This window comes from Pelobates fuscus, chromosome 1 (genome assembly GCF_036172605.1).
Source record: "Pelobates fuscus isolate aPelFus1 chromosome 1, aPelFus1.pri, whole genome shotgun sequence".
Classification (NCBI taxonomy): domain Eukaryota; kingdom Metazoa; phylum Chordata; class Amphibia; order Anura; family Pelobatidae; genus Pelobates; species Pelobates fuscus.
Window position 1 is genome coordinate 116,554,689 of NC_086317.1, and position 72,089 is coordinate 116,626,777.

The 72,089-nt window shown below is 40.9% G+C and overlaps 1 protein-coding gene across 1 annotated transcript; it reads left to right on the top strand.

Moving 5' to 3' along the window:
- Positions 1 to 4,600: 4,600 nt before the first annotated feature.
- On the top strand, positions 4,601 to 59,881 carry LOC134588654 (interleukin-5 receptor subunit alpha-like). Its single transcript, XM_063444286.1, has 11 exons — positions 4,601 to 4,813; positions 5,510 to 5,603; positions 27,518 to 27,660; positions 41,470 to 41,608; positions 44,559 to 44,667; positions 44,748 to 44,929; positions 46,386 to 46,543; positions 49,946 to 50,090; positions 51,428 to 51,518; positions 53,693 to 53,780; positions 59,404 to 59,881. The coding sequence occupies exons 1-11, from the start codon at positions 4,802 to 4,804 to the stop codon at positions 59,491 to 59,493; spliced, it is 1,251 nt and encodes a 416-aa protein (XP_063300356.1). The 5' UTR covers positions 4,601 to 4,801; the 3' UTR covers positions 59,494 to 59,881.
- The last annotated feature ends 12,208 nt before the right edge of the window (positions 59,882 to 72,089 follow it).

Genomic DNA, 72,089 nt, shown 5'->3' on the forward strand with positions numbered 1-72,089 from the left:
CAATAGTAAGAAGAGCACTGAGGGACCAGACAAGCTGGAACCACGACAGGGCAATGTCTCATTGCAAATGAGTCTCTTTTATACCTTGGTTCCTTAATTGATGACCACGCCCCCAAAACTTCCTGATTCGAAGTCTTTGGCGGTTCGTGACGTCATTGACGTCATGACGTCGGCTACCGAGCGCCGCGTCATAGAAGGAGGCGGGGCTATCACGGCCGGCGTGTAAACAGCCGAAATGACTGAAAGAATCAGGTGCACATGCCCCATCCCAAGGGACAATGTCCAGATGCCTGACCTCCTCTGAGGCAGACACAACAGGTACCATGACAGTATGAAAATGGATTCAATTCCTTATTTTTTTTCCCCCTTTGGTTGCAATTCCTAAATGTTTCATACAATATTTTTGTTCAACCTCTTGAATTAAAGCTGAAGGTCTGTACTTCAATTGCATTTTGGTTGTTTCAAATCCATTGTGGTGGCATACAGAGACAAAATTATGGAAAATGTATTAGTATCCAAATATTTCCGGATCTAACTGTACATAAGATAAATTAAGATAATGTTCTCACATATTATGGAACCTATATGGTAGCTTCTACTGTATAGAGTTTTTAATTAAAAGATCATCTATAATTTTCACTTTTATCTTCAGTACAGCTCCTTAACTTTTTAAGTGGCTTGTATCCCATTTTAAAATATAAATATATAAATATATTTGAATTTTACATTTTAATTACATAATAAAGAAAAATCCCCAACCAGTAAAGTATAGTTTCTGTTTTCATATTAGTAGTTTGTAGATTTTCCCACAGCGTATTATTTTTTTTTTTTATCTCACGGGTTTTTCAAAAGTTAGGAAAGTGTTGCAATTGAATTATGCAACATATAATGTTGTTTTTAGAAAAAAACATAACTTTACATATAAAAATAGTTTATTTTATTGAACTAAAGGACCACTATAGCCACCCAGACCACTTCACCTTAATGAAGTGGTCTGGGTGCCAGGTCCCCCAGGTTTTAACCCTTCAGATGTAAACATAGAAGTTTCAGAGAAACTGCTATGTTTACACTGCAGGGTTAATCCAGCCTTTAGTGGCGCTAGAGGCGCTTCCCCAACGCTCAATGCGAAAATCGCATTGAGCACGCAGAACGTCCATAGGATTGAGAATGGCTTTCCTATGGGCATTTTTAATGCACGCAAGGCTCTGGCCGCGCATGAAGATTCAGCTCCACTCGGGAGCTGGCGTCTATGGGAGAGGAGAGGTCACCAGCGCCGAGGGAGCCCGGTGCTGGATAAAGGTAAGTGGCTGAAGGGGTTTTAACCCCGTCAGCCCAGCTGGAGGGAGGCTCTGAGGGAGGGGGGACCCTAAGGATTATATAGTCCAAACTGACACTAAAGTAATCCTTTAAAATTTGTAATTTGCCTACACACAATTGAACCTAACTTGAGATTTCACAGGCCAGCTAAAAGAATCAATATCTTCTCATAAAATTATATTTTTGGGTTTGTTAATAGTAATATAGAAATGTTACATTTACAGACAGGCACAGTTCCTAAGCTGTAAATATCTATAGTAAGAGAGTGGAGCCAGCTTCTTAAAATACACTATAGTCACCACAACAACTACAGCTTATTGTATTTGTTCTGGTGAGTATAATCATTCCCTTCAGGCTTTTTGCAGTATACACTGTGTTTTCATAGAAAATGCACTGTTTACATTACAACCTAAGGATACCTCCACTGGCCACTCCTCATATGGCTACTAGAGGTGCTTCCTGGGGCAGGGCTGCACAGTGTGCAGCCCTGTCATTCCGTGTTTCCACCCTCTGCATGCAGACACTGAACTTTTCTCATATAGCTGCATTGATTCAATGCATTTATATGAGGAATGCTGATTTGCCAGATCTGTGTTTATCTTGTGCTGGTTCTGACTCTGACCTGCCTCCTTGACAGTCTCATCCAATACAATGCTTTCCTATAGAAAAACATTATGGTTGGCTTTAATAGACACTTCTGATGATGTCAGCCAAGCAGACCAATCATAGGCAGAGCCAGCAGCAGCAGAGTGGAATCAATGTAAGATTAGGAAGGTAACGGGGGATGGTAGTGGACTAGATGGTGGTTTTAACACGATAGGGTCAGGAATACATGTTTATGTTCTTTTAAGTTCTGAGGAGAGAACTATAGAACCATCCTGGTATAACTGATGCAACCTCCAAAGGGCGACATTCTCTAGTCCACCAATGTCCCTAGGAAACATGCCCTGTGGTAAATCTTTTCTGTAAGGAAATGAGTCATGGAGAAGGCAAGAGAAACCCTATCTAATCACATTTAAAATTGCCACTTATAAAATTGGAGCAAATCAGAAGCCATGATGCAAGCTTCCAAATCTAGCCACCTACATTCCTCAGCAGTTGATTGCCAAAGGGCCAGTTATGCCAGTTGGGCAGACCAATAATACAAAAGAAGATTTAAGAGCATTAGCTCCCCCCCGCCCCTCACCATGGGAAGGTACAAAACCTTTCTATAAATCTTGTGCCTCCTGTTGCCCCAAATAAAGTATACATGGAACTCTGCAAATGATCTAAGTCACTTCTCAGAATAAATGCAAGGACAAGAAGAGAAAAAGGATACAAGGAAATAAATAAATTCTAACAGAGTTTTTTCAATGTAGCAGGGAATAAGGACACAAACTTAAGAGGAGGACTTCCAAGGTGGTATTTTCGGAGATACTTCCTGCAACATGTGCTACAGTGGGAAGACAGCAGTAGATTACTGAGGTTAATGCAGTGTCAGAACTAATGCAGAGAGGGCCCTGGTGCAAGAAAGATTTCTGAGACCCTCTAGCGCAAGAATGTTAGAGTGTCATTTAGGGATTGGATTAGATGTGTGTATTTTTAGTACATTTTTTAGAGGGATTGGCAAATTGATTAAAGCTATATTTCTAAAAAAATTAGCAACAAAGATATTAAAGGGACACTATAGTCACCTGAACAACTTTAGCTTAATGAAGCAGTTTTGGTGTATAGAACATGCCCCTGCAGCCTCACTGCTCAATCCTCCTAATGCCATTTAGGAGTTAAATCCCTTTGTTTATGAACCCTAGTCACACCTCCCTGCATGTGACTTGCACAGCCTTCCAAAAACATTTCCTGTAAAGAGAGCCCTATTTAGGCTTTCTTTATTGCAAGTTCTGTTTAATTAAGATGTTTTTTTTTATCCCCTGCTATGTTAATAGCTTGCTAGACCCTGCAAGAGCCTCCTGTATGTGATTAAAGTTCAATTTAGAGATTGAGATACAATTATTTAAGGTAAATTACATCTGTTTGAAAGTGAAACCAGTTTTTTTTTTCGTGCAGGCTGTGTCAATCATAGCCAGGGGAGGTGTAGCTAGGGCTGCATAAACAGAAAATAAAGTGATTTAACTCCTAAATGACAGTGAATTGAGAAGCGATATTGCAAGGGAATGATATACACTAAAGTTGCTTTATTTAGCTAAAGTAATTTAGGTGACTATAGTGTTCCTTTAAGTATAAAGTTAATTTAGTAAGGTAGATGTTATTTCATTATGCACTTTTTTTTTTCTACTAATGCAAATGCCATAATGCTACTAACATTGTGTTTGAAGCTGGTTGATATTGTTGTGACAAGCATTTTTTCAAACTTAGGACTTGTCTCTCATTTGGTCCAATAATTATAAAACTACCTTGATTAAGGCATACATAGGGGTATTGATGTACTGAATACAATTTGGCGTGTGGGGTAAAAAGTTGGATGTGTCAGTTTAACCCCTTAAGGACACATGACATGTGTGACATGTCATGATTCCCTTTTATTCCAGAAGGTTGGTCCTTAAGGGGTTAAAATAAGTTAAAGTCAAAATGTTGTTAAACAAAGTCATCAACTATACAAAATTATTATGGGGGGCTTGTCTTCCCATATCCTTCTTATGACAGCTATGATACAATAAATTGGTTAAAGGAAAACTATAGTCACAAGAACAACTACAGCTTAATGTAGGCATTCTGGTGTTTACTGCCTTTCCTTGCAGGAATTTTAATATACACATTACTTTTTTAGAAAAAAGACTCAGACACCTACTAGAGGTGCTTCTTGGGTCCTGGAGGCACTGAGCATTCCTCATAGAGATGCACTGATTCAAGGCATCTTTATGAAGAGTTCTGATTGGCGCAGAGCAGCATTTTGCAGCATATGTGCAATAGCCTCCAAATTCTTTCCTATGGAGAAACATTGGATTGGCTGAGATCATCAAGTTTAATGAGCCAGCCATTATGAGACCTGAGCAGCGCTGGAAAAAAGAGGTGTAAAACACCTTTTTAACAGGGGACAAGGGAGCCAGCCACCTAAATGGCTCTATTATTCCTGTATGTTTGTATTCATGACTATATAGTGTTCCTTTAATAGTTTTTCTTACATAGTGGTTATAGTATGATGAGATTTTAAAACCCAGACAATGCATGATTTATAACATCCACATTTTTCCACACTGAGTTGACACATTTCCTTTTTTTTTTTTAAACTTCCCTATTTTTGTTTAAAACCTTCTACGCACGCAAAACCTCAAACAAATGACTTGAATATGTTAAGTGTCAGGCTCCTTTCTTGAATGGATATACTAAACCCTTTCCTGTTTATAGAATATTAATCAAGATTAATCAAAGAACTTCAGAAGAGGATTTCTTTAAAATGTGACACAGAATTCAAAGCTGGATTGATTTATTAGATATGGCTACTTTCGATTTGGTTTGGTTTGCTAGCGTAATGGAGGATTGAGCAGATATGAAAATGAAGGTTGGTGATTTATAATTTCTGCTTATTTAATTTTTGTAGTTTTTTTCTAATTGTGCTAGACTACAGTAACATTTTAGTTGTATAATTACAGTTGTGCTAGATTAGAGTAACAGGTAGGGTTTCATGTGCATTTTTATAATTGTTTTTGTATTTTGAAGACAAAACCATTTAGGTTTATTTCACGTTTATATTTTACTGTATCACTCAGAAATATATCCAAAATATATTGATGCAACAGTTACACTGTTAAATCACTGTTATTAAACTTATGTAGCTTAGCATGAATACAACTCGTAGGAAAAAGACATGAAAAGTTAAATATTTGTTCTGTATAATAATATGAAACAGTGGGAGCATTATATTGTAAATAGTTAAAAAAAAAAAAAAAAAGTGCAAATATCTCTCAATTAAACATTTTTCATTTAGCCATGTAGTCTAGGCGTTTAATAAAGGAAAGAAAACCTTTGGATGGGTTCTACCAGTTTATTATTTATTTATTTTTAACTAATTTTAACTTATTTTATGATGTGATTGAATTCTTGAAGTAATGTCCAAACATATCAGTGAAAGTTTTTTCATCAGATTGCAATCTATTCATGTATTTATATAGTTAAAGACATAATAGTTAATATCATGAAAACATACTGCAAATATGTTCAAATACAACATTCTAAAAGTTATTTTGTATTTATGCAGGTACAAAGTGTAGCAACATCCAGAAAAATCAAAGTACCATTGATATTATCTCTATCTATAATTCAGGTATATTTCACTTTAGAAGACATTAATTGTAAGTAAACAAAACTTTTTTCTCAAAAATGATTCACTTTATATGTCAATTCAGATAGAATGGTCTATTGTATTTGCTGTGATTTAGCTACTTAGCAGAATCAAAGTACCATTATATCCTAATAATGATTCATGAGAACTTTTAATATGCCCTATATATTACTGGTTTTGTTAGGTGAGTCTGCATTTCAAGAGCTAATCAAGTACAAGTGAATTTTACAAAAAAATGTATTGGCCTCAATATCAGCTTTGCCTCTAGTAAGATAATCACTGTCGTGGACGGCCCCCGAGGGTCACTCAATGTTAGAATCTCTGCATTGACTTTGAAAACAATAAGAAACAAAAATTAGGTTCTACTGATATTTAATAGTTAAACATATTCAAAATGCTTGAAAATAATGAAAAACACTATTTATGGTGATTTCATGAATTTTGTCATTTTGGACTCTTTCAGTCTGAATATTATTTTAACTTTAGATTAAAATCATGGAAGGGTTTCCAAAGACAGTTTTTATGTTTCTTTGTTGTACTAATCTCTACATGGAAACCTGTGGTGCTCATTTTGTAAACGGTAGATATATGGTAATGACTCACATCTGGGGCAGCCTGTCACAACTGAGATATATCAACAACATCTCAGATCACCCAGAGGATAGTACCCGTGTAAATCATAAGACTGACATATTGTCAGGAGTGCTGGAGTCCTACCTAGCTAGTTCAACATTCTATCAGATTACGCAAGCTCTCCTTTTATTTATGCTTGAATTCACATCTGAATTCACGTCTGAATTATATATCTGTTGGACTTTATCTGGGACGCTCTGATGACATCGCGGACTGGGCTGTTACATTTTTTCAACCGCCCGCACGTCATCTTGCTCTGTAAGATAACTTTAGCCAATCGGAGACTAGTCCCACCTATTTAAACTCTCCTTATTGCGTATTGTTAGCCCAATGGCGCATTCTTGTAATCCTCTGTTATTCAGTTATTGACCCATCGGCATTGTTTATAGTTTATTCTGACCTCTGTGCTTCCTTAGCTTGACAAGTTTCAAATTATCCTGATTTCTTCTGTCCTTGACCTTGGTTATTGCTTTGACTACTGTATTCCGTTAAGGTCCGGTACATGGATTGTTTCTCCATTATTGTGTACTGGGTTTGTGTCTTTTGGTTCTTACACTATCCTGACACATATGCATATGCATTTGTATTCTCCAAAATCTATTTCCCTACCCAACCTACTCCCCCTAACCCTAATATCAAATAAAGGGGGCAATCAAACTAATAAATGTAAAAAAAAAAACCTCATGCTTACCATCAGATGTCTTGATAGTTTTCTAAATTATTTTTCAGTCTTAAAAAGGCCAAAATGAATCCATAATCATGCAGAGCCAAAACATTTTTGCAAAAAAAGATAAAAAAATATTCCATGGGAGCACCATAGGGGTTCTGCTCAGAATTAGCTTACAAAAAGGGATAATCCCTTACAAGGTCAAGGGACCTTGCTATGCAAGCTCAGAGTACTCTGGTTGATTGGCTTACAAGCCAACCAATCGCTTTACTGCCCCTGGCTAGGCCCAGAAGGTGTGATTAGCATGTCACCCATTTAAAAAAAAATAAAAATAGCTCACGGCCACAGCTACCATCCATGGACTGTTGGAAGACAATGCAGCAGTGTTAAGTGATACCACTTTAAGTAGTAATTGCATACTGCAATTTAGATTCTTCCATTTGGACCTTGTAAATACCAAATTAACTTAAGATAATTATACACGTAGAGTCGTCATTGAATTTCAAACTAAGGCCTTGATTATGTTCGCACCAATACATCATATCAACTCATGATAAAACTTTCATCAGTTCAGCTCAATTTAAATCCTAAGGTTAAAAGTTCACCGGAAGCCAATAAAAATCAGTCTGAATATCAAGTTCCATATCTATATTTTTTAATGTAAAATATCCGATTCCATGATTCACTGCGTTTTATTGAAGACATAATTCTCAATAAATAGGTTTAAAAAAGCCAACAGCATACATTGTTTGTAATCTAAAAACTACTACAGCACTCATAACCAGTGATAAAGTTAAAAAAAAAAAGGCCTGTGGAAGTCAATATGACCCTCACATTAGTAGAGGGAGATTCATTACCTCCCATATGCCCCCACTTGTCTTGCAGTGAATAGACAAATGTCATCTAAAGAGCAGCTGGGTGGTTGCCCAGTCACCTTTAACATACTGGGGGGACCTGGCACAGGACCCCCTGTGCTTCCCCTCATGGTCATCCGGTAGGGGCTGTAAACTAAAATTTGTGGAGTGAACAGATCACTGTCCACCCCTACAATTAAATAATAAATATGGGAGGACATATTGTACTCTGTGAGCCCCCGGCTTTGACTAGTGTGTGGTGGCTATTAAATAAAGTAAGCGCTCAGCCCCCACCCATTGGGAGAAGGTGGGGGCTAGTATTTAAATATTAACATAGGGGAAACAAAATCGGCTCTTTTTTCAATGCCAATTATGAGATGCCAAATTAGATTATAATATATTGGGATTTCTTTTTAAAATAGGAAGATTACAATGATTGTAATCTTTTTTCCTTTGCTATCTTGTGTTAAAAAATGGGGAGCAGGAGCCATTTAAAAAAAATGGGGAGCAGGAGCCATTTTAAGTTTAAACTATGGGATTTATCGAAAAATGAAAGGAAAATGTCAGTGTTCAAATTACCACCCACTCACCCCACTAGTTACAGTCAAATTGTGTTGAAAAATCCTGCTTGTAAATATAGCTTGTTTGCTGCTTTTTTATTCCAATATTGGTCAGTGGTTACTTGATCTGAGTGAATAAAATTAGAAAGTGCTTCACACTGGGGTTTTGCCTTCTACTTGAAGCAAATCTGATGTGAGAAAAGCTGAGTTTGATGTACGCAAGTAATATTTCAGCCTTTATAACTATGTATTTGCCCCCACTAAGAAAAACAACTAAGAAAAAAAAGAAACAAGCCTTATCTATTCCATCCTTTTTTTCTGGTGCCAGATACAATACCGTGAACCATGAGCCAAAACGTGCATGTTTGGGCTTGTGCAAATAGGTTCCTCCTGGTATTCTGACATGAAGTGGTTCAGAAAATGGAATTTCGTCCATTCACTTGGGCCAAGTCTACCAGAAATCGTTTAAATAGGTTATCATAGTCAAGAGCACATGATACAATTAAGGATTAGACTATTCCTATTTCCCAATAAGGACACCCTCAGGGAGACAGGATGTAGATCATGAAAATAGGCCAATATTTTTTTTTTTTTTTTTAATATGACTTTTGAATCAACAATTTAATTTCAAATTCTTCATCATCATTGATGAGAATAGGAAATGGTTTTGTTGGATATCTGGATGGATTTAACTTATCCATAGGTTTACAACAATTATATATGAAAGATCCCAGATTTTTTAGATTAAATTTAATATGGACTGATAATGGTATCAACACATTTTTTTAGAGGGCCGAGAAAGATTTACTTTTCTTGTATAAAGTAGAGCTTTACCTTCCACTTTATATTTGGAACTAGGATTTTGATATAAATCAGCAAACATTTATACTATTTTTCGATGTGGGTCAAAGTTTCCTTTATCAAGGACAAATTGTCCTGGATATAGTTTTTAAAAGGACTAAACCTGAGGATAGGGAGACTTTGTTATATCTGGTGGAAGAAATGATGTGTGAATAAAATATCATCTTTGAAAAATTATATTTTTTGCAAGCTACAAGGATGTCAATCCCACAAACAAATATGGTTCAAGTTCCATAACATAAATGGTGGGTGACAAACAGCACACCTGAAGATTACCATTGGTTGGTTATGGGCAGGAGTGTGGATAGCTAGCTTTTGTAAAAGTCTTTGAAAGCCCAACGCTATGTCCAAAAACACATTTTTGAAGCGTGTGGGTCATGTATTGCCAATTTAAAAGAGGACACGTGGGATCCTATTTCTATGAACAGCCTTTAAATCTAGAACATGTCTCATATTATGAGACACTGGTTTGTGAGGGACAAAGTCAGTTTTTTCCCGTGAAAATAAGTTAGGTAAAGAGGATTTAATCTTGTTGGCTAAAATCTTTGCATAGATCTTAATGTCAGCATTCAAAATGGAGATTGCATAAAAGTTTTCACAAGAAGTGGGTGATTTATCTTGTTTTGGAATAGCTATTATATTAGTTGCTAGCATCTTCCCTTGTATATTATTTTTTTTTAAATGAGCTGTAGAGAGCAATATGACGAGGAACCAAGAGATTGGAATAGGTACTCTAATACTAGTTAGAAAGGCCACTAGGCTTTTAGACAGGGGCGTACCTAGAGCATTTGGCACCCGGGGCGCATCCTGTGTTTGGCACCCTTCCCCCTTGCCCACTTTAAAATGTAAATAACACCCACAATATTTGTAAAAATATTTTCATTTTTAAAATTTGCCCAAATGTGTAAAAGTTTTTTTTTTTAAATCCTTTCCTGTGCCCTTCTAGAAAACCCCCGTCCTGCCCCCGTACTACAAAACCCCTGCACCCCCTTCCACAAATCCCCTGCTCAGTCACCCTTATACAAAATCGCTGCCCCCCTTCTAAAAAAACCCTGCACATCCCTTCCATAAACCTCCTGCACCCCATTCTCAAAAAACCTTACCTCTCCCTCTAAAGCCCCTGTTCATTCCCTTACAATAGAATTTCTTTTTTTTTATACAACAATATTAGCAACAGTCTTCAGAGTCCAGTCCCAGACACATAGTTACTCGCACACAGTCACACACACAGTTACAGGCAGACAGTCACACACAGTTACAGGCAGACTGTCACACAAATAGTTACAGGCAGTCACACATACAATTACAGGCAGTCTCACACATGCAGACAGTCACACACACACAGTTACAGGCAGGCAGTGACACACACAGTCACAGACAGACAGTCACACACACAGTTACAGGCAGACAGTCACACACACACACAGTTACAGGCAGACAGTCACACACACAGTTACAGGCAGACAAACACACACACACACACGGTAACAGGCAGACAGTCACACACACAGTTACAGGCAGACAAACACACACACACACACACACACACAGTCATGGGCAGACAGTCACACACACAGTTACAGGCAGACAAACACACACACACACACACACAGTTACAGGCAGACAGTCACACACACAGTTACAGGCAGACAAACACACACACACACACACACGGTAACAGGCAGACAGTCACACACACACACACACACACACACACACACACACAGTCACGGGCAGACAGTCACACACACAGTTACAGGCAGACAGTCACACATACAATTACAGGCAGACAGTCAAACACATACACAGAGAATCACAGGCAGCCAGTCACACACACTCACACTCACACTCACACTCACACACAAACACACACACAGCTACAGACAGACAGTCATACACAGAGAGTCACAGGAAGACAGTCAGACACAGAGTTACAGGCAGACAGGATATAAAGTAAGCGCTCAGCCCCCACCCATTGGGAGAAGGTGGGGGCTAGTATTTAAATATTAACATAGGGGAAACAAAATCGGCTCTTTTTTCAATGCCAATTATGAGATGCCAAATTAGATTATAATATATTGGGATTTCTTTTTAAAATAGAAAGATTACAATGATTGTAATCTTTTTTCCTTTGCTATCTTGTGTTAAAAAATGGGGAGCAGGAGCCATTTAAAAAAAAATGGGGAGCAGGAGCCATTTTAAGTTTAAACTATGGGATTTATCGAAAAATGAAAGGAAAATGTCAGTGTTCAAATTACCACCCACTCACCCCACTAGTTACAGTCAAATTGTGTTGAAAAATCCTGCTTGTAAATATAGATTGTTTGCTGCTTTTTTATTCCAATATTGGTCAGTGGTTACTTGATCTGAGTGAATAAAATTAGAAAGTGCTTCACACTGGGGTTTTGCCTTCTACTTGAAGCAAATCTGATGTGAGAAAAGCTGAGTTTGATGTACGCAAGTAATATTTCAGCCTTTATAACTATGTATTTGGCCCCACTAAGAAAAACAACTAAGAAAAAACAGAAACAAGCCTTATCTATTCCATCCTTTTTTCTGGTGCCAGATACAATACCGTGAACCATGAGCCAAAACGTGGAATAGGTACTCTAATACTAGTTAGAAAGGCCACTAGGCTTTTAGACAGGGGCGTACCTAGAGCATTTGGCACCCGGGGCGCATCCTGTGTTTGGCACCCTTCCCCCTTGCCCACTTTAAAATGTAAATAACACCCACAATATTTTTAAAAATATTTTCATTTTTAAAATTTGCCCAAATGTGTAAAAGTTTTTTTTTTTTAAATCCTTTCCTGTGCCCTTCTAGAAAACCCCCGTCCTGCCCCCGTTCTACAAAACCCCTGCACCCCCTTCCACAAATCCCCTGCTCAGCCACCCTTATACAAAATCGCTGCCCCTCTTCTAAAAAAAAACCTGCACATCCCTTGCATAAACCTCCTGCACCCCATTCTCAAAAAACCTTTCCTCTCCCTCTAAAGCCCCTGTTCATTCCCTTACAATAGAATTTCTTTTTTTTATACAACAATATTAGCAACAGTCTTCAGAGTCCAGTCCCAGACACATAGTTACTCGCACACAATCACACACACAGTTACAGGCAGACAGTCACACACAGTTACAGGCAGACTGTCACACAAATAGTTACAGGCAGTCACACATACAATTACAGGCAGTCTCACACATGCAGACAGTCACACACACACCGTTACAGGCAGGCAGTGACACACACAGTCACAGACAGACAGTCACACACAGTTACAGGCAGACAGTCACACACACACACACACACAGTCACAGGCAGGGAGTCACACACACAGTTACAGACAGACAAACACACACACGCACACACACACACACAGTTACAGGCAGACAGTCACACACACAGTTACAGGCAGACAGTCACACACACACACACAGTCATGGGCAGACAGTCACACACACAGTTACAGGCAGACAAACACACACACACAGTTACAGGCAGACAAACACACACACACACGGTAACAGGCAGACAGTCACACACACACACACACACACACACACACACACACACACAGTCATGGGCAGACAGTCACACACACAGTTACAGGCAGACAAACACACACACACACACACAGTTACAGGCAGACAGTCACACATACAATTACAGGCAGACAGTCAAACACATACACAGAGAGTCACAGGCAGCCAGTCACACACACTCACACTCACACTCACACACAAACACACACACAGCTACAGGCAGACAGTCATACACAGAGAGTCACAGGAAGACAGTCAGACACAGAGTTACAGGCAGACAGTCACACACACCCATACACACACACATAGTATCAGGCAGACAGTCACACACACACACACACACAAACACAGTCACAGGCAGACAGTCACCCACACATACACACACACACATACACACACATACATAGTTACAGGAAGACAGTCCCACACACAGAGTCAGGCAGTCACTGTCAGGGTACCTGCTGTCTCTACCTCTGTGGAGGTGAGACACTTGGACGTTCTTCCTCGCAAAAGGGTTGAATCACTCGTTCCTCGCGGTTCCCTCGGTCGTTTACACGCCGGCCGCGAGGGATCCACTTCCTTTTATGACGCGGCGTTCAGTAGCCGACGTCATGACGACAACCCAACCCGATCTGTCAATCAAGACCCAAGCACGAATGAGGATTCGTCGGGGGCGTGATTACCTGTTTTGAATCAGGGTATAAAAGAGGGCTTTCTATGTTTGTTCATTGCCCTGTCGTGGTTCTAGCTTGTCTAGTCACTCAGTGCTCTTGTATTCTGTTAGTTTCTTTGGTTTTGACCCGGCTTGTCTGTTCTACCTCGTTTACCTCTATTACCCTTTGACTCGGCTTGTCTCTCGTTTACCTGCTCTCTCGTTCCCTCGACCTCGGCTTGTCTCTAGACCATTCTTTACTACTCTTACGTTAGTCCGGCCATTCTAAGGTCCGGTATACGTACCCTGTACCTGTTTGTACTCTGCGTGTTGGATCCCTGTCCCGATCCTGACATTACGACAGGGCCATGGATCCTGCAGGTACAAACACTCAGGTTGGTCCTTCCGATTCTAGATTTGAAGCCATGGATCACAGAATGGACCAGATGGCTCTAGCGCTGCAAGCTTTATTATCTCGATCTAGTAATCCACCGGAGGAGATGCGAGCTACGTCCATCTCTCCTGTAAGTTCAGGTCTAGAAGTAGCCACTGTAGGTGCTTCTTCCCGTATTACACCTCCTGTACGTTATGGTGGTTCTCCGGAGAAGTGCCGTGGTTTCTTAAACCAAATTGGTATTCATTTTGAATTACAACCTCGCTCTTACCCTACAGATAGGGCAAAGGTTGGATTCATTATCACACTCCTCATTGATAAGGCTCTGAGATGGGCCAATCCTCCGTGGGAGAATGAGAATCCGTTAGTCTATAATTATAATGCCTTTGTCGCTGCTTTTAGAAGAACTTTTGACCCTCCAGGTAGAAAGGTCAATGCAGCTAGATTACTATTGCACCTTAGACAAGATAACCAAACCCTTGTGGATTATGCACTAGAGTTCAGGTCTTTGGCGGCAGAAGTTAAGTGGAATGAACAGGCCTATATAGACGTATTTGTAAACGGATTATCTGATGTAATCCTAGACGAGGTGGCTACTAGAGAGCTCCCTGAAAATTTGGAAGATTTAATTTCTTTTATTTCTCGTATTGACGAACGTTTAAGAGAGAGACAGAGCACTCGTGATAATATTCGTAGACCTTCCTTTAAACTAGCGCCTTTATTTCAAAGTTCTCAAACCACTATCCCAGTTTTTTCTGAACCTATGCAAATAGGCAATACTCGCCTCTCAGAAGAGGAGAGACAGTACAGAAGAAGGGAGGGATTGTGTATGTATTGTGGAGTAAGAGGGCACCTTCGCCTAAATTGTCCTAATCGTCCGGGAAACGCTCGCACCTAAGTTTCTCTAGAGGACAGGCCTTGGGTGTTTCTATTTTGTCCTCTATACACAATTATAAAGATCACAGGCTTCTACTACCGGTCTCTTTAGCATGGGAGAAGGGAGTAATAAAGACTATGGCATTGATAGACTTCGGAGCTGCTGAGAGCTTTATCGACCAAGTTTTTGTTTCTAAACACTCTATCCCAGCTCAGCTGAGAGATACTCCCTTGGCCGTTGAGGCCATAGATGGTAGACCATTATCTGAACCTGTGATTTCTCATGAGACTATACCTGTTATTTTGACTGTTGGTATCTTACACGAGGAGGATATATCCCTTATGCTTATCTCTTCCCCTTCTGTTCCTATAGTTCTGGGGTATCCATGGTTAAAGAAACATAACCCTATTATTGATTGGGAGCTAGGGGAGATAACTTCATGGGGTCAGGGTTGCCAGGACAGGTGTTTACAGAAAGTCTCACCACTTTGCGTAGGTAATACACCGGTTAACTCACCCAGTCTACAGATACCGTCTCGATACATAGATTTAAAGGCAGTCTTTGACAAGAAGAATGCTGATACTTTACCTCCACACAGGTCCTTTGATTGCAAGATTAATCTCCTACCTGGTACTATGCCTCCGAGGGGCAATGTATATCCTTTATCCACTAAGGAGAACTTAGTCTTAGAGGAATATATCCGTGAGAATCTAGACAAGGGATTCATTAGGAGATCATCCTCGCCTGCCGGGGCCGGTTTTTTTTTTGTGAATAAAAAGGATGGCACGTTAAGGCCTTGCATTGATTACCGAGGTTTGAATAAAATAACTATCAGAAATGCATACCCAATTCCCTTGATTACTGAGCTCTTTGATCGTTTAAAGGGTTCCAAGATTTTCACCAAGTTAGATCTCAGAGGGGCGTATAACTTGGTGAGAATTCAGCAGGGAGACGAGTGGAAAACAGCGTTCAATACTCGATATGGGCACTATGAGTACACGGTAATGCCTTTTGGCTCTGTAATGCACCGGCAGTATTTCAGGATCTGATCAATGAAGTTCTTAGGGAGTTTCAACAAGATTGTGTTATTGTATATTTAGATGATATACTAATACACTCTAGAGAAATTGAGACCCACCACAGACAAGTCAGAAGGGTATTGCGCAAACTCCTACAACATGGATTGTACTGCAAATTGGAGAAATGTAGTTTTGATCAATCTCAGATAAACTTTCTTGGTTACGTGATTTCTGGGGAAGGCTTTAAAATGGATCCGGATAAACTCCAGTCTATTTTAGATTGGCCATTACCTAGGGGTCTCAAGGCCATTCAGAGGTTTATTGGATTCTCCAACTATTACAGGCGCTTCATTAAAGGATACTCTTCCATTATTGCTCCTATTACCAATATGACCAGACAGGGGGCTGACACTAAGACTTGGTCTACTGAAGCTCTCGTTGCCTTCAAGACACTTAAGGAACTTTTTGCTTCTGCACCAATTTTAGTTCACCCCGATACAACTTTACCTTTCCTACTCGAGGTAGACGCCTCAGAGACAGGTATAGGTGCCATCTTGTCTCAAAGGTTAGGCGTGGATAAACCATTACATCCATGTGGTTTCTTTTCCAAGAAACTATCTGGGACTGAAAGCAGATATGATATTGGTGACAGGGAACTACTAGCTGTTATCATGGCCTTAAAGGAGTGGAGACATTTATTGGAGGGGACCTTGCATCCTGTTACTATTCTGACGGATCACAAGAACTTGTCTTATATTGGGGAGGCCAAGCGCTTATCCGCCAGACAAGCTTGTTGGTCCTTGTTCCTCACCCATTTCAATTACGTGCTCACTTATAGACCTGGTTCTAAGAACTCTAAGGCTGATGCTTTGTCTCGCCAACATGAACCTTCTACTATATCTGAGACGGTTTTCTCTTCTATAGTTCCCAAGTGCAATATTATCGCCAACACTAGCCTCAGGATTCATTCTCCGTTGCTTGCCGAGATTATGAAGCTACAACATCTGGCTCCTAGACAGAGTCCTGAGTCACGGCATTTTGTTCCTGCAGAACTCCAACTAGAACTGTTACAATGCTTTCACAATAGTAAGGTGGCTGGGCATCCTGGCATTCGTAAGACATGCTCCTTAATAGCCAAGGATTTCTGGTGGCCCACCTTACGTAAAGATATTAGGGATTTCGTCGAAGCATGTGAGGTCTGTATGAAGACCAAACGACCTCAGACGCTTCCATGTGGGCTTTTGCATCCCTTGGAAATTCCTGAGAAACCATGGACCTGTTTGGCTATGGATTTCATTGTCGATTTACCTGTTTCTAAAAAACAGACTGTGATTCTCACGGTGGTTGACAGGTTTACTAAGATGGCTCATTTCGTGCCCTTACCTAAACTTCCATCTTCCCCTGAATTGGCTGAGATATTCGCTAAAGAGATATTTCGTTTACATGGGATACCTTCCGAAATTGTTTCTGATAGAGGTTCCCAATTTGTTTCCCGTTTTTGGAAGTCATTCTGCTCTCAAATGGGTATCAAATTGAATTTCTCTTCTGCCTATCATCCCCAGTCTAACGGAGCTGCTGAACGTACTAATCAAAAGATCAAGCAATATTTTTGTTTCCGAACACCAGGACGATTGGGTTGGTCTGATTCCTTGGGCAGAGTTCGCACACAACAATCTCGTTTGTGATTCTACTCATTCTAGCCCCTTTTTCATGAATTATGGCTTTCATCCCTCCATTCTTCCCTCGGTTTCTCCTTCCCAAGGAGTACCGTCGGTTGATGTTCATGTTGCCAATCTGAGGAAGTTGTGGGATCAGACTCGACAAATTCTTCTGCATAATTCCATGTTGTTCAAGAAACACGCTGATAAACATAGAAGGGCGGCTCCAGTCTTTGTTCCAGGGGACAGGGTATGGTTGAGTACCAAAAACATTCGCTTGAAGGTTCCTTCTATGAAATTCGCGCCTCGTTACATTGGACCTTACAGGGTCCTGACTCGAATTAACCCAGTTGCGTATCGTCTGGCTCTTCCATCTGCCTTACGCATTCCTAACTCCTTTCATGTTTCCTTGTTAAAACCCCTAATTTGTAACAAGTTTTCCTCCACTGCATCCACTCCTCGCTCTGTTCAGGTTGAGGGACAAGAGGAGTATGAAATCAATTCCATCATCGATTCTCGTATCTCCCGGGGGAGGTTACAATATCTGGTTGATTGGAAGGGATATGGTCCTGAGGAGAGGTCTTGGATACCTCAGGAGGATGTGCATGCGCCTCGCCTCCGCAGGGCTTTTCACTCCCGTTTTCCATCTCGTCCCGGTTCCTTCCACCCGGTGGGCATTTCTGAGGGGGGGGGTACTGTCAGGGTACCTGCTGTCTCTACCTCTGTGGAGGTGAGACACTTGGACGTTCTTCCTCGCAAAAGGGTTGAATCACTCGTTCCTCGCGGTTCCCTCGGTCGTTTACACGCCGGCCGCGAGGGATCCACTTCCTTTTATGACGCGGCGTTCAGTAGCCGACGTCATGACGACAACCCAACCCGATCTGTCAATCAAGCCCCAAGCACGAATGAGGATTCGTCGGGGGCGTGATTACCTGTTTTGAATCAGGGTATAAAAGAGGGCTTTCTACGTTTGTTCATTGCCCTGTCGTGGTTCTAGCTTGTCTAGTCACTCAGTGCTCTTGTATTCTGTTAGTTTCTTTGGTTTTGACCCGGCTTGTCTGTTCTACCTCGTTTACCTCTATTACCCTTTGACTCGGCTTGTCTCTCGTTTACCTGCTCTCTCGTTCCCTCGACCTCGGCTTGTCTCTAGACCATTCTTTACTACTCTTACGTTAGTCCGGCCATTCTAAGGTCCGGTATACGTACCCTGTACCTTTTTGTACTCTGCGTGTTGGATCCCTGTCCCGATCCTGACAGTCACAAAGTTACAGGCAGGCAGTTTCTCACACACAGTTACAGACACACACACTCACAGGCTGACAATCTCACACACATACACACTTTCTCTCTCTCTCTTACTTACAGACAGTATGGGCTGAAGGAGGAGTGGATTCACTGAGGTCCCTCCCTGGAGTCTGTTAGTTTGGGAGCCAGGGACTCCTTCTTGCTTACCCTCGATGTGCAGCAGTAGGAGGCTGTGTTTAGCTCTACCCCTGTCTGTTTTAGCTCTGCCCCCACTTTTCTTACATGCAGCCTATTTTCAAGTTCTGTGGACACATCCTGGTCATGATACCGAGCCCAAACCTGCCTACCTAGTGGCACCCGGGGCGGACCGATCCACCATGCTCCCCCTTAGTATGCCACATCTTTTAGATAAGGCATTTAGAGGCAAGAAGGTTTCTTCAGTTGAGATTGGGAGATCAAGAGATTTGGCTTGTCCAAAAATAAGCTTAGGAACTTGAAGATATTGGTTGATTCCATTGATTGAGGGAGTTTTAGTGGTATGATCATTGTTTAGCTGATGTATAGCACAGTAATATGCATCAACAGTTTTTTTTTTTTTTTTTTTTTTAATTCTTTATTTAGGTTGTGCATGAGTTAACAAGCAGATTTGCACTGCCACGATAGCTAGTGCAATCAAAGCAGTATACATTAAACAACAACAGTGTGGTTTCATATACAATGCACATTTTCTTTTTTATGATAGCTAAGTAGTCCGTAGGCTAGAGATCAAGGTCTAGTCTAAGCTTTGCAGACATTGTGACGTGGGGCTTTGCTATCTAGACTGAGAATAGGTTAGTACACGCTTAATGGTAGAAGTACAATGTGCTTGGGTTTGAGCCATATAACATGTGGGTGCAGGCATTATTTAGTTGACAAACATCTAGTGAGGTCCCCCCTGCAATCCCAGGCTAGTCTAAGATAAGATAATAAATTCACTTCAACTTATGCCACAACAGCGTGGTGCAAGAGTGACGCCAGGGTTAGATATTGGCATATTTTTAGGCTCCAACCTCATTTTATACTAATAATAGTAAATGGAAAACATGCTAGTTATCAATTGAGAGAGAAAGATTAAATGTCGGTGAGCAATACCTGTAAACACAATAATGAGTTTTTAAGTGTGTTGCGTTTCACAGCCTAAATATACTCATCTAGCTTAGGCAATGTAGCATATCCCTGGCAGGGTTATCCGGCTAGCCTAAAAATTAGTAAAATTAGTAAAATGAAGGCAGGGTTAACTCAGTGCACGTTATATGTCATAATGAGTTTACATTAGCGAGATCAGGCTTGCTATTCATGAGTGTGCTACTATGATATGCGTATGCAGAAATTAGGGTATTTCAGGCTATATATACGTAAAAGTATAATGATCACTTAGATATGAACAGTATTAGAGTGATTCAACAGGCTGATATCCACCCTATGGCACACACATCACCATGTGCTTGGCTGCTGCGATTGTATGGACTCCAAAAGAAAAATCAAAACAAACTTATATACATTGAAAATATAGAAAGATGTGTTAACTAAGGCATTAGATAGAGTCATTGGATACTGGGCATCCCGCGAGTTTGCAGATAAGTCTGAAAATCCAGTAGGTGCGGGTAGCTTAAAAGATTGAGTCAGCTCGTGTGGGTAGCGAGTCACGTAACAGTAATAAAGGATAAGAAAAATATGAATAAACTATGTCCGTGATGCCGAATTAACGTTTGAAGTGTTTTCCTCTGCTACATGTGTAGAGACATATGCAGACGGTCGACAGGGGGGGGTATGGTATGCCCGAAAGTGTGTCCAGTATCACTGAGCCCCAGTTCATGTAGTGGCTGCCGCGTATGAGTTTGCAGTGGGTCGTCGGGGGACGAACTCCGGTGCGGCGGCTGCGTTCCTCCCCAGTGGGCGCCTGGGACCGGACATGTCTGTCACTGTGGCGAGTGCAGTCGTGGGGAGGTTCAGTAGTCCTAGTGCCTCCGTGGCCTCTTGCATATTATGGACTATGTGAGAGTTGCCTCCCCGTTCAATCTGAAGGGTGCGCCCTGGTCCCCAGCGGTACCGGACTTGGTGTAGTCGCAGGAGGGATGTGAATGGGCCCAGTGATCTCCTCCACGCCAATGTCCCCCCTGAGAGATCAGAGAAGAAGGAAAGTGTCATCCCCTCAAAGGTAAGTGTTGGTTGGCCTCTGACGGCTGCCAGGATTGCTTGCTTGTCACTGAGGGACTGGAACCGGACTATGAGGTCCCCTGTGGCGGTAGGTGGTGCTCTCGCTGACTTTGGTAAGCGGAATATGCCATCGAGGGTGATTGCTTTGGCTGATTTCGGGGTCACTAGCGTGGTGAGAAGTCTCCTTGCCAGATGTGGTAGTTCCGCCTCTGGGACGGAGTCCAGGACTCCCCTAAGTTTTAGGTTGTTGCGGCGAAGTTTATCCTCCTGGGAGGCCAGTTGCTGCTCGTGGAGCAGTGTTTGCTGCTGTAGGCTATGTATTGCCGCTTGCAGTTCTGTCATCTGTGTCATGTGATTATTAACGGTGCCTTCCACAGCTCCCAGCCTGGTTGTGATGAGTTTAAAATCCTCTCTAAGCAGGGCCACATCTGCTGCTATCTTTCTATGGTGGTCTGCCATGAGTTCCCCTATAGCCTCCATAGTCACTGGGGTGGGTGCTTTCATGGGTGGTTGTGCCTGTACCAGTGTTTGTACCTGTGTGGTCTCGGGCTGTGGGGGGTCCCCATCCTCTCCTTCAGAGGTCCCGTCCGAAAAATCGGAGCATCCGCCATGCATGGCCGCCATGTGCGCTCCGGTTGCGGCCTGTGCTTGCCGCCATAGCGCCCCGATATCCATGCTTTGTCGGGGATTTTCGGCTTTTGCTTTTTTCGATTTTCGACCCATTGAGGTTGTGTGGGTCTCTGTGGGTGTCTGGAGTGGAGTTGGGTTGTGTTTGCTCGTTTGTATAAGGGGTTTGCTGGCTCAATTGACGGGAGCCCCGCAGCCATGCGACTGTCTGCTTCGACCGCTCAAAAATGCTCATGCATCAACAGTTTTGACTAATTGGGCAGGATTAAACACCTTCTCGCCATCCTGAGATGCAATAAAGGGAATTTGTGCCTTTTTTATTTAGCCAGGTATTTGCTTGCCTTGTTGTCTTGAGTAAAATGTGTTCATTTTAATTTGTGTAGGAATCGTTCATTCTGTATCAATTGGAGTGATTGCATTTCATAACGTAGATCAGCAATTTTAGAAGCTGCTAGAACAGCCGTGCTGGATAAAATGCCCTCTAATATATGCTTTACGTGCAAACCTGGTCATGGAAACATTAGTGGAGTCATAAGAGTTCAGCTGGAAATATTTAATTTGACTGGAGAGAATTTTTGGAAATATTTTTGTCAGCCAACCGGGATTAATTGAGTACCAGTCGCAACAGTAAGAAATGAAGGTGGTCAGAATAGGAGTATAGTCCAACCAAGTAATAAAACCAATGTTAGAACTTAGTTGCAGTTTTGGATTGCAGTGTTTGGGAATCTACTAAGCAGAGGTCAATGTGTGAGTGTGTTTTGTTGGCCACAGAGTAATAAGTAAAGTAACACTCTTCCAGTGCAAGTTCTCACCATGCATCTTGAAAGCTGAACAAATTTGACAAGTCAGTAAATATTTTACTCAGTTCTTTTGCTGAATTAGTTGGTGGTCTGGAAATTGAGTCTCAGGTGTCAAAGCAATAATTCGGGACACAGTTGAAGTCGTCACATAGTCTGCTTTGCTTCATTTGTTGAATTTTGGTGAAACTGTGTGTAAGAAAAGTAATTTGATTGTCATCAAGGCAGTAGGGAATTACTTTCATAAGTGGTTTATTGTTGAGGGGCCCACTAAAATAAAAGGTCTACTTTTATAGCTTTCATATTTTTGTGTAAGATAAAAAGTCCAGTTCTTATGGAATAAAATAGTAACACATTTGGTTTTGGAACGTGAGCATGAATGCATGCTACTGCATGATGCATGATGCATGGTGAGGAGACAAAATTGGGTTTCTTGGCAGCAGATAATTGCAGTTTTGACTATTGCCTCCTAGATGGCATGGAGTTTTCACCTAGGTTTCCTGATACTTCAATAAATCCATCTTGTCTTTCACATGCTGCAGGTTTTCAGTGCCAGAGGATAAAAAGTAGCCACAGAGCATCACAGACCCACCACCATGCTTAAATGTAGGCAGAGTGTTGTTTTTAGTGCACGCTTCATTCTTCTTCTAGGCATTCTGCTGATCCATTGGGCTCAAAAGTTCCAGTTTTGTTTCATCTCCACAGAACAGAATCCCAAAAATTTGTATGATTTTTAGCATTTTGGAAACAACTTTTCTTGTGCTTTTAGGTCGTTGGTGGTGTACATCTTCAAGTTCTTGCATGGAAACCTTCTGTGTTTAGTACGCCCCTTACTGTGCTTATTGAAACCTCACTGCCTGTTTCCTTCAAGTCTTGCTGCAGGTCTTTTGCAGTCACTCAAGGGTTTTACACAACCTGCCTTCTCAAAAATCTGGTCGCGGCCATTGAGGGCTTCATTTTTCTGTCCCATCCAGGTAGTGTAACCATTGTTCCTTCAACTTTGAACTTGCAAACTGTGCTTACAACAGTGTCTCTAAGAACATCCAGTGCCTTTGTTATCTTTTTGTATCCTGTTACTTGTTTGTGAAATGATGATCTCTTCCCTTAACTTTGTTGATCATTCTTTTAACATGCAGTCAAACATGACACTCAACAAACCCCTAGCCAGTCCAGGTATTTCAAGTGTTCCAGCTTAAGCACACCATTCATGCTAATGAAACCCTTGATAAGTTGCATCAAGTGTGCTTGAGATAACACCTGTTTTGCATATTGGTGTTGGTGAGAGGGATTCTATTCAGGAGGTTGAATAATTTTAGACTGGAGAAGTCATTATACTTTGGATTTTCATTTGAATTTGGAGAAAGCACTTGAAACATTCATTATGTTGAGCTATTTCAATTGCTTTTGTTTGATTTTTTTTAATTGCAAACAGCTTGAAGTGTAAATTTTGACAATAAACCTAATTTTCAATGGTGGTTGAATAATTTTGATTATAACTGTATTACATCATGCTGTTGCTTTAAGAAGTAAGGCTTTTTGAGCAACAAAGGCACCCATCCCCTAGTTGACTGTAAAGGTAGTCTCAGAGTAGTCTCAGATGGATTATTATTTTTTGCTTCAGGATTTTTCTTTTTCGTCTGTTTTATTTTTTGTGCTCTGGATTTTTCTTTTATTTTAAGTTAGACGGGTATGAGGGTTTTTAATTTGGCCTTTTTTAGGGCGGAAAAGATTTTAGAAGAAAGAAGACATCAAATGGTAAATTTTCTTTTTCTTTTCAGGTTAGTTATTTTATTCCCCCTCACTATTTTTAGGGTTACGGGGGTAGGTAGGGGATACCTTTTTATTTGGGTGGGGGAGGTGACTAGGGGCTTGGGGACCCCTAATCACCTTGATTGGGGGGGATTTTTATTTAGGCCCCTCACCCGCCATCAGGGGTGGGGGCTGGGGGGGAGGACAGTAGGTCCCCCCCTTATTCTTATTTAGGGCCCCCACCTGCCGCGCAGGGATGGGGGCCGGGGGGGAGGACAGTAGGACCCCCTTATTCTTATTTAGGGCCCCCACCCACTGCTCAGGGGTGGGGGCCAGGGGGGAGGACAGTGGGTCCACCCCCCCTTATTCTTATTTAGGGCCCCCACCTGCCGTGCAGGGGTGGGGGCCGGGGGGAGTACAGTAGGTCCCCCCTTATTGTTATTTAGGGCCCCCACCCGCCGCTCAGGGTGGGGGCCAGGGGGAAGAAAGAAAACATCAAATGGTAAGTTTTATTTTTCTTTTCAGGTTAGTTATTTTATTCCCCCTCACCATTTTTAGGGTGAGGGGGTAGGTAGGGGATACCTTTTTATTTGGGTGGGGAGGGTGACTAGGGGACCCCTAGACAACTTGATTGGGTACAAAAAAAGGGAAAGGAACCGCGCCCCAGATGGTAATTAATATATAAAATATACGTACATAAAAATTATTAACGATTCTTGTAAATCCTTGATTGGGGGGGAATTTTCATCTAGGGCCCCCACCCACCATTCAGGGGTGGAGGCTGGGGGGGATGAAAGTAGGTCCCCCCCACATTCTTATTTAGGGCCCCCACCCAACGCACAGGGCTGGGGGCCGGGAGGGAGGACAGTAGGTCCCTCCCTTAGTCTTATTTAGGGCCCCCACCCAACGCACAGGTCCCCCCTTCAGTTTAATGTGTTTTTTTTTTTTTTTTTTTAACAGTGAGCAGCCACTGGCTGCTCACTGTTTACTAGACATGCCCCTACTCGTAGTATAGCGAGTAGGGGCTGAATTTACTCATACTAAGTAATCTTTACTTAGTATTAGTAAATTTGTCTGAAAGACCAATTTAGGTCTTTCAGCCTTTTGGTAGATAGCTCCCTAATACAGTGGGAATTAGGGAGCCATCTACTAAGTGGCTGTAAGATGCAGCCGCGGCAATGAATTGATTTGCAGTTTCATTCATTCAAATTAAATTCCGATACGAACAAAGTCCCGAATTGCGTCCTAACACGAATGGAGAAACTATACTCATTCTGTTAGGACGCAATTCGGCAGTTTTGCTGGCATTCTGTCTAAATGACAGGACGTTCGGCAATAATGAAAGGAAGCATCGTGGGAACAGGGAGGAAAGCTAAGGATTGTGGGAAAATTTCTCTGACCACCTGAAACGAAGCACACTTTGCTCCTCCGCTGGTCATAGCTGGTCATGGCGTAGGAAACCTCCAGAAGAGAAATAGTCCCTACTTTGTCTTATGTTCAACTGTAGACATTTTGTATCAACAAGTAACCTACATATTACGCTGAACATTATACTTGTCTATCTCTTTATTGCTTATTATCTGAATTCCATTTTGCATCAATTTTTATTACCTGTATCTCATTCCCAATTTATAGCTCCTGGATACTCACACTATATTCCATGGTGTACTATTCTTATGTCTTATAGAATTTGGTGAATTCCTTATTTTTCCAGTTTTAGAGCTAATTTATTTATTGATTGTACTTATTTTGTCTCATTCCCTCTTATCTTTCTGTAATATTCATTCTGTGGATATCAGAATTGTGCACTCTGAGATGCTGTGTTTTAGTGGGGTGACAAAGCCTCTGTGTGAGACATCACTAAACATAAAGGTGGATTTTATTGTAATAAAAGCTAACAGTATGATGACATTTACAGTTTAAATGTCACGCAGAACTAAAAAAATACAATTTCTTAATTTCTCACACTTTGTTTTAGCTTTTATTCATATTAAATTAGGTTTCATATATAAATATTTCATGTGAATTGTGAATTGTATTAGTTAATGCTATTTGTTTAATGGGTACACTGTTAATTATTAATGATTCACATGATGAGTTTGACAACCAGCTCACTATTTAGGAACTAAAGTGATTATTATTATTTATTATTTTATTAATTATATAGCGCCATCAGATTCCGTAGCGCTGTACAATGAGACACTAATCATGTCCCTTTAAGAATGGATCATCATGATAGATACACGGAGAATACTTGAAGAAGAACATTTTGCATGACAATTTATTTGGTAAAAATAACATTTTGAAGTGTTTTTTTGTGTGAAGAGTGTGTCATTTTGTTCATTTTACAAAATTAAACTGACACACTACATCAAAGACTCCTGTCTGTCAGTCATTCAAATGGTCCATCGAGAGTCAGGCAATTGCCCAAAGCACCTGCATTGGGGAAATCTGTAATTGGACAGCAACGTAAAGTCTGGACTGAGTTAGAAATAAATGCTTCCAAAGACTTATTTCCTAAGACATTAGTGGTATATCTACTAAAGAGTTAATATTTATTTATTTATGTATTTATTTTTTATTTTGACAGTGGAGTGTCTCTTTAAACACCATCTGCACAATCTCACAGAACTGTTATTAATCGCTTTGGAAAAAAGTCTTCCTGCTAACTCTCTTCTCACTCAAGCACAGACATAAACAGTATCCTATGATGGAAATTTTGTAAAGTAATTCCACATAGCAGCAGGGTTAAAGGAACACCCCATTGTCAAAATACAAAGAAAGCGAAAATCACTGTTTAGTAGAGACACCTCCATTAAAAATGTACATGGATTTAATTACGATTTTTTTTTTTCTTTAGGGTAGATCTAAAAATAGCTTGTAAAGCCTACAGATATCTTGTCTGAAGTCTTTGCAAGGTCATACTTCTTCCCCAACCCAGGCTTTCTGTAGTCCAATTATATACTTACCAATGCAGCCCCATGAAAAGTTTTTGCAAGGCAGGTGCTCTGGACAATTGCCTTTCTCCTAATTTAGTTTTACTGAGCTAAACAATTGGAAAGTAAGAGGACGTGTTTACTAACTGACAGAGCTGCATGCTTCTACCCAGGTCAAGGTACATATATATTTTCTCTATTATTTTTGCAAGGAGTTTCATTGTTTCCATTGTTTCCAGTATTTTTTCTCAAAAATTTATAAATGTGCCAAGAGGACACACTCTTCACACACAAAGATCTTTAGTACGCTGTAGTGCTTTAGGAGACTGGAGTATTTCATTCTTCTAATATTTATAAACTGAGCATTGTTAAGATTGACTGTTAAGATTGATAAACGCTTCTATGTCTATAGACAAACTTGAAAATGGGAGAAAATAAGTTTGCTTTTTTAAACTATTTTTTTTTTAATATCACCTGTATTAGGAGGTTAGCAATACGTTAGTATTTCTGTACAGACTCAATCTGAAAGTATTTATAGAAAAATGTATTGAAAAAAAATAATAATCAGTGAATAATCTATATTTCTTTATGTTCAGTTGAGTCATATTTTATGGCTTTAGGTTTTATGTTATTAACAGAATACTGTTAATCTGTCTGCAGTTCCTCTTAAAGCACCAATTGTGAACATTTCTGAAGTTGTCAAGAACTCTGTAAAGCTATCTTTTCATACGGAACACCATGAAGATATGACTTGTTATTTACTGTTCTATAAATACCTGGATACCAATAAAAGAAGAAGACAGGTAATTAGTTTTAAGCATTTTCATTTGGAGTCATGGCCTAAACGTGGAAGCAAATAGAGTCCTAAAGTTAACCAGAAAAGTAAATGTATCTTCTTATGGCTATTCTACTTCCACAGTACCAGTCAAACTGTTTAAAAGAGAGTGCGTTCTGGCGCTTGCTTTTTGTATCTGTAGCAGCTCGAACTTCCTGAACAAGAGTTGTAGATCAGAATAAAACAGAGAATGACAGGATCCAGAGCCTGATCTCGGGAGGGGCATTTGTAGATTATTTAAAGAAATAATCCATGCACAATAACCACTAGAGCTCTGTGTAGTGGTTATGGTGCCAAAAGTGCCAGGACCCCCTCCCAGAGTAAGTAGTCAAACCGTTTAAGAACAGTTTGACAACTTACCTGGGGTCTGCTGGGATATGGGGCTGTAGTAGGGGATAGGAGCAGTGGTGTGTGTGAGTGGTGCAATGTGTGAGGGGTGCAGTTTGTGTGAAAGGTTCAGCGTCTGTGTGTGGGGGGTGTAGTGTGTAAATATGTAGGGTGTGTGGGCCAATGTGTGTATGGGGGGGCAGTGTGTGAATGTGTATGGTGAGTGTGGGGGCAGTGTATGTGTGTGTGTGTGGGGGCAGTGTTTGTATGAGGGAGCAGTGTGTGAATGTGTATGGTGTGTGTAGGGGCAGTGTGTTTATTGGAGAGCAGTGTTTGTGTGTTGGGGAAGTGTGTGTGTAGGGGGCAATGTGTGAATGTGTGGTGAGGAGGGCAGGGGTGCTTTTTTATAATATTTTTTTTAAATAAAAATAAATACATGTATGTCCCATCCCTTCTGACCTTTACTGAGGGAGGATCCCTGGTGGTCCGTGGGGAATCCCTTGTGGTCGCAGTGGTGAGTGTGAACTCCGTAGCTCCAGGGCTAGAGTTCACTCTTGCGAGATCCGGAGCATTGCTGTGGTCATTGTGCTGTGTAGTGTGTGCGTTTATTTATATATATATATATATATATATATATATACATATATATATATATATATATATATATACACAGACAATCTCATTGATATACATAAGCTCATTGACATAAAAAAACAAGCTCACTGATGCACACAAATAGGCTCACTGACAAACAATCTCAATGACACACACAGACAAGCTTACTGGTACACACACACAAATTTAGTACAGACAAACTCTGATACAAACAAAAGTTTACTACAGACAAGCTCACAGTCACACACACACGCTCACTACAGACAAGCTCACTGATTCACACACGCACCCCACAGACAAGCTCACTGACACACACATGCTCACTACAGACACGATCACTGACACACACATGGTCACTATAGACAAGTTTACAGTCACATACATGCTTACTACAGACAAGCTCACTGCATACACAAGCTAGCAGGCACACACACACACAAGTTCACTCACTAGCAGGCACACACACACACACGCAGAAGCTCACTCACTAGCAGATGCACACACACATAAGCACCCTCATTAGCACACACACACACACACACACACACACAGAAGCTTGCTCACTAGCACACACACACACACACACACACACACACAGAAGCTCCCCCACTAGCGCACACACACACACACACAAGTTCACTCACTAGCAGGCACACACGCACGCTCACTCACTAGCAGGCACACACACACACACACACACAAACTCATTCACTAGCAGGCACACACACACACAGAAGTTCACTCACTAGCAGATGTACACACACAGAAGCTCCCTCACTAGCACATACAGACACACACACACACACACACACACAGAGAAGCTCACTCACTAGCACACACACAAAGCTTACCTGGCACTGGTAGGTGAAGTTGTCATTATCTGGCCTCTAGCAGGCACACATACACACACACACGCAAACTCACTCACTAGCAGACACACACACACACACACACACACACACACACATAGAAGCTCACTCACTAGCAGATGCACACACACATAAGCACCCTCACTAGCACACACACACACACACACACACACACAGAAGCTCGCTCACTAGCACGCACACCCACAAACACAGAAGCTCCCTCACTAGCACAAACACACAAGCTCACTCACTAGCAGGCATACACACACAATCTCACTCACTAGCAGGCTCACACACACAAGCTCACTCACTAGCACGTGCACACACACACACACACAAACTCATTCACTAGCAGGCACACACACACAGATGCTCACTTACTAGCAGACATACACACACAGAAGCTCCCTCACTAGCACATACAGACACACACACACACACACAGAAGCTCACTCACTAGCACAAAGCTTACCTGGCACTGGTAGGTGAAGTTGTCATTGTCTGGCCTCTTCATTCCAGTGAGGTCAGCAGCTTCCATGTGAGGGTGGGGCTTGTGTTTGGGGGTGGGGCTTAGGTGAGGGGACAGAGCATGCAGCCTGAATTGCTTTAAATTGTGCAGGGAGACTGACAGGTGTACCCTCCAGCCACCGGCAGCCTAAATGCGGCTGCACCAACCCCAAGCTCCTTCCTCTTTACTCCCCTCAGACCGACACAGGCTGGCACAGTCTGAGGGTAGTAAAGAGGGAGGAGTTGGGGGCTGGTGCAACCGCAATTGGCTGCCGGAGGCAAGAGGGTATACCTGTCAGTCTCCCTGCACAAGTTACAGCAACTCACCTCTCTTCTAATTCTCCTTGACCTTTCTGTTGCTGTCAACACTGTTGGTCATCAACAACTTCTTCTCATCCTCTATAATCTTGGTCTATGAGACTCTTCTCTTTTCTGATTATCCTCCCAAGTCTCCCAGCATTCTTTCAGTGTTTCTTTTTGTAGCGCTTTCTCTTGTCAACAAACCTTCTCTGTCGGTGTTCCCCAAGGTTCTGTCCTTGGTCCCCTTCTGTTCTTGATCTATACTGGTAAACTCATCAGGTCTTTTGGCCTCACAAATCTATCAGTCCTTCTAATCTCTCGCTATCCTTCTTGATTCTAATCTCAAACTGACTCTCTGCTATTTCTAACTGGATGGCTGTTACTTTATTAAACTTATCCTATCTAAGACAGAACTTCTTGTCTCCTCCATCAAGTGTTGCTACTCCTGTGTCTGTGTCCTCCCAAGTTAAAAGCACTACCATCAGCTCTACCTTGCAGGCTTGCTAACTGACCTAAACTTCTTCTTCATCCCTTGTGTCCAGTCACTCATCAAATCTTACTGCTTCAATCTCAAAAACATAGCACGCATGCACCTATATCTAACACCAGATGCAGCTAAGATGCTGGTCCATGCCACTATCTTCTCTCACCTTGACTACTGCAATGCACTTCTCAGTGGTCTAACGCTTTACCAGCTTTCCCCATTACAGCTATAATAAACGTGGTGTTCTTCTTGTCCTCCTGTAGCTTCCATGCCTCACCCATCTGTCAGTCCTTACATTGACTTCCTATAATGCATAATGCTATTCCTCACTATTCCTCACAACTATGCCCAGTCCAGGCCCTTTGCTTTCTGACGAAGATCTGCATCTATCCTCTGTTTGTACTTGTAACTCTGATGTCTACCTTCAAGACTTCTGTAAGGCTATGGAACTCCCATTCCTGCTTATTATACTCTCAACCAGTCTCAGTTCCTTCAAACAATCATTAAAAACTCACTTATTTAGGAAAGCATATCAATTAAACTGTAAATAGCATTCCTACCCTGCATCTTGGCAATCCACATTGTTTCCTCTCCTCCAACTGTGTCATCCAAAAAAACTAACCCTTCTAACCCTTCATTGTAAAATTGATACTTTTGTAATTTTATGGTTTTCAAATCTAGGAATATGGAAATTGTGTTTTCGAAAAATATACCCATGATGTTTTCTGATCAGCTAACAGACCCTGCTGATAGAAATCAACAATTTTCTGCATTAGGACTAGCAGATGCGAGGTCTGTGTAAAAGGATAGAAGGCTGAATTCTGTATAGGTCTGGTGCTACTTTAAGGTGCCACAGGAGGCAAAATGCACCAGCACATGCAGACTGGTGCTTTTATGGGTTGGTGGGGAGATCAAAGATCTCCCTCACCAGCCTATTGCACCCACTGTAGGGGGAAGAAGGAGCCCAAAGAACATCTTGCCTGCACCCTCTGCCAAGAGTTAGAAAGGCAATGTCAGATACTACTAGAAAGGAGCAAGATACATATACTGGGTGTACACAAGAAGCTGTAGACCAGAAGATAACACAAACACGTCCCCCAGGCACACATACTGCACCACAAACAGATCTATTTACACACAAGCACTCTTCCAATACATCGTTAAGAGTTTTTCCATTATGAAATCAACCTTTATAGTCTTAATGTTGGCATATAAAAACAAAAACTCTAATTTATTGATGACTTAACTAAAAGTTTGGGATAATGTTGATATCTTTCAAATATCATTATTACACAGCTTCTTTGTTTATTATACAATAGATCCAAATATTCCAAACGCAAATTATCTGGCTTTTTGGACCAATCAGCTGTACAATCTCTGACAAAAATCTTGCTTTGCAATTGAACTACACCAAATTACACAGCTCATTATAGAATTAATAGTTGAAGATACACTTGCTCTTTCTTTAATTTAATTAGTCCTTCCTACCATTGTCTATTTAATCTTTAACTGCAAACCTCTTTCAGCCTAGTGACATTGACATATAGCTTTTGGTATTTCTTAAGTTACAAATAAATTATATTTGACACTGGCAGGTACGACTCAAGAAGCAATCCATCTTCCTCTCTATGACCTGTAGATTATCTTCTTTTCATCACTTTCTAATATTCATAAGTGAAACTTTTCATAAATACATTGTATACTGAATGTATTCCTGATGTACTCTCAAGCTGCAGTTTTGCACCCCCTTTGAATCAGTGCATAGCACTGTTGCCTTCAAAGAGCATATGATCTCCTTTTTTACAGTGCTATTTAGCAAACTATGTTCGAATCAGGGCTGACAATAAGGGTGTGAGAGGTGTGAGCCAAACAGGGTGCCAGGTAGCCGACACAGCTAAAACACGCATGGGGCTGACAGCAGTGGATAATTTCAAAAGCCGCAGGCAAATAAGGGAGATGGGAGCAGTGCTAAAAATTTAGCAGGGGCCGAATTAAAAACAGCGGAGGTGCAGCTAAATGTGTCCTGAATCTGCTGTCTGGTTGCTGCTGCTCACAGAATGGAGGCAGGAAGGACTCATTGCTTCTCCAGCAACTCCAAGACTCCAAAGGCAGCAATGGAAAAAGGTAGCTTTCTGTTTGCGTGTGTGTGTGTGACTCTCTGTCTGTCTGCCTGTAACTGTGTGTGACTGTCTACCTGTGACTGTGTTTGTGGGACTGTCTGCCTGTGACCGTGTGTGATTATGTGTGTGACTGTGTGTGTAAATGCCTTTAACTGTCTGCCTTTGACTATCTGCCTGTAACTGTGTATGTGAGTGTATGTGATTATGTGTGTGAGTGCCTGTAACTGTGTGTGACTGTCAGTAACTCAGTAACCTTCTTACCTGTAGCCTGGAGGGTGCTGTGTGAGTATGTTAGGGTGCTGTGTGAGTATGTTAGGGTGGTGTGTGAGTATGTTAGGGTGCTGTGTGAGAATGTTAGGGTGCTTTGTGAGAATGTTAGGGTGCTGTGTGAGTGTTAGGGTGCTGTGTGAGTGTTAGGGTGCAGTGTGAGTATGTTAGGGTGATGGGTGAGTATGTTAGGGTGATGTGTGAGTGTTAGGGTGCTGTGTGATTATGTTAGGGTGATGGGTGAATGTTAGGGTGCTGTGTGAGTATGTTAGGGTGCTGTGTGAGTGTTAGGGTGCTGTGTGAGTATGTTAGGGTGCTGTGTGAGTATGTTAGGGTGATGGGTGAATGTTAGGGTGCTGTGTGAGTGTTAGGGTGCTGGGTGAGGGTGATGTGTGTGTTTGCAAGGATTGTGTATTGGGGAGGCAGGTAAATGCCAATATTGAGGTTTTTTTTTGTTTTTTTTTATAAAAATTAATAGATTATATCCCCCCCCCTTCCCTTCTTACCTGTAGCCTGGAAGGGGGGGGTGGGGGCGCTGACATCCATCCCTGGTGGTCCTCGTGGTAAGTGAACTCTAGCCTGTGGGGCTAGAGTTCACTCTCGCGAGACCCGGACGGTTGCTATGGCAACGGCCCGGATCTCGCGAGAGAAACCCGGCGGAGCTGCAAGTTAGAGCTCCGCCGGGTTCGCCTCTCTCTCTCCCCGCCGGCAGCCGCATTTGAGAGCATGTGGGCCGGTGAGGGAGATCTTTGATCTCCACACCGGCCCTACATGCAACACAGCGGGGCCGGCGCTCAGATAGCACCGGCCCTGCATAGACCGGCTGGATCCCCCCGGCCTCGGCCCGTGGCCATCGCGGCCCACCGGGCATTTGCCCGGTTTGCCCGATGGCCAGTCCGGGCCTGCTGTACAGTGTGTTTCACTGTCTACTTGTGACTGTATGTGGCTACCTGTAACTGTATGTGTGACTTTCTGCCTGTAACTTTGTGTGTGTATGGCTGCCTGTAACTGTGTGTCTGACTGTGGAACTGTGTGCATGGGACACTGCAAAAAATACACACCTGCATTCAAACATAGGCTTACACGTATTTAGAAAAACAATCTTAAGTAAATACCCATTTTAAATATCACACAGATCTAATACACACTTATATTACACAAAGTCAGTACACCCATAACAAATAACATATATAGGCGCAGATCAGATTCCTAGCACATTGGACCACGAGAGATCAGCATACCACCACCTCCCTGCAAGGTAACAACAGGGAAGGGGAAAGTATTTTTTTTTTAGATATTTATTAATTTAATCGAGCCCATATACAAACACTACACCCCTGTACACACACTATCCATGGATGAGCTGGTGTGACCAGGGAGGGTGCTGTGAACATTTTTGCACAAATATGAATGGTCACATTACCCAGTTCTAAAGGATGAAGGCCAGTGTGCGGTGTGAAAAGTTGCACTTCATGCCGCTTGTAGACAACATAGATAATAAAGCATGCATGCAGGTCAGATTACAGGAGTTCAAAACCCATGTACTTTGTTAAATATTTTTCATCAATAAGTTTTATGAATGTTTAGAAAGGAAATCTGACCATTGCTGAATGGATGATTACATCCAAAAGCCAATTTACAAATGTAGGAGATTCAGTTTTATAGTTTTAATATGCCATGTTGGAGAGTCTTTTTTTTTTTTAAGTTTTAATATACCATGTTTGTGGTGTTTAGGTGAAGGTAACGTTTCTTAGCTGTTAGAGGGTCTCGCAAAGGTATGTTTCAATCCACTATGTATCCTAGTTTAGTAATGCCATCCATTTAATTTTGATAAATCTAAGTGTGTGATATGTGGGGTGGAGATTGGTCCTTGGAATATTTGTGGTGAAGTTTGAGAGTGGTGATGTTAAAATGAAAATAATTCCTGGTGAAGTCAGGAGTATGAAAAAAGTCTTACAGCCAGCAGCGTCTGAAAAAAAATCATTAAAATTAGATTTAGTATTAGTGCAACATAAAATCATTATGGATGCAGAAGAGTGTAGGTTGGTGTTTGAATAACGTGTTTATGTAAAACGTGTGAATAAATGCAGTTGCGTGCTTGTGTGTTCTGATGCAATTTAAATGTAGGCATGTGTTTGTGTGTAACGTTTTCATGCGTGCACATATACACATACATTCAGATGCACTTTGCCACACACAGAAACACACATACATTGTCACACACAGAAACTCATACATGGAAAGAAACACTGACACTCATACACAGATTCACAAACACTAATAAATATTCACAGATAAATAAGCTGACACATGCATAGACACACACAATGAAACCCTATTTTCGAAAACTGATCTATACTCTTCTGTCAGGATCGGGACAGGGATCCAACACGCAGAGTACAAACAGTAGCCAGATACGTATACCGGACCTTAGAATGGCCGGACTAACGTAAGTAGTACAGTATAGAATGGTCAAAGACAAGCCGAGGTCGAGGGTAACAGAAGACAGATAAGCGAGAGACAAGCCAAATCAAGGGTAACAGAGATAAGCAGAGTAAGGTAAACAAGCCAGGTCAAAACCAAAAGGGATAATAGAATACACAAGCACTGAGTGACTAGAACAAGCTAGAACCACGACAGGGCAATGAGCTAATGAAAGAAGCTCTGTTAAATACCCTGTTCAGAGCAGTAACCACGCCTCCAAGGCGTCCTGATTGGTCCTGCAGCCATTGACTGACAGGTTGTTCCGGGGGAGTGTCCTGATGACTACTTCCTGCCTAGATGCTGTAAAAGGCAGTCACTCCCTCGCGGCCGGCCTAGCTTGACAGGATAGACCGCGGGGAAGGGAGCCATCAGACCGTCTGGATGGAGGAACAGCTAAGTCTCTACCTCTTTCGGAGGTAGAGACCACAGGTACCCTGACAGTACCCCCCCTCTCAGATACGCCCACCGGGCGGAATGAACCGGGACGAGATGGGAAGCGAGAGTGATACGCCCTGCGGAGACGGGGAGCATGAACATCCTCCTGAGGTACCCAACTCCTCTCCTCAGGACCATATCCCTTCCAATCAACCAGATATTGTACTCTCCCCCGGGAGATTCGAGAATCAATAATAGAGTTAACCTCATACTCCTCCTGACCCTCCACCTGAACGGGGCGAGGAGGGGCTATTGTGGAGGAAAATCTGTTACATATGAGTGGTTTCAGCAATGAAACGTGAAACGAGTTCGGGATGCGTAAGGTATTAGGAAGAGCTAAACGATACGCAACTGGATTGATACGGGTCAGCACCCTGTAGGGTCCAATATAACGAGGAGCGAACTTCATGGAGGGCACTTTTAAACGGATGTTCCTCGTGCTCAGCCATACCCTATCACCTGGAACAAAGACCAGAGCCGCCCTTCTACGTTTATCAGCGTGTTTCTTGACCAACATAGAGTTGTGCACAAGGATTTGTCGAGTTTGATCCCACAACTTCCTCAAATTGGCAACATGAACATCAACCGACGGCACCCCCTGGGAAGGGGAATCCGAAGGAAGAATAGACGGATGAAAACCATAATTCATGAAGAAGGGGCTTGAATGAGTAGAATCGCAAACGAGATTGTTGTGTGCAAACTCCGCCCAAGGAATCAAACCGACCCAATCATCCTGGTGTTCAGAAACAAAGCATCGTAAATATTGTTCAATTTTCTGGTTGGTACGTTCAGCAGCTCCGTTAGACTGAGGATGATAGGCAGAAGAAAAGTTTAATTTAATACCAAGTTGAGAGCAGAAGGACCTCCAAAAGCGGGAAACAAATTGGGAGCCTCTGTCCGATACAATTTGAGAGGGTATCCCATGTAGGCGAAAAATCTCCTTAGCGAATATCTCTGCCAATTCGGGAGAAGACGGGAGTTTAGGCAGGGGAATGAAGTGTGCCATCTTAGTAACCTGTCAACCACGGTGAGGATAACAGTCTGTCTTTTAGAGATAGGTAGATCGACAATAAAGTCCATGGCCAAACAGGACCATGGTTTTTCTGGAACCTCCAAGGGTTGCAGGAATCCACATGGAAGCGTATGGGGTTGTTTGGTTTTAGTACAAACTTCACATGCAGCGATGAACTCCTCAATATCCCTCCGTAAAGCAGGCCACCAGAAGTCCTTAGAGATCAACGCGTAAGTTTTGCGAATACCAGGATGTCCCGCCATCTTGCTATTATGTAAACACTGTAAAAGTTCCAGTTGAAGAGCAGGAGGAACGAAATGACGGCCCGCAGGAATCTGTTTAGGTGCTAGATGTTGCAACTTAATGATCTCGGCCAGTAATGGAGAATGAATCCTGAGATTCGTATTAGCAATGATATTGCATTTCGGAACTATAGAAGAAAGAACTGGTTCAGGTACAGTAGAAGGTTCATATTGGCGAGATAATGCATCGGCTTTAGAGTTTTTAGAACCAGGTCTGTAAGTCAGTACATAATTGAAGTGAGTCAGGAATAAGGACCAACGAGCTTGTCTAGAGGATAAGCGCTTAGCCTCCCCAATATAGGACAAGTTTTTGTGGTCCGTCAAAATCGTAATAGGGTGTAGGGTCCCCTCCAACAAATGTCTCCACTCCTTTAAGGCTTTAATGACTGCTAACAGTTCCCTTTCCCCGATGTCATATCTGCTCTCAGGCCCAGAAAATTTCTTAGAGAAGAAACCACAAGGGTGTAACGGTTTATCCACCCCTAACCTTTGAGACAGAACAGCCCCAACTGCTGTCTCAGAGGCATCGACCTCGAGCAAGAAAGGCAGAGTCGTATCAGGATGGACTAGAATGGGAGCCGAGGCAAAAAGTTCCTTGAGAGTCTTGAAAGCACCCAGAGCTTCCTTAGACCAGAACTTAGTATCAGCCCCTTGTTTGGTCATATTGGTAATAGGCGCAATGATAGAGGAGTATCCTTTAATGAAGCGCCTATAGTAGTTGGAAAAACCAATAAACCTTTGGATAGCCTTGAGTCCTTTGGGCAAGGGCCAGTCTAAAATAGATTGAAGTTTTACAGGATCCATTTTAAAACCCTCCCCAGAAATCACGTATCCAAGAAAGTCTACCTGAGACTGATCAAAACTGCACTTCTCCAATTTGCAATATAGACCATGTTGCAGCAGCTTGTGTAATACCTTTCTGACCTGTCTATGGTGAGTCTCAATCTCCTTAGAGTGTATTAGTATGTCGTCCAGGTAAACAATAACACAATCATGCTGAAACTCCCTAAGTACCTCATTAATCAAATCTTGAAATACTGCAGGAGCATTGCATAGTCCAAATGGCATAACAGTGTATTCGTAATGACCATACCGGGTATTGAATGTCGTCATCCACTCGTGACCTTGCTGGATTCTCACCAAATTGTAAGCCCCTCTGAGATCTAACTTGGTGAAGATTTTGGAGCCCTTAAGACGATCAAATAACTCGGTAATCAGTGGGATAGGATAGGCATTTCTGACAGTTATTTTATTCAAGCCTCGGTAATCGATACAAGGTCTCAGCGTGCCATCCTTCTTCTTAATGAAAAAGAACCCAGCCCCGGCCGGAGAAGAAGACCTCCTGATGAATCCCTTTTCTAAATTCTCCCGAATATACTCCTCTAGAACCGAGTTTTCCTGAACAGACAAAGGATATACATGGCCCCTCGGAGGCATAGTGCCGGGTAGAAGCTTAATCTTACAGTCAAATGACCTGTGTGGAGGCAAAGAATCGGCATTCTTCTTGTCAAACACTGCCCTTAAGTCTAGGTAAAGGTCTGGTATTTGTCTTTCTGTGGACTGAGTAGGATTCTCCGGTATGTTAATATTAGCTAATGGAGAAACCTTGCACAAACACCGATCCTGGCAGCCCTGGCCCCACGAGAGTATCTCTCCTAACTCCCAATCGATAATAGGGTTATGTTTTTTCAACCATGGGTACCCCAGAACTATGGGAACGGAAGGAGACGAAATGAGCAGAAGAGATAAATTCTCCACGTGTAGGATACCCACATTTAAATTAATGGGTATGGTCTCACGAAAGATAACAGGGTCTAGTAGTGGTCTACCATCTATGGCCTCAACGGCCAAAGGTGTCTCCCTTAGCTGGGATGGGAAATTGTTCTTACTAACAAAGGCTTGGTCGATAAAATTCTCAGAAGCACCGGAATCTATCAATGCCATAGCCCTTACTACTTCCTTCCCCCAAGTTAAGGAAACTGGCAGCAGAAGCCTGTGATCTTTATAATCAGGAGTAGAGGACAAAATAGAAACACCCAAGGCCTGTCCTCTAGAGAGACTTAGGTGCGAGCGTTTCCCGGGCGGTTAGAACAGTTCGAGAGTAAATGACCCTTGGCTCCACAATACATACACAAACCCTCTCTTCTCCTGTGCTGTCTTTCCTCCTCAAAGAGGCGGGTATACCCGATCTGCATAGGTTCAGTAAGCAAAGATATCGTGGAGTCAGGACTTGGAACAGCGGGAGCTAACCTAAAAGAAGGTCTCTGGTTCCTCTCTCGAGTGTTCTGTCTCTCTGTTAGACGTTCATCTATACGAGAGATGAACGAAATTAAATCCTCTAAATTCTCAGGGAGTTCTCTGGTAGCAACCTCATCAAGGATTACATCAGATAGGCCATTCAAAAATACATCCATATACGCCTGCTCATTCCACTTGATTTCTGCCGCCAGAGACCTGAACTCTAGTGCATAATCCACCAGTGTTTGGTTCTCCTGTCTCAGGCGCAACAGTAATCTGGCTGCATTAACCTTTCTACCTGGAGGGTCAAATGTTCTTCTAAAAGCAGCTACAAATGCGTTATAGTTATAAACTAATGGATTATCGTTCTCCCATAGTGGGTTGGCCCATCTCAGAGCTTTCTCAATGAGTAGGGTGATAATAAATCCTACTTTTGCCCTATCTGTAGGATAAGAGCGAGGTTGCAATTCAAAGTGGATACTAATTTGGTTTAAAAAACCACGACACTTCTCAGGAGCCCCACCATAGCGTACTGGGGGGGGTAATGTGAGAAGAAGCACCCACTGTGGCTACCTCTAGACCTGAACCGACAGGAGAAACAGGGGTATTACGTATCTCCTCTTGTGGGTTATTGGCACAAGCTAATAGAGCCTGTAGCGCAAGCGCCATCTGATCCATTCTGTGATCCATGGCTTCAAACCTAGGATCAGGAGCAGCCAGCTGACTGTTTGTACTTGCAGGATCCATTGGCCCTGTCGTAATGTCAGGATCGGGACAGGGATCCAACACGCAGAGTACAAACAGTAGCCAGATACGTATACCGGACCTTAGAATGGCCGGACTAACGTAAGTAGTACAGTATAGAATAGTCAAAGACAAGCCCAGGTCGAGGGTAACAGAAGACAGATAAGCGAGAGACAAGCCGAATCAAGGGTAACAGAGATAAGCAGAGTAAGGTAAACAAGCCGGGTCAAAACCAAAAGGGATAATAGAATACACAAGCACTGAGTGACTAGAACAAGCTAGAACCACGACAGGGCAATGAGCTAATGAAAGAAGCTCTGTTAAATACCCTGTTCAGAGCAGTAACCACGCCTCCAAGGCGTCCTGATTGGTCCTGCAGCCATTGACTGACAGGTTGTTCCGGGGGAGTGTCCTGATGACTACTTCCTGCCTAGATGCTGTAAAAGGCAGTCACTCCCTCGCGGCCGGCCTAGCTTGACAGGATAGACCGCGGGGAAGGGAGCCATCAGACCGTCTGGATGGAGGAACAGCTAAGTCTCTACCTCTTTCGGAGGTAGAGACCACAGGTACCCTGACATCTTCAAATATCTCTCCAGGCCCTTGTGTATCTGGCTCCAAATTTAGAAAGTGTCCCATGGTGCAAGGGCATCAGCAGGCCACCTGACTCACAGGGACCCAGTTGTTCCGTGCATGCACAAAAGAACACAGCAATGCCGACAGCACTCCTCTGTAGACTACTCAATACAAAAGATCCTCTTGTGTGAGAGGTCATGCGCTGGTCTTTGGAAGCTGGCAATCAGAGAGTTTGATGACAGACTATGTAGACACATAAACAGCAGCAAGCAGGTGTACTGCAGTACCTGCAGTACTGCAAACCTTTGGATTGCGTGCCAGCTGTGAGCCCTCTGTGTACCATGATAATCATGCCCCATATTTTGTCTTCCAATAAGAACATTCTTAATTAAATAGTGTAAAAGATAGCTTTACAAAATTCAGTTATGTGTATTTTTTTTCTAATCATGTCTTTAAAGGTTGTGAATGCTTAACTAAAATTATAATTTGATTATTTCTAGAAACTGGTTGAAAAAAACTATGAAATCCTACAGCTCCATCTACACTCTGGCTTTCAAGCTAATGTATCTGTTGTGGTTTGTGATGAGCCTGAAATACAAATAAGTAATTGGACACAGCTTATTTATAAAGCCCAACCTGGTCAGTATATAGTATCTCGACAGAGTTTGTTTAATATGATCTTATTTTTATGTAATGGCACAAGATGAGCAAAAAACAGCTTGAGAACTGAGCGGTGACCGACCGAAGGGCAGGCTATTTCAGTTGCTGCCCGTTCTCAGTATTCTCTTGCGACCCATTTTTTACTCTCCACAAGTTTAAGGGATAATCCAGACGTGGACCCCTTGCTCACGGTGCCTAGGGAGATATCAGCTATGCCTCACTGATGATGCCTTACAAGGCTGAAACGATCGTCTGGGGTTGCTGTGTCTCTCGTGCAGAGGGAACTTGCTGGCATTTCGGATCTGGACTGCCCGTATGGGTGGGACCAGTCTGATATGTTTCAGAGAAGTTCTCTCTGTAATGGCACAAGATGAGCAAAAAACAGCTTGAGAACTGAGCGGTGACCGACCGAAGGGCAGGCTATTTCAGTTGCTGCCCGTTCTCAGTATTCTCTTGCGACCCATTTTTTACTCTCCACAAGTTTAAGGGATAATCCAGACGTGGACCCCTTGCTCACGGTGCCTAGGGAGATATCAGCTATGCCTCACTGATGATGCCTTACAAGGCTGAAACGATCGTCTGGGGTTGCTGTGTCTCTCGTGCAGAGGGAACTTGCTGGCATTTCGGATCTGGACTGCCCGTATGGGTGGGACCAGTCTGATATGTTTCAGAGAAGTTCTCTCTGTAATGGCACAAGATGAGCAAAAAACAGCTTGAGAACTGAGCGGTGACCGACCGAAGGGCAGGCTATTTCAGTTGCTGCCCGTTCTCAGTATTCTCTTGCGACCCATTTTTTACTCTCCACAAGTTTAAGGGATAATCCAGACGTGGACCCCTTGCTCACGGTGCCTAGGGAGATATCAGCTATGCCTCACTGATGATGCCTTACAAGGCTGAAACGATCGTCTGGGGTTGCTGTGTCTCTCGTGCAGAGGGAACTTGCTGGCATTTCGGATCTGGACTGCCCGTATGGGTGGGACCAGTCTGATATGTTTCAGAGAAGTTCTCTCTGTAATGGCACAAGATGAGCAAAAAACAGCTTGAGAACTGAGCGGTGACCGACCGAAGGGCAGGCTATTTCAGTTGCTGCCCGTTCTCAGTATTCTCTTGCGACCCATTTTTTACTCTCCACAAGTTTAAGGGATAATCCAGACGTGGACCCCTTGCTCACGGTGCCTAGGGAGATATCAGCTATGCCTCACTGATGATGCCTTACAAGGCTGAAACGATCGTCTGGGGTTGCTGTGTCTCTCGTGCAGAGGGAACTTGCTGGCATTTCGGATCTGGACTGCCCGTATGGGTGGGACCAGTCTGATATGTTTCAGAGAAGTTCTCTCTGTAATGGCACAAGATGAGCAAAAAACAGCTTGAGAACTGAGCGGTGACCGACCGAAGGGCAGGCTATTTCAGTTGCTGCCCGTTCTAAGTATTCTCTTGCGACCCATTTTTTACTCTCCACAAGTTTAAGGGATAATCCAGACGTGGACCCCTTGCTCACGGTGCCTAGGGAGATATCAGCTATGCCTCACTGATGATGCCTTACAAGGCTGAAACGATCGTCTGGGGTTGCTGTGTCTCTCGTGCAGAGGGAACTTGCTGGCATTTCGGATCTGGACTGCCCGTATGGGTGGGACCAGTCTGATATGTTTCAGAGAAGTTCTCTCTGTAATGGCACAAGATGAGCAAAAAACAGCTTGAGAACTGAGCGGTGACCGACCGAAGGGCAGGCTATTTCAGTTGCTGCCCGTTCTCAGTATTCTCTTGCGACCCATTTTTTATGATCTTATTTTAGTTTTAAACATTTTTCTTGAACGTTCTCAAAGATGACAACAAGAGACATATTGTATATGTGAATAACAAGATATACGTATTGATGAGAGAGACGACTGTACATAATAATATAACAGGAACATTATAAATAGCAACTGTTGTAGTAGTTTATGATATTTTACAAATATCTACAAATTTTAACAACTAACTCTAATGGGTTTACTCACTAAAATCCAAATGGGCCAGAATCAGAAGGGTCAAAATCATTGGGCACCATTTGGACTGCAAAATCTGGGCATTGTTTGTTGTATTCAACATTAGTTGATCCAGATTTCATCCGGATGCCCACCATTTGCATCTGCAGGCTACACTGGTAGGAGCACAGGAAAGACATAGTGCCCCCTCTGTTACTTAACAGGGTCTAACCCATTGTATTAGGTCATTCTTCTAGTTTTAAACTTTTTGAAGTTATGCCCCCACCTGCCACATGGCAGATGGGGGCATAGGGAGATTTTAAATCTCCTTTATTGATTTTGATTGTTTTATTGATTTCCTATTGATCTATTTATTTATTAAAGTTAACACTTTTGTATGTGGTGGCTGGCTAGTAAGAACTGGCCAGCCACCACATGGTTACCCTGGCACTGCCGAGGGTTATATAATTGTTTGGCATGCCAGCAGGCAAATTGTACTTAAAATCATTGTTTGCTTGCATAAAAGCTAGTGAACGATAATTTGCCAGACACATTGGGTCTATTCTATACTTCATACAGAGTTTAGATTTAAAAGCACTGATTTTAATCATTAGTCCCAATGCAGATGGGAGGTTGCTGTAGATTTGCTCAAGCCAACATAATTCGACCATATTTGACTTTAGTAAATATAAGAATTGCCATTGTAGTCACAATCCAAAATCCAGTGTTTTACAATAAATATTGACAAATGACAATGGAGGTATAATTATAAATATAGAAAGGGCAAGTAAAGGAACATTTTAGAAAAAAAGACATGATAGTGCCTCTTTAACCAAACTAATGTGGTGATAGGATAACGACCAGCTTTAAATCATATACATTACTGTTTTTAAAACAAACAGAGTTTCCTGAACACCAATCTTCAGAAATGTTTATGTGTTATGTGTTTGTGTGTTTTTTTTCAGTTTACATCTATAATACCTCATGTTATATATACAATATAACCAGCCTAAAATGTACATGGAGTATAAAGAAAGAGGCTCCAAATGACACCCAATATTCATTTGGTTTAAGGTAACATTTCTTTAGCAATATATTTTTCTGAAATGTCTAAAAATATAAATTTTTAAACTATTTTTATTTTTCTTTCTTAGATTTGGAACAGACTTATTACCATGTCAGCAGTATTTAACAAACCAACAAAATAAAAATATTGGCTGCAACATGACAGACATGTTTGCAAATGTTGATAGAAGCAAAATGAAGTTAAAATTTACTGTGCAATTTTCAAATCATGACATGTATTTCTTAAAATCCTTTGCATACCGTAACATAGGTAGGTTTATTTGAAACAATTTGAGTAACATCGTTTATTTTTACACAACTGATCAATATCACACCACTTACCTCCCAACTCTGTGTGTATATGCTTGATTTTGTTTTGCATTGCTCTGATACAGACATTATTTTAACAAATACAATTGGTTTTGTTTGTCAAACTAAAGTACATTGCAATGAGGTATTGGTGCTTAATGGGACACTATAGTCACCAGAACAACTGCAGCTTATTGCATTCAGGCTTTTTGCAGTAATCACTGTCTTTTTAGAGAAAAGGCAGTGGTTACATTACAGCCTGAGGATACTTAATTCCACTGGCCACTCCTCAGATGGCTACTAGAGGTGCTTCCTGGGGCTGTGCTGCACATTGTGCAGCACTACCATTCAGTGTCTCCACCCTCTGCATGGAGACACTGAACATTCCTCATTGATTGATTCATTGTATCTCTAGGAGGAGATACGGATTGGGCAGGGCTGTGTTTGGCCCTTGCTGGCTCTGCCACAATCTGCCTTCTTTCATCAACATTTCTGATGATGTCAGCCAAGTAGGCATATTAGGGGCAGACCCAGCAGCAGCAGCAGACTGAAAAAAGCAAGATTTTAATATATATTAAAGGATAAAAGGGGGCCAGATAGTGTTTTAACACTATAGGGTCGGGAATACATGTGTTCCTTACCCTATAGTGTTTCTTTAACATGGAATAAAGGTAGATTTTAATCCTGATTAGAGGGGAGGGGTGATCACCTAATGTGTTTTTAACAATATATATAGTGCTCTTTAATATAAAATTGCAAAATGAAAAAGATTAGAAACATCATTATATAAGTTTTCTCTCTTACTATTTTTTAAAATCAAGATATATAATATAATTTTGGCAACTCACTCAGAATTGACATTGCAAAAATGGCTGATGTATTGTTGCAGTTTTGTATTGCAGCACAGTGATGCAATTTTTTTCCCTCCTTTTTTTGTGGCTGGATTTATTTCCTAACTTTTTTCTTTAATACCAAAATTTCTGTCAGGCCAAAAACTTCTAGGGATCTACCTTTTGGGGACCCCTGCTCTAAATTAATGACAACTCAAAATACCTTCCTGCTAGATGTAACACAAACAAGTTCAACATCCATCTTGGAGTGAGATGGAATAAAAGAAATCATGGAGTTGAGAACAAAGACTTAAAGGCATAACAAGAACAAATAGAGTGATGCCAAAGATTGTGTTTAGGAAGAACTAGTGCATGAAGAAACCTAGAGAGACAGATACGTTAATTTGTGATTTTTAGGTATAATGGTACATTTATAATATTATTTAATATATAGTAATAATATATAATTATTAGCTTGTACACTAGCCCCTGACTATATAGCATTACATTCATAGTTGAATCTACATGAAATGTGTTAACTCTTTGTAATTAAAAATAAAATTAAATGCAGTTATTTTCTACTTACAGAAATACTAAATCCTCCAAGCAATATATCACTATCGACGAAAAAGAAGATTCTAAAAATTCAGTGGAATCAGCCTCCAAGTATACAAGAGAATTTAGAAAGCCACTGCTTTGAATATCAAATAAAACTTTTAGAAATGAAGAACAATTTGATTTTCCGGGTAAACTTTATTTAAATCTCAGTTGCTACATAGTTAATAATTTTTTGTTAATACAAGTTTTTTTCCTTCTTGTTTTTTTTTTTTTTTTTTCTTGTATTACTTCTAAGCATGCACACTTTAAAATATGCACTGTGTGGATTCATCCTTGAGCTGGTGGAGCACAATCATAATGCTAGATCAAATTGGCCCACTAGGATATTTTTTCAATGAACTGCAGAATCTTGACTGAATAAGCCAGACTAATATGTAAGATATCCCTGGATCTTGCACATGACTGTAGGGTAAGATAAGACCACGCTCATAAGGCAGTTGTCGGTAGCAATGGAGTAGTGGGAAACAGTCTCCATAGTGTCTTACATAAATATCTATGAAAACTCCATAATCACACTGTACAGGTAATACCAAGAGAGGCTGTTGATATATCATGCAACACCTCCAAGTGACAAATCCAAACATTGCATGCTTTATGTGAAGTTCTTCAGGTTCTGTAACAAAAAAGGGCCATTCATTTAAGTTTGCCCTCACATATGCACTTGCTATGGCTCACTCTCCTGATCATCCACTTGACTTAAAACCACCCCATAGCCATACATAGAGGCATCTGTTTGCATAATAAATTGCTTGTTGTTATCCGGGGCGGCCAACACCGGGTGGGTACTTTAACTCTCTTTCAGCTGGCAAAAGGTAGTAAGAAGGGACAACAAGTTGAAGGGTCACTTTCCACAGCTGCCCCGCCTCCCTCACACTACTCTCCCTGTACAGCAGTCCCCCCTCCCAAAAGATCCTCTCTCCCTGTGGTCCTACCTCTCCTGTCTCCGCCCTTTCCCTCATCCCAGCTAAACTAGGGTCCACTAGGGTCTCCTGTCTCAGGACAGCAGGGTCAGTCCAGGCAGTTTTATCCAGATCAGGGGGGTTCAGTCTTACCAGATCCCCTGCCAGAGTGTGAGTGCCACCTTCGTGTATGGTGGACTGAGTGGAAGGGTTCACTACCAGTGAATAATTGTCTCGGACAACAGCTGCCGGCACCCTTGGTACATCCTCAGAGTGGATGGAAGTGCCGCCAACTCGCTGGGAGCAAGTTCTTTGCTTTAGCCTCTTGAGCCCAGATTACGAGGAAGTAACTCTCCATGGGCCCTTGTTCATTCCCCAATAACACATCCACAGGGAGGCCTGTCAACACTTCCATCTCCTTGTATCCACAGCCAGCCCCCCCCAGTCCAGCCACACACTGGCCATAGAAATATCAAGTCGCCCCCCGCCAGCAACGGCAATCACTTTGGGTTGGGACAATTGTGGAACACCTCGCAACAAATGAGGCTTAACAATAGTCAAGAATACCCCGGTGTCCCCCAGTCCTTCTGCAGGGATGCCATTTACCAGCACTTCCTGGCGGTGGCTTAGGTCATATCTGGGCCACTGTGTGGTCAGTACTAGCATCACTCCCAGGGACCAGGTGTGCCTGTCGTAACAGTCCTGGTGCTAGTCCACCTCCACTTCCTTTGCTTTTCCAAAATATTCCTCAGGACCCCACTCTCCCATTATCTGGACTAGTGGAGCCAGGTGATTAGGACCACAGGCCCGGAAGGGACAGTCTCTCACAAAATGCCCCTGGTGCTGGCACCCATGACAAACAAGCTGGTGCTTTGCCCTGGGACTCTTTGTTGGCCCAGTGGCCCCGTTGCTCCCTTTCTGGGACATTGACCCTGGCATTGGCCTCCGACCGGGAACACCACTGGGGTACATAGCCTGGTCTGTCTGTGGGACATTCCTGGTTTCCACAGTTTGAGCAGCATCCGGGGCGTCGGCACAAACACAGGTGCTGAAGGATTCTGTCCCGGAAGAGCAATGCTGGGGACTCCTCCACAAGTCTCACTGAAATGTTTGGCTAACCTTGTGGCTGCAGCGGCTGTAGTGGGCTTCTGTTGCATCTCCGCTGGCAAGAGGTGGTAAAATTGCTCCAGCAGCACAATCTGCTTACAGTCCTCCCGGGACTGCACCCTACTCCCAGCCCACCATCCCTCAAGGGCATGTGTCAACCTCCAGGTAAGTGCCTTCTGTAGTCGACTGGATCTCCCAGAACTTTACCCTGTAGGACTTTGTCCAGCACAGCTCACTTCACGACCTAGTAGTCCCTCTATTTCTCTCTTGGAATGGCTCTGCAGGCCTCCAGGGCTTGTCCCGTCAGTCTCCCATCCAGTACCCGCACCCAGGCATCTGGCGGCAAACGATTGAGCTCAAATTGCCACTCAAAGTCCTGCAGGAATCCATCTATATTATCCTTCTTATCATCAAACATAGAAAAGCTGTGCACTAATACTTTGAGATGGGGATCCTCTGTCTAGCTAGATGGGGAAACCATGGCTGCGGTCACATTCACCTGGTGATCAGAATCCTCGTGGGCTAGGTCCTCTACTGCGATTGCTAGCAGCGCTCTCTGGCTTACTTTGCCATCTGAGGCAAATTATCCCACTGCTGACAACAGTTTGTGACGATACGGACTAATATGGTCCATGGGCAATTTCACTAACTTGCACACTATACTAAGTGATATGACCTGGATTGGAGTTGCTTTATCCACCAGCATTCACATTAAAGCAGATCATGCATAGTTACAGCAAGGAAAGAGACAACAAGCTTCTTTCTTGGTAGCAGCAACCTTTATTTTCAACAGCAACTGCCTTTTATTTTTAAACAGCAACTGCCAGGCAGATATCTCAGTATGGGGAAGGGCTCTGCATCTTTTGCCATGTGACACATTAAAGTCTCTTTTTGTCACAACGCCATATTCTATCTCTCTAATGATTCCCTATTCCAGGATCTCTAAAACAATAATACTTTATTTCATATTTAAACATTGTTCCCTTATTCCCTACTCCACTCCCCAATAATCAATTTTTTTCAGCCATATAAAATAATTTGCTGCAATATTTCTTGCAGGAAACATACTCTTCACCAAATCAAATTCCAACTTTTCTTCTCCTATCAGGTTATTTCCCTTCCTCAATATTCCACTCTCCTCACTCTCCAGCCAGCGATCATTTTGCAGAAACGTGATCGCACTTGGTTGCTGCAGCCTACTTTTGATCTAGTGGCAAAGGTGCCTGGTACTTTTTCTACAAAACAAATATAGTCTGTTATTCTCCTTAATGCTTGGTTTGATTTATGACAAGGCAAAAGAAAACATTGGCAAATGGGTCACCATATGCAACATTCGAGAAAGGCACACATTTCGTAGTGCTAATCCCTTTGCCATCAATTTTGCTACTATATGCCAAATATATTGTATAGCGCGCTATGCAACCTATTTGTGCTTCCTAGATAAAAAATAAAATATTGTTTATGCTCTCTCTCTCTTTATTTATTTATTTTAATTAGCTTGTCTTTTTTGTTTTGTTTTTTCAGATTTTTAACACCTCACTTGAAGAACATACATTTTTAGATTTGGATCAAAACAGAAAATACTCTGTACAGATTAGGGGAATAAAAAAATTGTGTGCAAAGAGTAAATTATGGGGTGAATGGAGTGAACCACTATTCATTGGCAGTGGTAAGAAATGTTTAATTTCTTAAATGATGATGTCTGGAGCAATAAAATAATTGTCTGAAATATGCAAAATAACCTTGTTATCCAAATATTTCAGCGTCATTCGCTTATCTGGGAATTGATGAAAATTCACAAGGAAATGTAAAAAGTTTAGAAGAAAATAGCTGAGGTGGTAAAACAAATGTTGAGGATTATTTAAACTTGCTATGATGGCCCCAAATAACCTGAAATTCCCTGGTTAATTCCAGCCATTTCTCAGTTCAATGAATGGCCCTAACCTCTAAAAAAACCTACCTTTTCACTTTATTTGTCAATGTTACTATTGATATATTTCCCATTGTTTATCTAATAAACACCTGTGCTGTAATTGTAAGATTTCAATGTTAACAGTAACAAAATGGCTGACAATCATTTAATTGAATATATATACTGTATGTATAATCTCTTTGGAATGGATATTCAGACATGGCAAGTTTGCCATTGATCCTACCATGGACCTTCGTTGGCTATGAATCCTCAGTGCTGTTTCAAAGCAGCAGCTTATTAAGAGTGGCTGTACAGCTGATGTCTGTGGTCATCAAGAATGGCATTAAGCAATAGAGTGGGCTATGGACATCGTAAAGCTCTGCAGAGATTGTAAAAATCTGCCTGTAAGCCACAAATCCTAAGCCAAGTCTTCAGCCAACTCCTAAGCCAAATACTGTAATTACTTTAAAATCAGAGATCATTTTACATGAAGACCACTTTTCACTCTGCCAAAGTAATATATTCCATTCCCTAGAGATCATGTAGTAGGAGTTTTGCAATGACAAGTAACTTTTAGGTCTAGCTAGTAACATGTAACTTGACATTTTGAGTCTTGATATGTATAATCACTCATTTATTTTTCTGAATGAAGCTACTCAAGATTATACATGTACATGGCTGCTATATAGATATCAGGTAGTCTGTACAAGTTACTCACAGAGTTAATCTTGGATATATAGCTTACAATGAAATAAATGAAGGCATACACGGAGAAGAATTAACTATAAGGTGCCATCACGGCTAGACAGCAGGTCCAGAACCATGAATTAGCTTGATCCCATCCACAATACCTAAGTGAATAATGAATTTGGTACCCAAACCAGGAACCAGCTTGTAGGAGCTTAATCCTTGTCTATGCATAAAGTGAGCTTTTTGGATCATAAACTGTGTATAGACCTGGTTCTTTGATTGTCTCTTTAATCATTTAACATGCAAATGTTGTGACAATACATCATTTTAAAAAGACCTGAGTTATTGCATATTTGTATTTACATGCCTGTTTTCTTAAATCCTGTTTTGAATTTTATCTGCAGACAATGAGGGCATTCCAACCTGGTGTTTTCTTTTCATTATCGTCATCTGTACATGTCTGTTTGCAGTTGTACTACTATACGTCTTGAAAAGGTAATACGGTTTATCTTATTTTCTAACAATTGCAGAAGGTTAACTATTTAAGAACCGCACGACGGTCTATGCTGTCATGCAGTGCAATGCTTTAACGCCCAGTAAAAGCATAGACCATTACCTAGTAAAGGTACCAGCAGGGATTATATTACTGCTGGTACCAAGGACCTGAAGGTATCTTTGGATATCTAAGGGTCCACTCTGTCAGCTGAGGCCACAGTTAGTGGCTCCAGACTAACAGATGAGCTATGAGCAGCACTCAAAGTGAGTGCTGCTAATAACTATTTGAATTCTGTGGCTGAGCAATCTTGCTCAGCTTGTGCATTTCTTTCACTGCCCGCAGCCTCCAATGTTAAAAAGGTGAACCCAAGGTATCTTCATGCTGCAATCACACTGTACAGAGGGCTCACTGAGTTGAAATATAGATAAGATTATTGTTGGATTATGGGCAGGATTACGGGTTGGATTAAAAATTACATTATAGGTTGGCTTTAGGCTTGGATTAAGGGCCGGTTTAAGGGTTGGATTAAAAATTGCAATAAGGGTTGGAAAATGGGCAGGTTTATTAGGGAAATATATGCATGTGGGGTATCATTGTCCTCAAGAACAGTAGCAGAAACTAAATATGTGGTGTTTGAAGTACTGGGACATGCGTGATCTGGCATTTTTCCAAAAAAACACAGGTGGAGAAACAAACTAACTAATTTGACCTAAATTTGTGATACAATGGTTAAATACAAATTGTCAAATGCTCTTAATTACATCACCTGCGGAATGAACGTTCTACATATAGTTACTTTTGTGTAGTGGCTTTGGATTCTGTGACTACTGCTAAAGTTGTAATCTCGGCATGCCAAATGTTGCAAAGTTTTAACTTTAAAACCGGATTTAGCTCCTTGTAGTATTTCTTTTATAACTTCTAAAAATTAATTGAAATCCTTGAGATATTCGCCATTTTAACAAACAGGACTAATTAGTGGATCTATTTTAATTTAGGTTTTTTTTTTGGCTTGCACTTGTGTATAAATGATTGCATTGAACAAAGAAAAAAAATGTTTTTTTTAAGTGTTTTTCCCATTTTTAAACATTTTCTTCCTATTTAATATAGCAATATGTATACATATTAGGTATCAAAAGAAGCCATATTGCTGCTTTAAAAAAACATATATATAATGTGTATGAGTTCACTTGAGCAAAAATTAGGAAATTGTGGTAGAATTAATTCATGCAAACAAAGACAAAACAGCATTGGTCACAAATGCATTACATCTCAAAATAGTCTTGGTCCTTAAGGGGTTAAAGGAATGTTTATATGATTCTTGTTATTTTATGAACAAACAGCATATAACATTATTTTTTTTCAAAATTATAGAAAACATATAATTTCTAATAAATATCTCCTAACTAAAAACAATTCAAATATTTTGTAAAGTAAAGGGGGAAAAGCAAATTATGCTATTCTTATTTTCCTTCAAATAAAACTTTGTGACTTAATCTGTAATTTCAAACATCTGCTGAACCTATAGCGAATGGTGATTCTGCCAAAAAACAACTAACAAAAATGCAACAAACAAAAAAATAAATGTAGAACATACAAATTCATAACCAACTTGGCTAACAATAACAGGACAAAAAAGTTAAACTTCTGCAAAATCTGCATTACAACCCCCACACACGTATGAAAAACTGTCATGTCTTGCATGTGTGTAGCTGTCTCACATGGAGAATTACAGCCTTATACACATGCAGTGTAGGATATGAGCATAAACAATTAAATATTCACATTCATTATAATTAATGGTTGAATTTGTTTAGGCGAGACAATTTTTTTTTCAGGAAAATGTCCTTGCATGTGATGACAAGTCTTTGGTTTGTGTATTCCTTTAGTACGGCTATATAGTGTACACATATTCTTACAGGTTTTGTGGGTGTACTGCAACTTCTTAGGCTTAGACTCTCTCGGATACCCCACCTCGGACTTACATGGTGAATTTAAAGATTCTTGACTTTTCTTAAGTTTGATCTTTCAGCTGTTTAGTAGATAACTCCCCCACTTACTCTTAGTGATGGTGTCATCCCAAAGTGCACAATACCCTATAAAACATATAATGTATGTATTCTATTCATGTATATCACGTGGATGATACAGTAATGCTTTATTTTGATTTATTTAGGTGCAACAGAAAACTATTTGATGCAGCGATTCCAGTTCCTTCAACCAAACTAAAGTACTGGATTTCATCAACTGAAATTAATTTCCAGGTGTGAATAAGTTTATCTTGAATGGACTTTACTTATACAGTACTAATGTTTTATTCACTAAATAAAACATTGATGTGAAGCAATAGGATACGTTTGAATTTTATGTCAAAATAATCTAGCTGGAAAACAGCTGTGATTATTTTCCAATTGTCATGCAACTACCTTACAACAATGTATAGTTAGATTAATAACAATGTCAGTAGTTCATGGTATATAACTAAATGGCCATGTAATAACAGATTGCCCTGATCAGTAAAAACGACTTGTTACCTAATCATTTTTATAGTGATTTGAACTGCTTTGCAGAGCATAACATTTGGAACAAATACAACAAATAGTGATTGCCAAATCTAGAGGACTCCATAAACTGTATGGGAAGTGACAGTCTCACACCATCATACCCACACTATGCACTTTGGATAGAAGTAATGTAAAATGTGAACGCTTAGGGCATTCTGCAATGTGTAAAGGGTTAAAGAAACACTATAGGCCCCAAATAACTACTACAAGTGACTGCTCCGTCATGCGTCATGTCAATTCATACCAGGGATTGGGCCAGTGGTAGGCTCAACAGATGTTCTCCAACTACCACAGCCTGCTGCACACACTGGTATGGTGTGAAACAGAGCAAAACTTTGACTCTGACATTTTGTGATTGGAGGCCAGGCTACCGCCTGCCAGGGAATAAACATGTCTGCTAAATGGTTAGTGAACCATTTGGCATTGATGTGGGATCCAGCACTCATATACTCCAGAAACCATTAACCTTTTAACCATTTGAAGTAGTTATGGTGCCTTTCTGTGTTCAATATACTAAGCAGGGGCTTTCTGTGCCCCATCTCACACTTGATTGATGCTACTGGAGAAACATCAAGTCATAAAAGATCCTCCCAGATATTACTAAAGCCAGGGAGTGTCCCTGATTCATTTAAGAAAAATGTTACTTGAATTGTGGGATGCCCACAGTGCAAACATGCATATATGTATTTGCTTTATTTATAAAGCTAAGCTAACAATTCAACCAGATAGATGCAATTTTGCAAACATACAGCTTTTCATTTCCAGGCATGTTTTAAAAGCCTACTTTCAACCTTTTTATCTCTCTCCACAAATGTTGCAAACTAACCTTATTTTTAACTCTCCAACTACCTATTTTTTTCTTATATTCCAAACTTTTCATGTCTATCTCCCCAGGGTCTTATCTGCCACTCTCCAGATCTTCTGCCACTCTCCAGATCTTTATGCAAATGCATATTGATTTATATTTATTCCAATATATTTCTCACTTTTTTTTTATACATGATCTATAAACATTTGTTATGTTACCGGCACATATTTTGAAAAGCCATCATGCACTGCTACCTAGGAATTTTAACTACCGTATATTATAATAGTATTCCTTAAACCCACTTGAACATTAGTAAGCTTATTGCAAAACCTGTCTAACATGGCCGGATACATTGCAACACGCTAACCTTTAAGAGAGATGTTCCTCTTATTACATTCTTCCTTCTTTTAATGACTAATATGGAAAATCAAGTGGTTTCAACATTTCCTGCATTGGCACTTTGCAAAATATTATTTACTTAACAAAATCCAAAATGTAATTCTGCCTCAAAATAATAAGCAGTGTGCTGTTAAATGGACACTATAAGCACCAAAACAAATTTAGCTAAATGGAGTGGTTCTGGTGTAAAGACCATGCACATAAAGCCCAACTGCTCAATTATCTTCCATTTAGTAGTTAAATATCTTTATTTATGCAGGCCTAGTCATCCCTTGACTGTATGTAAAAAGAGATCAATAGGGTTATTCACTAGCATTTAAAGTTAAAGTGGATTTAAGGTTAAAATAGCTGAACTGGAAACATTCTCACAGTCAATAAATGCTTTCGATTGAGCTATCTTGGCCCTAAATTTGAAATTCACTTTGAATTAACTTTAAATTCTCACTTTAGTGAAGAACCCTGCTAATGTTTTAACATCACTTTAATGCAAAGTCTGGTAAATTTAGAATTAAGCAATATTTTGCTCTGGAATGTAAGGGATTAAATAATATGTGAGATATATCTGGAATTGCAAGCTTTTGATAAGGACACAATGCCGTGGGGGGGGGGGGGGGGGGGTGTCTACCTCACATTATGCTGTCAGTGGCTCATCACTGTAACTAAAAAACAGTTAAAATGCAGCTATTGCTGCCCAGTCACTTTGATAGTGTCCACTAGTTTCCCCTGTGCCATCATCTGATGCCCACACCGATGGCATTGTCGACCAGGGGTATTGGGGTAGATAGGTAATTTTTATTGAGTGGTTGACTAGGGGTTTGAACTTTACTAAATAACCCTGTGTATACAAATTATTAAACAGGACTCATAGAAATCAACAAACGTAAAACCATATCACAAACATTTTCAAAGCAGCTGTTTTAAAACAAAAATGATTATTACTTTTAATATTTGAGTATACGTATGAACATAGCTTGTAATTTGAAGTGTCTTTAGTGGTGCAATACTTATCAAAACAACACCTGCCAATATGCTTGCAATGATATTGAAGTGATCAGAATCCCACCATTCTGATATGACAGCCCCTTCACTGGGTTATTCACTAAAGTCCAAATGGCCCCGTACCAAATGGGGCTACATAAAGGGGCATTAAGATTGCAAAATCTGGACATGGTTCACAGTATTCAACAATAACCAGAATTTGCTATTCGAGACCCTGAATTAAGTATGTATTTCAGCCAGACTCAAAGGTCAGATTAAAATATAAAAAAAAAATTCAAACTATTTGACTGCTGCCAATTCTAGGAGTCAACTGGCAAATAGTTAAAAACGAGCTTGCTTGCCAACTGCCACATTAAATACCGTATTTTTCGCTCCATAAGACGCACTTTTTTTCCCCTCAAAAGTGAGGGGAAATGTCTGTGCGTCTTATGGAGCGAATATGAAGCTTTACTTACCTGTCTTGCAGCGTTGGCCGGCAGCACAGGGCGCACCGCGGTAGTGGAACTTGAATTTCATGTTCCGGTTTCCGGCGGGACTGAAAGGAAGTGTGCACAAGCTGAGTGCGCACTTCCTTTCAGTCCCGCCGGAAACCGGAACATGAAATTCAAGTTCCACTACCGCGGTGCGCCCTGTGCTGCCGGCCAACGCTGCAAGACAGGTAAGTAATTATGGGACAAGGGGAGGGGGACAGTATGGGAGAGAAGAATATGGGGAGGGGGAGGAAGTCTATGGGGGGGGGAGATGAAGTCTATGGGGGGGGGAGATGAAGTCTATGGGGAGGGGGGGGAGATGAAGTCTATGGGGAGGGAGGGAGGGAGATGAAGTCTATGGGGAGGGGGGGAGATGAAGTCTATGGGGAGGGGGAGGGAGATGAAGTCTATGGGGAGGGGGGAGATGAAGTCTATGGGGAGGGGGGAGATGAAGTCTATGGGGGGGGAGATGAAGTCTATGGGAAGGGGGGGCGAGATGAAGTCTATGGGGAGGGGGGAGATGAAGTCTATGGGGAGGGGGGGAGATGAAGTCTATGGGGAGGGGGGGAGATGAAGTCTATGGGTAGGGGGGGAGATGAAGTCTATGGGGAGGGGGGGAGATGAAGTCTATGGGGAGGGGGGAGATGAAGTCTATGGGGGGGAGATGAAGTCTATGGGGAGGGGGGGGAGATGAAGTCTATGGGGAGGGGGGGAGATGAAGTCTATGGGGGGGAGATGAAGTCTATGGGGAGGGGGGGCGAGATGAAGTCTATGGGGAGGGGGGAGATGAAGTCTATGAGGAGGTGGGGAGATGAAGTCTATGGGGAGGGGGGGGAGATGAAGTCTATGGGTAGGGGGGGAGATGAAGTCTATGGGGAGGGGGGGGAGATGAAGTCTATGGGGAGGGGGGAGATGAAGTCTATGGGGGGGAGATGAAGTCTATGGGGAGGGGGGGAGATGAAGTCTATGGGGAGGGGGGGAGATGAAGTCTATGGGGAGGGGGGAGATGAAGTCTATGGGGAGGGGGGGAGATGAAGTCTATGGGGAGGGGGAGATGAAGTCTATGGGGAGGGGGGGAGATGAAGTCTATGGGGCGGGGGGGGGAGATGAAGTCTATGGGGCGGGGGGGGAGATGAAGTCTATGGGGCGGGGGGGGGAGATGAAGTCTATGGGGAGGGGGGAGATGGAGTCTATGGGGAAGGGGGGAGATGGAGTCTATGGGGAGGGGGGGAGATGAAGTCTATGGGGAGGGGGGGGAGATGAAGTCTATGGGTAGGGGGGGAGATGAAGTCTATGGGGAGGGGGGGAGATGAAGTCTATGGGGAGGGGGGAGATGAAGTCTATGGGGGGGAGATGAAGTCTATGGGGAGGGGGGGAGATGAAGTCTATGGGGAGGGGGGGAGATGAAGTCTATGGGGAGGGGGGAGATGAAGTCTATGGGGAGGGGGGGAGATGAAGTCTATGGGGAGGGGGAGATGAAGTCTATGGGGAGGGGGGGAGATGAAGTCTATGGGGCGGGGGGGGAGATGAAGTCTATGGGGCGGGGGGGGGAGATGAAGTCTATGGGGCGGGGGGGAGATGAAGTCTATGGGGAGGGGGGAGACGGAGTCTATGGGGAAGGGGGGAGATGGAGTCTATGGGGAGGGGGGGAGATGAAGTCTATGGGGAGAGGGGGGAGATGAAGTCTATGGGGAGGGGGGAGATGAAGTCTATGTGGAGGGGGGGAGATGCAGTCTATGGGGAGGGGGGGAGATGAAGTCTATGGGGGGGAGATGAAGTCTATGGGGGGAGATGAAGTCTATGGGGAGGGGGGAGATGAAGTCTATGGGGAGGGAGGGAGATGAAGTCTATGGGGGGGAGATGAAGTCTATGGGGAGGGGGGGAGATGAAGTCTATGGGGCGGGGGGGAGATGAAGTCTATGGGGAGGGGGGGAGATGGAGTCTATGGGGAGGGGGAGATGGAGTCTATGGGGAAGGGGGGAGATGGAGTCTATGGGGAGGGGGGGAGATGAAGTCTATGGGGAGGGGGGGAGATGAAGTCTATGGGGAGGGGGGAGATGAAGACTATGGGGAGGGGGTGGGTGAAGACTATGGGGAGGGGGTGGGTGAAGACTATGGGGAGGGGGTGAGTGAAGACTATGGGAGGGGGGGGACACTATGGGACAGGGGAGAAAAAAAATATTCTGTACAAACTGTCCCATAGTAAGAAACACTATGGGACAGTTTGTTCAGAATATTTTTTTTCTGGGTTTCTTCCTCTAAAAACTAGGTGCGTCTTATGGTGAGGTGCGTCTTATGGAGCGAAAAATACGGTAGTTAAAACTACAAATAAGCAAAAAAAATTGGGGGGTTATTGAGATGCCTATATTACTATAAGGTAACTTTAAAATCAGCCATTTTTTGCAAATTGAAAGGAAACATAGGTTGTAGTAATAGATTATTGATAGACTTTATCACGAAAAGAAAGACATATTCTCTTGGTAGAAAGCCATCATCATCAAAAGTTTGTAGTAGGGTTCATTATTATAGGCCTTATAGAAGTCAAATTCTTAACTCGATTAGAAACGATGTAGGGACTCATTTGTTAATTTATATGTCAGATGTGATTTCTCTCGTGTAAAATATATAATTTCTGTTTTCTTTTTAGAAATGTGTTCCTGTTGTTCCCAGTGAATCTGTACCGATTACAGATATTGAAATCATCTTGAATACAGACTGCCACAAAGAGAAAAAATAACTCAAAATAACACTAAAGTCAGAAAACAAAAGCCTTTCATTGTGGATTATCATAAATAAAGAACACAGTTCTTAAAGACTTCTAATAATTGGCTCATAATAATGAGAAAATACAGTTGATGAAGGCTAATTTTGTTATTTAATGGATTTATGTTTTGGGATTATTTTTTTTCTGTAATTCATCAGTGAATGAGAATTTAAAATAGAATTATGTGGATTACCAATGTCACAGGAAATATTCAAGGGTAAGAAATTGAAGTTTACTTTTTTATAATGATGTTGCAGAAAAAGGAAAAAATTATTATTAAAAAAAAAATACACTCTACTTATTTTTTTTGTTTGTTTTTTTAAATGTTGTGAGTAAAAATATTTTTCCAAATGTATACACATGTTATTTAGCACTACAGAATTAATTGTTGCTAAAAAAAAAGATAATTTCTTCAAAAAATAAATATCAATATCAATATCAATATCATGGCGGGACCTGGATAGCAAGTGGGGGAGACAGTCACTCCCTTCCTCTGAAGTAAACCAATCATCTGAAATATTGTCCTACCTGCCCCATTTGAATCAGAAGTGGCTACTCCTGTCCTTCCTTTAACAGCTGTTATCTCACCTTACTGAGGCACCCATCGATACTGTCCTTGCTTGCACAATGGCAAATGAACAAGATGGCCACCGTCTAATCGCCAAAGAACCCATAGACTTGGGACATGTGCCATCCACAAGTAGTCGCCTTCAACTGTGCCTTGATGCCATATGTTCCAGGTTCTGGGCTAATCTAGAACAGATGGCTATTGGCAAGCCAACTCTTCAGCCTTTTATGGTGCATCTCAAATGGGAAAATTGGGCTCTAGCACTTAAACTCTCCAGGACTCTTCTCTAGTTACCTAGGCTGCAAGTCTTTAGGGATTTCCCCACCATGCCATTCTTGAAGCTCTGGAGGACTTCCTAATAGCTCTCACCACAAATATTGGACTGCAGAGCCCATGTCTGACTGAGCGCATTCTCCTAGTATTGGCAAACAATTTATTGCCACATAGGGCCAGCTTAGTTTGTTAGTTTGTTTAAGTTATTTTAGGTTTTCTTACAGCCTTTTTTTTCTTTATGGCATTTTTCCCAATGTTGTCCTTGACTCTGCTTAAGTGGCACTATTTAGCAGTTAAACAAAAACTCCTTGTTCAAGTGATCTCTCATATCACTGCTCTGTAATGTATGATATTTTCTTGTTTTTTTTTGCCACATAATAATGGCTACTGTGATATACTCTGTTCTTGAACAAGTCATGAATAAAAAATAAATAAAATAATTTTTATATATATATATATATATATATATTGATTTATTGTTGCTTAATTTCCAATATCTTTCCAATGTAAATTGTATTTTTCTAGGTATATTGTGACAAAAAATCTATATGAATCATCATTAAAACAAGTTATAAATATTCCTGTAAATTTAGCTTTTATTTTTTTGTTATCTTTTCTTGTCTTTTCCTTATGCAGCCGAATGAAAACTTACAAGTTCATCCCAACACATTTTTGCTACTTAAAGGAATTTAATTGCGTTAGGAACACAAACGTTTACAAAAAAAAAACAAAAAAACCTTGTTTAAGTCGTCTCTCATATCACTGCTCTGTAATGTATGACATTTTCTTGACCTTTTGGCCACATGTTAATGGTTATTGGGATATGCTATGTCCTGGAGCAAGTCATAAATAAAAAAATGAAAAATATTTATGATGAATTGTATATTGTTGCCTAATTTCCAATTTCTTTGCTTGCTTAACAATACTTTATCATGTACAATACTTGTGATTTTACAAATGTAAATTTAATTCTACTGGTTCTACTGTGACTAACAAATATATATGAATTATCATTAAAACATGTTATAAATATTTTTGTAAATTGAGTTTTTCTTTTCTTTTTATTAACCTTATGCAGCAGAAGGAAAACTAACAAAATGTAATTAAAGTTCAAACTTTTCTGACAGTTAATGGAACTCAATTGCGTTAGGAATACAAAAGTTAGAATTCATTGTGAATTCAAAGTTAACTGCAAACATTCCAGCTATGCTTTCGGTCCAGCTATTCAGGCCCTAAAATTCTAATTAACCCTGAATTCTTACTTTCTGAAATAACCCTAATAAAGTTTTATTTAGGAGTCCCCCACTCTTTCTGTAAAGATTTGAAATGTGAACTTTACTTACCTTACTTACCTCACTTTGCTGCTCTCACTGTGGCCGCTCCATCTCACTAACAGATTATTACGATTAAGATAGCAAAATCACCATGTTACACCAGGCAAATGGGGCTCTACGAGCAGTATTTGGTTGCAAACCGAGTCTTAATTGGTTCTCACAGAAGAACTGCCTTTAGAAGTATGTTCCACCACCAAAACTATTTTATATTGCAGGGTTAAAACTAAAGTATTACTGTAATTCATTGACATGCACTTGTCTGGATGCATTTAGTGATTCATTAAGTGGAAAAATGCATACAGTTCATGCCTTGTTCCAGCCTGAGTCAGAAGCACATGCTTCTTAAAGGTAGACCTATAGAAGGCAAAACGTGTTTTATTGCCTAAACCACTGCATACATAAAAAAATAAACAAATTGGGATGGCAGAATTCTGTCTACAAGACAGTGGCCTTATGAAGATTTCCAAAAAAGACCAAAGACAATGTAAAAGTGTAGGACACCAAGAGATTTAATAATTCACACATAACTTAGAACAAAGCTTAAAAGCATATCAGAATGTTACTAAAGCCGCTTAATGCCAGTGTGCACTTCTGTACACGTTTCTTTGTACTGTAGCGTCTTCCTCATGGGATTTTAGATACAATGTAACACTTGGTGATACAAAAATATACTCCCAAAAAACACATAATAAAATCCCATTATGCAGCTCTTTAACCCCTTAAGGACCAAACTTCTGGACTAAAAGGGAATCATGACATGTCACACATGTCATGTGTCCTTAAGGGGTTAAATCCAACAATGTTCATAGTTGCCAATTGCTGGGTGCTCTGCACATCCACAAGAGGGGCTGGCGATCTTCTCTCCACCGCCTACCCACATACCACAGATACCTCACAACATGGGCAGAAAAACCACTTTCTTCCACCTCACAGCCGGTCCTTGTATCTTGGAAATGTCCTACACTGGCTATTTTTTTATGCTGTAAACTTGTTTATATATTCATGTTGTTTACTGATTATTCAGTCACAGAGGGCCAAAACACAATATATAAATAACTCAATGAAGTATTGGACAGAGTGAATGGAGGGAACTACAGATTAATCAAATAAATACGATACAACCATATGCTCCATTTAACAGGTGGCTGGCTACTATCAGGAGGCACAGCAGTTTGTGTGACTGCCACTCACAGTATGCAAAGGAACTTTTTTTTCTTTTTACTGAACAACCTTCCTCCCCTCCAAAAAACATTTCGTTCTGCAAGCACTTAAAAAAAAAATCTGTCATACTGAATGAAACAAGCCATCTCCCACAAAAACTTTGCAAACATTTCACTGTGGTAGTAGCTAAGGAAGAGAAACTGTGTTTTTGTTTTACTGAACAACACTGACAAAATAGAATTTTATTTCTAGTAATGCTTAACTTAAAATGCTTGTAAAACTGTAAATACACAGTACTAACCACATCCCCCAGTCTCATTCTAGGATGAATGAAACAGGCTGTCTCCAATCTCTAACTCAAAAGTTGTTTTAAGTTTTTGTTTTACTGCCACTGGCAGTAGCTAACTAGGTAGATAAAGAAGTAACCTAAACCTAGTCTCACACTAGGATCAAAAACAAAGGCAATCTCCCACTTACACACAGGCTCAGAAATGGCAAATCATACAATCCCTGATGCTCTGCCTCCCTCAATAACTGCAGTCAAAATGTCTGGATGAATCATCCATGGAAATAAAGATTGTGTTACTGCTCCTCCTTTTTCCCTGCTGATGGCCACTTCTCACTTAATCTGTGAATTAAATCAACATTGCTGTTTAGTGATCGATCGTCTTTTTTTTCACCTCTTGATTGGACAGAAGCTACAGCTCACATGATTGGACAGGCCTTGCTCATGTCCATCTTGTCAAGCTGAGCTGTTTATTTGCCCCCCTGTCAAAAAATTCTTCTTCTCCATTCCATCCCACTTTTTTTCTGGTTTCAGGAATAGAACTCTGAATCACCAATCAAAATGAGCATACTCAGCCGTGTTAGTCGTCCTATGATTAGTTTATATGACGTCTCAGAAATTTTTACAATCACCTGATCCACCCAAATTCAGTCAAAATGCAGTTCCTTACTAAATCTAAATCTCTAAGAATAATTTTATGAGTATATCTAGATATTGTATTTATTTTGGGTTGTTAGTGTTGGAATTGGGATGTTGATTAGATTACAAAGCATGTTTAATTATTTAAGCAAATAATACTTGGGCAGCAAGAGCTCCTAAGAAACAACATAGCATGTTTTTTGCTTTATCTAAAAGCAGATTACTCACAAAACCATTATCGATAAAAGTTCTATATATTCCTCCCGTTATCCATATAATTCCATAACAGAATATAAGTTTTACAGCAAATTGCAACCACGTACACATGTTGTGATTAAACCAGATACCTGAAATCATCATGTGCTGTTCCACAAATTTGTTATCTACAAATCTTATACTTTAACCCCTTAAGGACACACGACATGTCTGACATGTCATGATTCCCTTTTATTCCAGACGTTTGGTCCTTAAGGGGTAAAGAGATCTTAAAAAGATAGTAGGATATGAAAACTGTAACTAAAATGTATTATAACACAGAGTGAGGATGACAATCTAGTTCAACTCAAATTAATTTATACAATGAAAGTACCTATACTATATCAGGGGAATGTTGTGAGGTGGTTGTGGAATGTTAATGCGTGACAGTCTAAAAAAAACTAAAAACTTTTATTTTTGTGACTAAATGTTCTCCTTGCGATATATTTGTTTGTAACAAAAAAATTGGGTAGATTATTAAATGAATTGTTGACTGAAGCATGACAATTATGTTTAAGCTGCCTCTTTAAATTAGAGAGGATCTATAATAATACAAATAAATAATGTAGGTAGGAGCTAGAACTTATTAGTTTAAAGAGTGACAAACTCCATATTATTAGAGTGACACCTAGTGGCTAATTTAATTTTTGTAGAAATAGATTAGAATTTAAATTATTATTATTATTATTATTATTATTATTATTATTATTATTATTATTATTATTATTATCACTATTAATATTACTATAGTGCCAACTTATCCACTTCATCAATGTCTCTGTATTTTTTTTTAGTTTTTGTTAGGAATGCATAGAGACTAGCTGACAAGTTAATAAAATGATAAAGCTCTCATTATATTTTTGTTTCATGGCTTGACCGTAGAAGCGTGGTCTCTAGGGACAATATGCATATTAAAGAGAAAAATAGGAAATGTTAATAATTTCCATTTGTTAAAGTCATTATGGGAATGCCGGAAAAAAATAAAAGCATAGTTGCTAAAGGGTGGGGGCGCACTACTTTCTCACACATGAATAATATAATAGCCCCGACCCACTGACCATGGGTGGGACATAATATTTTACTCCCTTCAGATTATTTGGCCCATTAGAATTAATACAGATACGGATACGAAAAACACCTATTTTAATCCGGACACTGCATTCATCCGGTTGATTGCTGCACATTTGTTAAGTGAGATTGAATTTCAACTGTTTTTGACTTTAGTAAATATGAAAAATCATTTTCACCAGAATTTAGTGAATAACCCCATTAGCCACTTTTATTACTAGAATGAGAATAATACCTTCCACCAACAGCCCTATCAGCCTGATAAATCTGAAATCACAGTGACCGGAGGACACTGAGTTTTGGGAGAGTCTTGTGAACTCAGTGGTGTGTTTTAACAAAAATGCTTAAAAAGGTGATTCCCTGGTTCTGCTATTTCTGCATTATCTATGTGGGTGGGTACCTGACACTGTAAGTGATAGATTGATCTATTTCATTATTTCTCTCTATCTCCACCTGTCTATCTCCATTTATGTTTATCTGAGAAATAAAAATAATAATTTAAAAACATAAAACTTACTTATTAGGAGGAGCATAAAGTGCCATAAATCACTTTTAGAGAATAGAGACATAACTTGCGAACATACCCAAAATAATCACATCATAGTAACAAGGTTATTGACTAAACTCTAGATTTAGGCCCTGATTTGATATTTTTCAACGCACTTTTCAAATGATTCAATATATTTTGGAGAAACTTTAAAAAAAATAAATCAAAATATTAACATATTATATATTATAAAATGACAACACCCCAGATGATGAAAGAGCCGCTTAAGACTGGGGTTGCAGGGATTAGTTTATTGACTGAAAGCGATCAGCTGACACTTTCAACCAATGTGCTCGCCCTGCACTTCAGGACTTATCTCGGAGGGGCTAAAGAAAGTTCCTAAGCTGGAGCGTATGGCTCTCTGTTGGATGTAGTGGAGAGGGAGAGTTTGCACATACCAGGTAAGGGGTCAAACCATTCAAAATTGATTTGACTACTGACAATTGGGGATGGGTGATGGCATTCCTGGCATCATAACCACTACAGAATGCTTTCAACTAGTTAAAAGTTTTAAAAAGAATAGGCCCAACATGTAATAATATACATAGAATGAATGATGTTTCTATACCAAAACATGTATCATATTTGTACATTAAAAACTAAACAATGTTAAGATTCATTGGTAACATAAACATTGTATTTATTTGTATGCCACTGACACCTAGTGGTAGCTGGTCAAACATGGTAAAACATGGCCAATAGGCTAATTTGTAACTCAGCTCTGATTGTTTTATCCCAACTTGGGAGGTGGCAGTACCCACATCTGTATTTAACATATAACCTGAATTTAAGTGCACAATGTGTATTGATTCAATTGAGCTATTATCTACACCTGTTTTTCTTTTCACAATTACTTTATTGCCATTCTACTTGTGCATATATGCATTTCAGTAAGTATGAACAAATCAAATTTCCCTAATCTATGCCCCAATAAATCAATCCATTCGGGATTTACTTGTGGAGTCTTATAAAGATATTTGATTTGTTCTTACTAGTAAAAACGCATCTGTGCACAAGTCTAATTCCGAGAATAGATGATTAATGAGGAAAAAAATATTCCTCTGTTTGGCTATACGTAGAACATATAGAAACATGGAAACATAGAAGCATAGAATGTGATGGCAGATAAGAACCATTCGGTCCATCTAGTCTGCCGAATTTTCGAAATGCTTTTAATTAGTCCCTGGCCTTATCTTAAGTCTAGGATAGCCTTATACCTATCCCACACATGTTTAAACTCCCTTACTATTTTAACCTAATATGCCATTTAACTGCATGAAATTGAAACTAAGGTTACAAAAGAGTGAATGCACTTCTATAGCAAAATACCCATACATGTATTGGATAGTCGGTGTAAATCAACTGGGCTTCTTATGAGAGTTCAGAAAAATTTTGCTTTTAGTTATCCTCTAAGGACCACTTTAGTCACCCAGACCACTTCAGCTCAATGAAGTGGTCTGGGTGCCAGGTCCCCCAGGTTTTAACCCTTCAGATGTAAACATAGCAGTTTCAGTTTCAAGGAAACTGCTATGTTTACATTGCAGGGTTAATCCAGCCTCTAGTGGCTGTCTTCCTGACAGCCGCTAGAGGCGCTTCCCCAATGCTCAATGCGAAAATCGCATTGAGCATGCAGAACGTCCATAGGAAAGCATTGAGAAATGCTTTCCTATGGGCGTTTTTAATGCGCACACAGCTCTTGCCGCGCATTCGCATTCGGCTCCACTCGGGAGCTGATGTCGGAGGGGGAGCTGAGGTCACCAGTGCCGAGAGAGCCCAGAGCTGGATTAAGGTAAGTAGCTGAAGGGGGCCCTGAGGGAGGGGGGGACCTAAGGACTATGTAGTGTCAGGAAAACGAGTTTGTTTTCCTGATACATTAGTGATCCTTTAACGAGTACTTATTATTATCCTTTGGTGGTGAGGAATGCCATTCCTGGCAAAATAGAAACACTAAAGGTAATGAAGGTAGTAAGTTCTGTTTACTTCTATAGTTATCCAAAGCTGTTCCTTAAGTACAAATAAAATTTAGGGGGTTAGTTGGTTTTATTGAATGAATAGTATTTAACTAACATTATGGGACACATATCATGCTTTAGGTGTTTTCACCATATAGTTACTATCAGAATAAGGGTCTTTAAAAATATATATTTTCAAAATCTTTTATGATTAATGCCATGTGATAACCTAACTTAAAAATAATGCTTATAAATAACTTGTTTCAGAAACCATATCAGATTTATATGTTAAACAAATTGTGTATAATTTACATATTTTAAAGCTGTTTACAAGATTTTGATCTGCGATCTGTTATGTCTGCAAATGAAAGCTCCTAAGCAGCAGCTTCTGGCTCTCTGTTGGATGTAGTGTAGTATGCTCTACTCTCTCAGGTGGCTTCAACATATATACAATTTATAACAGCTACCTAGTTTATTCTCAGTCAGTTTCCATATGAATTTACATTTGCTAGTTATATATAATTGTTCCAAGGTGTGGTTGGATCTTTTCATATTCGAGATATTGATTACATTCCCTGCTAGTCTAGACCAAGTCTCTGGTCAACCTAAAATGTACATATACTATGTATTTTGAATTTCGGAAACCCTAGGTTTCTAGTTGAAAGCATTTATCATTGAGGTTGTCTCTGATGAAGTGTCTGTGAGCCATGAAACACATAGCAGTCATCATGGTGATGTCACGTCTGCTATACAGCTCCAGCTGTATGTTAAATGAAGAAATAAAGATACTTTGTTTTTAAACGTTATTATGTACAACTTGAGTGTTTTTTTTCTCCCTGATCACTTGGCAGTCTTAATAAAAAAAAAAACTGAAATACAGATTTAGATCCTTCTACAACCCCCGTGTTTTAAATTATTTGAACAACTACAACATCATTTTAACCATTCACAATTTATACTGGTTCTTATTCTGGCCTATAAAAGCGTTCATATATTATCACCGGGGGTCTGGAAGGCCCCAATAATTCTCTGTCCTTGCCTGAAATATTATGGTGAAAGTAGCTTGTGCAATGGTCTCCAGACTAAGCCTTTTGGATTTTTGAGGGTTTATCCTTTTTGATGTCTATGTCTATGTTTATTTTGTATATAACTGTTCCTATTCTCAGAACGTTTTTGAATACCTTCTACAGGAAATCATAGTTGACTAAAAGATGATGTTTTGGTGGACTTAAGATGACATTTCTATTTATGTGCAATTTGTAATGTAAAATGTTGAAGTATATCCATGTATGTAAGATTTCTATTTAGATGGTGAGGACCAGGGCCGGACTTTCCCACGGGGATACCGGGAAATTTCCCAGTGGGCCGCGGCACCTGGGGCCAGACTGACAGTCCTAATCATCAGACTCATGTCATTTAAATATTTACACCTCGGACTGTACCAGGCTGTGTCAGTCCGAGGGAATAAAGAGGGTGGAACTGGGGTCTGGTGCGGCTGCAATTAGGTTGCCCGCAGCCGGAGGGAGATGTCTCAGTCTCCAAGCACAATTTACAGCAATTTTGGCTGCATGTCCCACCTCCGCATGCAAGACTCGCCTCCTGAAGATAGCCCCACCTCCCACACACACGCCTTGGCCTCATGCATGTTAGTGACCTTGCTGGAAAAAAGAGGCCAAAAATGGTAACTCACCTACCAATGTCAGGAAAGCTTCAGCCACGACAGTGATTGTGTGTGTGTGCCTGCTAAGGAGTGAGTTTGTGTTTGTGTGTGTGTGCCTGCTAGTGAGTGAGCTTGTTTGTGTGTGTGTGTCTGCTAGTGATTGAGCTTGTGTGTGTGTGTGCCTGTTAGTGAGTGAGCTTGTGTGTGTGTGTGTGTGTGCCTGCTAGAGAGTGAGCGTGTGTGTGTGTGTGTGCCTGCTAGTGAGTGAGCTTGTTTGTGTGCACCTGCTAGTGAGTGGGCTTGGGTGTGCCTGCTAGTGAGTGAGCTTGTGTGTGTGTGTGTGTGCGCCTGCTAGTGAGTAAGCGTGTGTGTGTGCCTGCTAGTGAGTGAGCTTGTGTGTGTGTGTGTACCTGCTAGTGAGTAAGCTTGTGTTTTTTGCCTGCTAGTAAGTGAGCTTATGTGTGTGTGGCTGCTAGTGAGGGAGCTTGTATGTGTGTGTCAGTGGGGTTGTCACTAGTGAGCATATGTGTGTCAGTGAACTTGTCTGTAGTGAACATTTTTGTTTTAGTGAGCTTGTCTGCAGTGAGCTTATGTGTGTCAGTGAGCTTGTCTGTAGGAAGCATGTGTGTGTCAGTGAACATGTTTGTGTGAGTGTGTGTGTGTGTGTGACAGTGAGCTTGTCTGTAGTAAGCTTGTGAATGTCAGAGTTTGCCTGTACTACATTTGTGTGTATACCAATAAGCGTGTCAGTGTGTGTCAGTAAGATTATCTGTTAGTGAGCCTATTTGTGTGCATCTGTAAAATTGTGTTTTTATGTCAATTAACTTATGTATATCAGTGAGATTGTTTGTCTATCATGTTGTTTGAGCTTGTGTGTGTCAGTGAGATTGTCTGTGTCTGCATGTAAGTATGCTTCCTGTATAATTAAATGTTTTACTCTGAAAGGACCAATATTTTATATTAGAAAAATAAATATAAAATATTGGTCCTTTCAGAGTAAAAAAAAAAGTAATATATAATATGTAAGGCTATGTACTGTGTGTATATATATATATATATATATATATATATATATATATATATGTCTATTCTCTATATTCTCTCTCTCTCTCTCTCTATATATATATATATATATATATATAGATATATGTATATAGACATATATATATAGTCCGGCCCTGGTGAGGACAAACATTCATACACCTCTTTAGCACCAGCTTTGGGAAACACATACTTGTAGTTGTAGTCTTGTAGGTGATCCTTTGGGGTGGAATGGGGTTAAAGTTCACGGTTTGTGGATAAGCCAATTCCTCTGCCATGAGTATATTACCTTCATCTGAAGTTCGGGCATGGCCTGTCAATGCTGAGTTTCTGGGTCAAATCAGGGAAACATCCAATGACAGTTGTGCTTAATTGTATTGGTGACTGTTCTGGCTAAATACCCTACAGTAATTGGGTTACACAGAAATACATAAAGTTGGGATTATTTAGTCTCAAAACCTAACAGTGCAAATCAAACATTGTTTAAGCAATTAAAATATTTGCAAAGTAATTGCCTTGCAAACCATAGGCTCACATTTAAGGCAATTTTAGTTTATTTGCTAAGTGGATATTTTACATAGCATATTTTAAAAAGCACAGTTTGATGGTTCTTGCACTAATTAGGTATTTCTGAGCCCACTAGTGCTCCGCAAATCAAGGCTACAGCTAAATGCATTCATGAAATAAGCAGAATGAAATAAATAATGCTTTAATATGGAGAATGAGATATCAAGGCAACAACAGAGAAAAGGGATATTCAATAATTGAATACAACCTGGTCTCAACATAATAGAAAACTGCACAAGATTATTTTTTAAAGCTATATAGTGTTATTTATTTCTCACTATTTTAATTTTAATGCACTTATATGCATTATGACACAATTTCTTACTGAAATAAGAGCATATAGTGTGAGTGTTGATGATGATGATGATGATGGTTTAAAAGTAATTTTTGCATCCAGTGACTTCCTAAGAAGTTCCCTTGCCATGCCATCCTAGCAATATTTTCCTCATGTCATGTATGTGCACACAGACATTTTGTTGCAATACAATTTAAAGGACCACTAGAAGCACTTAGACTACTTAATCTCAATGAAGTGGTGTGAGTTCAATGACCCTTTTGTTTTAACCCTGCATTCTAATACATTGCCGTATAGAATACACGGCAATGTTATGAATGCAGGATTAGCACACTTCTTCTAGACAGCCACTAGAAGGTGCTTTCACTGAATATCCAAGTCAGACTTGGTTAGTCAATCAAATGACTCTTGAGAGAGTATTTAATTGGTGCATTCCTTTGGGGAGAATTAGATTGGTGGAGATCTTCAAGAATAGTGCCAAAGTGGCATCTCAGTAAAGGTGGGATTACCAGCATCCTTTAGACTGGTGCAGCAAGGGCTACAAGATGAGTAAAATCAAGAGTTTATTGCAAACTTGGGCGGGGAGGATGTAACTTACACTGTTAAAAAAAACCACTATATCATTAGGAATGCATGTTTCTATTCCTAACACTAGAGTATTCCTTAAATTATGGATTAAAGGAGCACTATAGTGTCAGGAACACCTTTTTCCAGATCACGCGGGGCTCCTCGCGACAGGCCCTGCCACCAATCTGCCTCCTTGGCTGACACCATCTTTTGAAAATCTCAGCCAATCAAAATGCTTTCCCATAGAAAAGCATTGGATTGGCTTAAATAATTAATTCTGATGATCTCTATCAAGGAGGCGGGATAGGGTGGAGTGGAGTCAAACGCCGCCCTGGCCAATTAGCATATCCTCATAG

What these genes read in the sequence shown, in the direction of transcription:
- LOC134588654 (XM_063444286.1), top strand. An exon ending in CTTTGCATACCGTAACATAG is followed by an intron (nt 44,930 to 46,385) that starts GTAGGTTTATTT and finishes TTCTACTTACAG; the next exon opens with AAATACTAAATCCTCCAAGC. An exon ending in CAACTGAAATTAATTTCCAG is followed by an intron (nt 53,781 to 59,403) that starts GTGTGAATAAGT and finishes TTTTCTTTTTAG; the next exon opens with AAATGTGTTCCTGTTGTTCC.